Below are 70,441 nucleotides of genomic sequence, written 5' to 3'. Positions count from 1 at the left end.
GTCTTCTGCAGGGACAGAGGGCTGACGTATTGAGGTGCTTTCTCTCCCTGAGGGTCCTCCTGACCCTGCATCACGCTCTAACAGCCAGCAGCCGGGGAGAGCCGGAAAGCCCCACTGTATTGAATGCATAGGGAACTAAGGGCCCAAGCTCTGCCCTCAGCTCCGGTGGCCAGTCAGTGTGACATTTTGGAAAATCGTGGCAGCCGATTCCTTGTTCAAAAGGAGACCTGTTCGTAAAGATGCCTTGAATCGGGAGCATTAGGACAGAACCACGATCCCTCGGTGACTTGGTGAAGGTGGGAGATTTCTTCTGAGGAAACAAATGGAAGATTCACACTGAAGATCTGGGGGCGTGAACCATCGTGGGTTCTCACCAGGCAAATGGAGATGCTCCCGAGAACACGGGGGGCCCCCAGCCAGCTCCCCTCGGTGTTGGTGGTGAGGAAAGACTCCCGATACCGTGTGATTCAGCGAAACCCACCACGACCGACGGCCGGCTGTCCACGCACAGCACGTACGCGGATGAGTACTGGTGAACCCCTGGAGATGGGTGCGAGCAGCTGCCTGTGTATGAGTGTGCCTGCGTGTCCCACCCTCCGGGGCCACAGGTTCCACATCCCTGGATTCAGCCAACTTGGATAGAAAAACATCCAACTGCATCTGTGCTGAACGTGTCTAGTGGCCTCCCACCCCAGGGCATTATTTCCTAAAAAATACAGTGTAACAACCATGTGTGGTGTTTACACTGTATTCAGTATTAAAAGTACCCAGGGATGTGCCCAGGTCAGGGGCAGGAGCCATGCGGTTAAGGGACTTAAACACCAGGGACTTTGGCATCTGCAGGGGTCTTGGATCCCATCGACCCCCAAATGGAGGAAGGACTTAATTTTTAAGGGTACTGTGATCGTGCAGAGAAAATACGAAGGAGCCTCGTTGGGTTTCTAGTGGTCATGAGTGGAGGATAGAGAAAGATAGGAAACTCCAACTAACAAGACAAATGAAAAAGGGCACAGTCACTCACAATCGTGCGCGTGACCACCTTGTGCGATCCTACAGAGGTGCAGGTGTCTGTGACGGTTTGGATAGGAGATGTCCCCCACAGCTCAGGGCAGACAGTGCAGGGATGTCCAGAGAGAAATGATCGGGAGGGTTGTCCCCTAACCAGTGGATCAGCCCACTCGATAGGTTAATAACTTGAATGAACTGCTAGGGACTGGCAGGTTGTCCCCTAACCAGTGGATCGACCCACTCGGTAGGTTAATAACTGAATGAACTGCTAGGTACTGGCAGGTGGGGCGTGGCTGGGGCAGTAGATCCCTGGGGAGTGTGTCCTGGGGATCACACCTGTCCCTGGCTCCTGGGGAGTGTGTCCTGGGGGATCACACCTGTCCCTGGTCCCTGGGGAGTGTGTCCTGGGGATCACACCTGTCCCTGGTCCCTGGGGAGTGTGTCCTGGGGGATCACACCTGTCCCTGGTCCCTGGGGAGTGTGTCCTGGGGATCACACCTGTCCCTGGCTCCTGGGGAGTGTGTCCTGGGGGATCACACCTGTCCCTGGCTCCTGGGGAGTGTGTCCTGGGGGATCACACCTGTCCCTGGCTCCTGGGGAGTGTGTCCTGGGGGATCACACCTGTCCCTGGTTCCTGGGGAGTGTGTCCTAGGGGATCACACCTGTCCCTGGCTCCTGGGGAGTGTGTCCTGGGGGATCACACCTGTCCCTGGCTCCTGGGGAGTGTGTTCTTGGGGATCACACCTGTCCCTGGCTCCTGGGGAGTGTGTCCTGGGGATCACACCTGTCCCTGGCTCCTGGGGAGTGTGTCCTGGGGATCACACCTGTCCCTGGCTCCTGGGGAGTGTGTCCTGGGGGATCACACCTGTCCCTGGCTCCTGGGGAGTGTGTTCTTGGGGATCACACCTGTCCCTGGTTCCTGGGGAGTGTGTCCTGGGGGATCACACCTGTCCCTGGCTCCTGGGGAGTGTGTCCTGGGGATCACACCTGTCCCTGGCTCCTGGGGAGTGTGTCCTGGGGATCACACCTGTCCCTGGCTCCTGGGGAGTGTGTTCTTGGGGATCACACCTGTCCCTGGTTCCTGGGGAGTGTGTCCTGGGGATCACACCTGTCCCTGGCTCCTGGGGAGTGTGTTCTTGGGGATCACACCTGTCCCTGGCTCCTGGGGAGTGTGTCCTGGGGGATCACACCTGTCCCTGGTCCCTGGGGAGTGTGTCCTGGGGATCACACCTGTCCCTGGCTCCTGGGGAGTGTGTCCTGGGGATCACACCTGTCCCTGGCTCCTCCTGTCTCTGCCTGCTCCCGAGCTCAGCCACCTCCTTCCGCCGGGAGGGTCAGACGTTCAACCTCATCAGAGGCTGGAGTCAGCTAACCCTGGACTGAAACTCTGAAACCATGAGCCCCGGGTACACGTTCCTCCTCTCAGTTGTCTTTTCAGGGGTTTTGTTGACAGTGACAGAAAACTCGCTAACACAGTATTTGTATAAACAAATTCAAGGAAAGTGTAAAAGCCCTTTTCCTGGAGAAAGAACAAACCTGGCACATTTAGGTACTGTGCAGAGGCTGGGGGCAGCCACCAGAGAGCCCCTGGGCAGCTCCCAGCACCCTGTAAGGGGAAGAGCGGGTTTTATCCCCGACTTTACTCATTCACCCTTCCACTTTGTGGGCTAGAGCCCGGGGCCTTGCACATCCCAGCGAGGACTCTCTCACTGAGCCGCTTATCCTTGGGCTTTACGTGGCCTGAGGAGGACTGGGAACTGGGATTAGGGAGTCTGCTGGGCTCCTGGCTCAGGAGGAAACGGAACATTCCGGGGGAAAATCGATCCTTTCCTACCTCTGCTAACATTAGGGAACCACCACACCTGTCGTTTCAACAGCCTCCCCTCAGAGTGCAGGAGAGCGCTTTGCTCATCGGGGCGCAGACCAGGACTGTCCTGGCAAGCCCAGAGCCAGGCCCTGCTCCCTGGGCTCCCAAGTGGGGCCTACACCCTCACTTGCACTATCTTTGTGCAAATGTGAGCATTGGCCTATCAGAACTTCCAGTGCTGTACCTGGGCCCACCAGGACTGAAATCATGCTGAGTCTTCATCCACCACAGCAGGGAGACCATTTTCCTTCATGATGGTAGCCAGGAGGACTGGCTAGCTCCCAGGGGCTTGCTCGGTGCCCTACTGAGCAGGGCTGGGGCTTCTGCCCTGCCTCTGGTTGCCCGGTCCTCAACAGACCGAGCTATTGGCCAGACTCTGCTGCTAGGGCACTTTGTAGCGGATGTGTCCAGCATCTCCAGGTTGGATTAGAACACGGGTACTACACAGAACCTGGACCAACCCGCCCTGGCAAGCTCAGGATGCTCTATGCCCTCTCGGTATCGCTCTTCCCAAGCATCCCAGGAGCCTTCTCTAATTCAAAGGCTATCCATGAGACTGGTGATGGGACCAGGGCATGGATCCGGAGAGGGGAGGGGAGAGACTGTTTTTTCCCAAGCTACGTACTGTCTGACATGCCATGATTTAGGGCTACAGGTCGTATTTTCCTGTGATACAGGGAGGAATAGAGAATAAGACTGACACAAAGGAAGCAGAGTGCAGAGGTACAGATTAGAGAAAGACCCAGGTAAGACTTCTAGCCCCTAGATCCAGCCAGGCCTGAAGTCCAACCCCCATGTGATAGGAAGAAGAGAGGCCCCCGAAGAACATGTGACTATGTTCCCTTGCGTGGGGAAAGAGACATTTCAGACGCAATTGAGTTAAAGATCTGGAAGGGGAGAGATGATCTTGGGCTGTTCTCGTGGGTGCAGTGTGATCACAAAGGGAGGCGGAGAAGCAGATGTGATCGCAGAAGCAGAGTTTGTGAGGAAGTTATGAGGTGCTGGAGGGGAACCAGAGGCCCTAGAAGGCCTGAGGCTGCGTTATTCCCCCATCTCCAGGGGCAGGCAGGCTGGCCCATGTCTTGATTTGGGCTGTTTGAACTCCTGACCTCCAGGACTGTGGGGTGGCTAATGCGTGTTGTTTTAAGCCACTAAGTCTGGCTCGCACACAGCAGCCACAGAAAAGGAATACCCCCCCTCCCTGTTGCCTGAATCAACCCACTTGGGCTACACTTGATTTTCTGCCGTTGGCAACCCGGACTCCGGCAGGAAGACGCCCCTTTTCAGGCCCTGCTCTCCAGAACCCTCTTTAAAATTCAGCCAGAAAGGCCCCCGGAAAGATAGACAGGCCGAGGCGAGAGCAGGAGCCGGCTGCCGGGGTCCACGCAGATTTGCTTAAAGTCCCAGGTCAGCGGCTGCGGGGAAGGAGGCGCTGTATCCTCTTTAAGAATCAAGTGCCAGCGCCTCGTTCTGACTGCAGGGGAGCCCGTCGGGAAAGCTTTACACGCTCTGCCCAGGGAGGCCCTGTGACCCTCTGCTCTTCTTCACCTCTGTGCCTGGATGAAGGAGCCCGGCCTGGCAGGGGGCGAGCCAAGTCTCTGTAGCAAAAGAGCCTCCTGGTGCAGTGACCTCCCAGGTGGGAGCTGCCCTGACTGCAGAGACCCAGCGTCTCCACGCGGCCTCAGGGCCTCTTGCTCTTGACTCCCAGCTTCCGTTCTGGCACCTTCTATCACCCTCTTTAGTCAGAGCTTTCAATTTGCAAGGAGCAGAAGCCAACACAGGACTCTCCCCGACAGTGGAGGTGTGGAGAAGATACAGGGCCCTGCTCCGTCCAGGTTTCTTCACCGCGAGTGTCTATCTGCATTCGCGAGTGTCTATCTGCGTCTTCCTGCGCCGTCTCCCCCGGGGCCTCAGCTCTACTATTCCCATGCAGCGTTGGAGCAGTCCACTACATAGACTTCTGTCCCAGGGAAGTATTCACTGACCAAAGTAGCTAACATTCCTCTTCCACTGGCCACGGACACAAAGAAGAGAGTGACGCATCCAATAGGGGTGGCCCTAAGCTTGACACCCTCAGTGGCTCACTTGCCTCACCCTAGACCAGATCCAGTCAACCCAAGGTCACCCAAGGTCACAGCTACACAGGGGTTGAGCCAGGACTGCAACCCAGGGAGTCTGGCTCCTGTCTACTCCATTGTATCGCCTCTGTCATTGTCAAAAATAATGACATGCTTGTCACATAGGCCAGGTATGGTGCTACTCTAGTTGACATTCAACCTCTCTGGTAACCCTCATGACCTGATTATTACAATGTGCATTTTAAATACAAGGACAGTGGGGCACAGAATGGCTGAGTTACCCGAGTGATAGAGCCAGGGAGTGGAAGACGAGGCAGCTGAGCCCAGGCCCACTCCCCTCCACATCTAGATTTGTAGCCATTGAAGTGTCCGACTTCCAGACGGCTGGGTCAAGCCATGCCTGATCTCCCAGCTTCAAGTTTGCAGAGCCCTGCTCTGCTCCGTGCACTGTCCTAGGCACTGGGGACTCCTGGTCTGTGTCCACGGGGCGTTCAGGCACATAAGGCAGATAGTTCAGAAACTCTGAGACGCGCTGGAGGGAAAGCCAGCCTTCTGGGGACTTGGGGCAGGTGGGTTGTGGAGCTGGATTCTCAGTTTGCAGGCGCCTCACCTGTGAACAGCAAGTGGGACTCCGTGGCACGTGGCACCACGGCGGCTGTGGGTGAACAGTGGCTGCTCGGACCCTCCGAGGCGTCAGGACCTGGGAGGTGGGGCAGCCACACGCCCAGCGCCAGCAGCAAAGGAGCGCGTTCCCAGCAGCCAGCCAGCTGTGCGCACCCTGCGGTCCCACCTGGTGGCTGCTCCAGGCTTGTTTACTGTCGCCTTTATTGAATGTGACTAGTCTTGAAATAATTGCACTAATATTATTGACATTAATAGACACCAGGATGTATTTATAGCTCGCTTCTCCCGCCACCAAACTCCAATCTCATCACCTCATCACTCTCACACAAGTGGTAGGTGGCGCCCGGCTGCTGCCGGAGCTCCCCGAGGTGGGGAGGGGCAGAAGCCTGGCTGGGGCTGCACCTGTTTGCGAAGCTGCAGCTTGGGGCTGAGAACCAGAGACCCAAGAGGTAGGTGGATGGGGTGCACCTTTGAAGGTGGGCGAGGGCAGGTTGGGGGCTTTCCAGAAAGGGAAAGTGGGCTTCCCTGGAGAGGTCCCCAGACCCTGCCCCCTGCTCCTTCTGTCCTCAGTGGCTGCTCCAGGCAGCCACCCACCCCTCCCCCAGATTGCCCTTGACCTCTGAGCCCCAGGTCAGCACCCTGGGGCTGCAGTTCCTCTGCAGTCTGCTCCTCCCAGCTTCCTGCCGGTGGACAGGAGTCTTGGGTTAAGAGGAAACGTGTCCCGGGGCCCCCCTTTGGTGCCCAAGATCACCTGACTTCCGGATCGCGGCTCTTGTGTGTTTTCTATCTCAGAAGTGCAAGTAAACCTTGGTTCTCAAAATTTAGACTTCTTATAATTCATGAGGTTTATTTTACTAGTCACTTGGGACTTCAGTACAAAAAGGGTTCCTGCTAGCTTTTTATTCTAAAGAGTGCACAAAATGTATACACACAGTTTAGAGAATAATAATAAACTGAAACACCCATATATCCACATGGAGCTCGGGAATGGGAACATTACCGGTCCCCGGGAAGTCCCCCGTGTGTTTGTTCCGCACCACATCCTTCTCTGGGTACCGGAGCTCCCCGCTACCCTGAGTTTCACACCCATCAATTCACCGGGCTCTAGGCATTCCTAAACATTGCGTGGCTCAGCTCTGCCTCGGCTTTGCACTTGATCGCATAATGCAGTCATGCCGTATGTCTTCCCCTCGCTGCTTCTGTTCAACAATATGTTTGTGGGATTCATCCATTTTTAATGTGAGTACCTATGCTTCATCCCTTTTCACGTCTCCATAATATTCCCGCATCTGAATACACTGCCATTTATTTGCCCAGTCTACGGCTGGTGGGAAGTTTGGGGTTTGGTTATTAGGAACGTTGCTGTAAATACTGATTGACGCCACTCCTGTTTGCTACCCCAGGTGTGGTCCTCAGATGCGAGCTTTGCCATCAAATGCAGAATCTCAGGGTCCTAGTCCAGGACTACTGAATTAGCACCGTGTGTCAACAAAAGATGGTGCACAGGGAAGTCTGAGAAGCGTTGTCCTGAGTACCTGGGTTTGCAGCTACGAGCAGAATTGTGGAGCCCCGGGGTGAGCACATATCCAGCTTTACAAACCTGTTAACTCCTCTCCAGAAGATTCTACCACTGCCCTCTCTCCCCAGATGGAAGATGGGGAGTGTTTTTGTTTTGGTGTGTGTGTGTGTGTGTGTGTGTGTTTAGGTATACACAACAGTCAAGTGTATTTTGACACATTATACATACATGGAGAATAACTGGTTCCAGTGAGGATCCTGTTCTTGTGGTTGTGTGTGAGGTTGTGTGTGAGGTTGTATGTTGAGCCCTATGTGTGGTTGTATGTGTGGTTGTATGTGTGGTTGTATGTGTGGTTGTATGTGAGGTTGTATGTGTGGTTGTATGTGTGGTTGTATGTGTGGTTGTATGTGAGGTTGTATGTGTGGTTATATGTGTGGTTGTATGTGTGGTTGTGTGTGAGGTTGTATGTGTGGTTGTATGTGTGGTTGTATGTGTGGTTGTATGTGAGGTTGTATGTGTGGTTATATGTGTGGTTGTATGTGTGGTTGTGTGTGAGGTTGTATGTGTGGTTGTATGTGTGGTTGTATGTGTGGTTGTATGTGTGGTTGTGTGTGAGGTTGTATGTGTGGTTGTGTGTGAGGTTGTATGTGAGGTTGTGATGGAGTTTCTCTGGTCGTGTGGTCATATGTGAGCCTAGAACGTGGCGTCCCACTCATTCTCCTGTCTTTGCCATTCCCATCCTCACTCCCTTCCCTTCATTCCCTTTTGTCTATTCCAAGGAACTTCTATTCTTCCCCGCCCCTCCCTCCTTTGTTGTGACTTAGCATCCACATATCAGAGAGAACGTTCAGCCTTTGGGTTTGGGGGGATGGGCTTATGTCACTTAGCATGATATTCCCCGTTCCATCTATTTACCTGCAAATGCCACAGAATTCCATTCTTCTTCATGGCTGGGTAATATTCCATTGTGGATATATGCCACATTTTCTTCATCATCTGCTGAGGGGCACCTGGGTGGGCTGCAGAGCTTAGCTGTTGGGAATGGAGCTGCTGTGAACATGGACGTGGCTGTGGAGGACGGGGAGTTCCCGGTGGTGCTCACCCTCATCATCCTTGGCTCTGACAACTTTTCTGCCTAGTTGGTGTGTCTCTCAGTGGGTTCCTTCCTCTCCCCCTGCTTTCACTTTTCTGATCACCAGCAGGTCCCAGCTGAGTCCAACCCAGTTGCTCTGGGGACCCCACTTACAGCGATGGCAGGAACCTGGACCGTCCCTCTCCCGTGGGCCGTGACGCCGCCCCTCCTAGCTCAGGCCTATTGGTGCTGTTGCTCATCTTCCCTTGGCTGCTCTTTTCCTCGTGGATTCAGAGGTGATGTTGTCCTGAGGGACGTTGGCATCTCTGTTCATGTGGTGAAGACCCGGGATGTGCCTAGCCCACCCCTCCCTTCTCTCGGGCACGAGGTGGAGGGGAGGCCGCAGCCTCCTCTGCCGTCAGACTGGGACCGTGTGCCTGAGTCCGCCTGGAGGAGTCTCGGGGGTCTCGGTGCTGGGACCACCCAGTGCTAGGACCCCCGCAGGGCTCCACCGACGGCGGCTCCCAGTCCTGGAGGTGGCAAGCCCAGGACCACGCTGCCCGCAGGTTGGGTGTCTTCCTGTGTCCTGAGGCCTGCAGACGCCACCTCCCTGCTTCGTCCCCACGTGCCCTTTCCTTTGTGCCCACACGGGTCGGGGTCCTCAGCCCCCTTTCTGTTAAGGCCACTAATCCTCCTGAGGAGGGCCCACCCAGATGACATTGGTGACCTGGATCATGTCTTCAGGGTCCTGTGTCCAGTGCAGCTGCGTCCGAGGGACGGGTCAGGACTTCAGTGTGGGGACTGGGGGGACAGCAGTGGGACTCACCCCTCTCCCTGGGAGTTGAAATCATCCCACACAAGGTTTCCCGGCTTTTCTTGTGCTTCGTGGCCTCTCTGTAAGCCAGATGCCGTGGGGGGTCTGGCCCAGGAAAGGGACGCAGCCTGGACCCCCGTGTCACTGCCTGGAGCCGAGCTGCCCATCCCGTGACACAGTGACGTGGGAAAGAACCGACCCTGGCCACGGGAGGCCACTGAGGTTCTGGGAATCGGCTGCTACAGAATGGCCCTCCATCCTGATTGATGCAGATTCTGCGTGAGAACAGGGCGACTTTCCCGCCTGCTCTGGAACTCAAACCGTGCCAGCCTTGAAGATGCTCTGGGGCAGGTTTCTTCTTTTTTATGATCTGGAAGAGTGGTTCCTAAAACATTTGGCAGAAATTGCTGATAAATCATTTGGACCTAGTTTTTTTCTTCCTAGAAGATTTTCCACCAATAATTCAATTTCTTTAAAGGTCATTGGACTCTCCAGGTTTTCCGCTGCTTCTTTGAAAGTGGTATTTTTCTAGAATTTGTCCATTTTTGTCTAAGTTCTGTGATTTATCACCATGTTTTTCCTAACCTCTTTTCATCTGTTTAATCGTTGAGACTTTTGCGGTTAGGATCATTTCTTAATTCTTAATATTGTATGTTTTTTCTTTCTCTCCTCCACTCTCCTCTGCTTCTTTATTGTCCTTTGATGAGTCTTGTAGGGGAATCTCTCTCTCCCCTTTCTCTCTTCCTTCCTTAGGAATTGATCCTAGGGCCTCGTGCGTGCTGGGCATGTGCTCTCCCACTCAGCCTCATCTCCAGCACTTCTTATTTTATTTTGAGACAGGGCCTGGCTAACTTGTCCGGGCTGGCCTTGAACTTGCAATCCTCCTGCCTCAGCCTCCCGAGCTGCTGGGATTACAGGCGTGCCCACCACACCTGGCACGAGGTCTAGATATATGGATTTTTAATGGGTATTTTTTTCTTATCAAGTCTCTTACCACCAGAACTTGTTGAGGCCAGCCGTATGGCCTAGTGCATCATGAATTCTTGAATTTCATGTGTGCTTTGGATTGAAGTTGTGTCTTCCTGTTGTTGGTAGCGATTTTCTACAAATGATCATGAGAAGCTTCTCATTGTGCAGTTCAGGTTTTCCATAGTCTTGGCAGTTTGTTTTCTGCTTGATCAATAAGTGAGATAGGCATATTAAAAAATCCTCACCATGATCGGGAAGTTTTCTGCTTCTCATGGCTTTGATAATTTTAATTTTACATGCATTGAGCTTCATTTTTGGTGCATGACAGTTGAGAATCGCTAGATTTTCTTTTTTTAATATTTATTTTTTAGTTGTAGTTGGACATGACACCTTTATTTCCCTTGTTTATTTTTTTATGTGGTGCTGAGGATCGAACCCAGGGTCTCGCACGTGCGAGGTGAGCGTCCTACCGCTGAGCCACAACCCCAGCCCTAGAATCGCTAGATTTTCTTGACAAAGTTTGTCCTGTATCATGAGGTAGCAAGAGCCTTCATTTTTGGTAATGCTTGCCTTAAAGCCATATCATCTGAGGTCAGTGCAGCACACCAGCACGCTGCTGTTTGATATTTTCCTCCTTTTTCTTTTTTATTCTAACTTTTGTGTTTGACCTTCAAATCTCATGTTTTTTTTTTTTCTGACTTCTCTAAATCATTTTAGCTAGATTTTAAAAAAAAATCCATCTAAGCCAGGTGTGGTAGTTTACTTTTGTACTCTCAGCGACTCTGGAGGCTGAGGCAGGAGGATTGCAAATTCCAGGTCAGCCTGGACAACTTGGAAAGACCCTGTCTCAAAATTTAAAAAAAGTCGAGGAGGTGGGGCTGTGACTCAGTGGTAGAGCGGTTGCCTAGCATGCACGAGGTCTTGGGCTCAATCTTCAGCACTAAAGCCAACAAAAAGAGAAACAGACGAATACTCCAGGTTTTTTAATTCAAAACATTTAATTCATTTTTCATTTATCATGATGATTGGCGTAACTGGGAAATTTCACACTTTTTTTTTTATCTGGATTCATTCTTTTTAGGTTTTCTTTTAAGCTTGCTTTCTTTCTTTTTTTAATCATTCTGCTTCTCTATCTCCTTGGGACTGATGGGCAGCACTCCAGCTATTTTAAAGGCGTGCTGGGCTCGGGGAGGTGCGTGACTGCCTCCCGTTCCGTTTGGCCAGCACCAGCAGCCCCAACCCGACTTCCCCTTAGGTCATTTGCCATCATTTTTCTGGAAACTCCGCTGTGGCTGCAGCCTCTGGAGTTTTCAGCATCGCAGGCACTTGGGTTGCGTGAGACTGGAAAAGCACCCGGCGCTGGCCAGGAGCTGGCCCAGGGCAGTGGTGTGGCCCTGGGGTGGGCATCCTCGGTGACAAAGACAGCTTCCGGGGCATCCCCAGACCCCTGTGCTCCGCCGCCAACCTGGAGGCCTCGTCGGCAGCTTCTTACAGTTTGAATGTGGGTCTTGTCACACACCTGCTCTCCGTGCCAGTGGGTCTCCGCAGTTGGAAAGTGTTTCTCTCCCTTCTATTTTCTTTTCTTTCTTCCTTCCTTCCTTCCTTCCTTCCTTCCTTCCTTCCTTCCTTCCTTCCTTCCTTCCTTCCTTCCTTCCTTCCTTTCTTTCTTTCTTTCTTTCCTCCCCACACACTGTTTTCTCTGTGGGAAGGTTTAAATTATGCTCTTAATCTAGTAGACACAGGTCCACTCTGCTCATCTGTTGCTTTCTGAAGAGGCTTTGATAATAACAAGTGTGTCCACTTAACCTGAGACACGGAGGTGTCGGCAGGACCTTGTCCCTGTTTCCTTACCACTCCTTCCTGTCTGTGGGTCTGGAGTGACGTCTCTCCTTTCACTCCTGCGGTTGATGATTTCTATTCCCCCTCTCTTCTTTTTTAATCAGTCTGACTAGAGGTTTTGTGTTTTTTTTTTAGTGAGCAACATGTCATTATATTCATTTTAACCTATATTTTTAATTTTATTGATCTTTGTTATTATCTTTATTATTGCTTTCCTTCTCTTTTCTCTGTGTTTAAATTGCTCTTTTCATGATGATTTCTTACAGTTGAGACTTGGTTGATGCCAGGCCCAGGGGTGCCCACCTGGAATCCCAGTGGCTTAGGAGACTGAAGCAGGAGGATTGCAGCCTCAGCAACCGCAAGGCCCTAAGCAAACAGCAAGAACCTGTCCCCAGATAAAAATAGAAAGGGCTGGGGATGTGGCTCTGGTTGATAAGTGCCCTGGATTCAACCCCCAGGACCAAAAACTAAAAAACAAATAGAACTTAATTGAGGCCTCTTTTCTTTTTTAATACAGGTGCATCCGTTATCAATTTCCCTTGAAACATTGGGTTAGCTCATCCCACAAATTTTAATACTCGTGTTGTTATTTTTATTCAGTTCAAAGTATCTTTAATGTCCTTGTGACTTTCTCTTTGACTCATTGGAAGTGTGTTAATTTCAAAAATTGATGATCCAGATCGCTTTCGGTTACTGATTTCTACTTTAAATCAGCTCTGAGTATAGGATATATTGTGTATTTCAGTCTTTTTGAAGGTGTTTTGTGGCCCAAAATATAGTCTAACTTGTTGAATGTTCCGTATGTACTTGGAAACAATATGTCTCGGGCTGTTGTTGACAGCATGTTCTATAAATGTCAATAAGCAAGTTGTTTGATACTGTTCATGTCTGCTATGTTGCTGATCTTATTTACTAACTCCACCAATTTCTGAGATAGGAATGTTGGAGTGCAGCTATCTGTTTGGGTTGATTTATTTCTTTTCAGCTCTAATGGTGATTACTGTATATATTTTGAACTTCTGCTGTTAGGAACATGCACTTTTAAGATTATTATCTCTTCTTCATGAATTGACCTTTAATTAGCATGAAATGTCCTCCTTTATCTCAGGTAATATTCTGTTCTGACTCTGATTTTACTGCATTTAATAGAACCATTCTAGTTTTCTTTGACATTTGCCTGGTTTGCATGAATGCATCTTTCCCCAACGTTTTGCTTGTAGCCTATTTATGTCTTTTTGCTCAGAGAATGTTTCTTGCAGACAGCGCATAGTTGGGTCTGGCTTTCTTATTCAATCTGATAATCTGCCTTTTGATTGGGGTGTTTCAATTATTTAAATTTAATGCTATGATTGGCCTGCTTTGATTTGTATCTCTCATATTCCTACACATTTTGTTCCATTTTGTCTCTTTTTCTGCCTAAATAATAAATTTTATTTACTATTTATCTGTCCCATTTTTTTTCTCCATGTTACAAAATGTTTGAGTGGTTGCCTGAAGTTTTTCACATGCACCTTCAATATCTGACTGTCTTCAATAATATTGTCCTAACAGTGTGTAAGCATTTTACAGTTTATTTTCAGTGTCTGCTTCCTAAGCTTCGCCCTATTGAGGGCATACATGCTACTTTTACATGTGGTACAAACACCAAAGTCCTAAACTTTTTCCCAAGCAAACGATTACTTTTGAGGTGACTAAAGTGAAAATGATTTTATCTTTCATATTCGTCTTCATTTTTGCCACTTTTGGAGTTTTTATTTATTGTGTGAATTCAAGCTTCCACCTCATGTTCCCTCTCTCTGAAGAACTTCTTTTAAAAAACCTGCAGTGCAGGACTGTTGGTAACGAAATTTTCAAATTCTTGTTTGTCTGAAGAAGTCTCTTTATTCCTCCTTGATTTCTGGGAACCATTTTCACTGGGATTCCAATTATGCATATGTGAGACCATTTGATATGACCCTTTAGGTCTTGTTCACTACAAACCGTCCCTCTCCCTCTCCCTCTCCCTCTCCCTCTCCCCCTCCCTCCCCCGCCCTTTTCCATTTTGTGTTTCTGACTGGGCAATTTCTATTGATTTGTATCTTGCTGGGTTGAGTCTACTAATGATCTTCTCAAAGAAAATCTTTATCCCCGATGCCGTCTTTTTTTGTTTCTAGCACTCCCAGTTGGCGCGCAGTTTATCTCAGCTGAAATTCCCCATCCTCTCAGGCATGTCCTCCACCTTCTCACTACATCTTTTAGCATTTTAATTGTAGTTATTCTTAGTCAAGGGATACAAGATTGCGGTTAGACAGGAGGAATAAGTTCAAGAAATCTGTTGTACAACATGGTGATGATAGTTAAAAACAACATATTGTGTTCTTGAAAATCGCTGAGAGTAGATTCTAAGCGCTATCACTACCGCCAGGCATGGGGGGCCTGTAACCCCAGCAACTCAGGAGGCTGAGGCGGAAGGATCCCAAGTTCAAAGCCAGCCTCGGCAACTTAGAAGGTTCTGTATTAAAATAAAAACTAAAAAGGGTCGGGTGTAGAGCTCAACGGTGGAGTGCCCCTGGGTTCAATCAGTTCCAAGAAAGAAAACAAAACATGAAGTTAAAAAGTTTGTGTTCTCAATAACAAAAATCAATAAACAGATAACTGAGGTTACACATGGATTCGTTTGAGCTAGCCATTCCTCAATGTAGACACATTTCAAAACGTCATGTCACTCATGACAAACGCAATTTTATATGTCAATTAAAATAAACTTTAAAAGCATAGTTGTTTTAAACTCTTGTCGGATGGTTCTAACTCTAGGTCATAGGCGAGTCTTCATTTCTTGGTCGTTTTATCTCTTTTAATAATTTGTGTATTCTTGCCACTTTTGTGGGCCTGATCATTTTTGATTGGGTGTCGGGGCTCGTGTTAAGAGGAGCCTAGCCTCATAAATAACACCTGGGCCTGGTCGCGGCCAGCTTCCTGCTGGGGGCATTAGCATGGCCGTCTAGCTACAGGTGAGCTGTGTTACCTGCTCTGCAAAGTGGCTTCAGGCTTTGGGGACACTCCTGTAGCCTGTGCAAAGGGTGGGCCGGTGCTGGGGGTGGCTCTGGGAGCTGGCGCTCCACCCTGCCTGAGGGGCATCCCGCCAGGCTGTCCTTCTGTGTCATACCTTCCCCGGGAGCAGCCGCTGTCTCCTGGATCCCCCTGCAGGCTCCTGGATGGGAGGAAGGGTCTCCACTGCCCTGACCAGCTTCAGCCTTGGGGGCAGCCTGTGTACCTCAACATTGGGGGCCACGCCTGTTCAGCACAGTGGCCCCTTCTGTCCTTCCTGCCCCCCCTCCAGAGGTGGGAGACCTCTGAGCCCAGGACAGTCACCAGGTCCTCCGGGGCTGCCAGCTTTTCTATGTCTTCGCCCACAGGCCAGAGGCCCCTCCTTCCCTCCCCAGGGATGCAGAGCTGATGCTTTGTGAGAGGAAGAGTTCAGCTAAAGTGGACAGGGCCGTGGCTGCCCCTCCGCCCCCGCAGAGACTGCTCACTTCATTTGACCTGGTGACAGAGGTTCACAGTCCCCCTCCAGTGGCTTAAGGGTCTTCCTTCATAAGACAGACAGATCCAGGGAAATGTCTGAGCCTTATGTCTCCCTGGAGTGGCAGCTGGTCACCTGCTGCAGGTGTGCCTGGCCAGTGGGTCTCACTCAGGTGTCCTGCTGTGTCCTGTCTTTCTCTGTAGCACCTGGTGGTGGCACATATGGGACAGTGGATGAGTGGACGGGAAGACCTGTCAATCAGATGCTCTCAGCCATTTCGGACGGACACACCACCCCATGTTGGCCTCAGGGACCTTTTACCATTCTTGCCCATCCTCCTTCCTCCTCTGTTCTGCACCTCTTCCACCCAGGCTCTGCTGCAAGGGAGGTCATTCCTGTGTCTCTCCTCTCTGAGGGGCTTGTTCCTGTTTGGATTTCTGATTGATTAACTGCCTTGTGACCTCAGTTCTCTGAAGAGTTCAGCAAAAGTTGTCATTCTGTCATTTATCCAACTTTCCCTCCTGGTTGGGGTGAGAGCAAATCCCCACCCCCACAACCCCAACGTGTACAAACGTGGAAGCACCAAATATGTTTTCAGGGCTCCAACCCTCCCACCCAAGAATGGCATCCAATTCTAAGCAAAGTTACTGGGTATGAAAACGTGTGCCTTACACAACATTGTTGAAGTGTCTCAGCTATCAGCTTTTCGAATATTATCTTTTCTCCATTTATCCTATCATCTCTTTCTGGAATTTTGATTAGACGTGGGCTTGACCTTCTCATTCTTTTCCATTAATTTTATTTTTATTTTTTTGTCTTTCTGGAGTCCCCCAAAAAGTGACTTCTGGGCATCTTGGTGGGGAGTGGGCAGGTCTGTATTCCTTAGAACTTCGTAAGAATTCTACGAAGCCCGTGGAAGGAGAGTTTCCCAGAGAAGGTTCTGTTGGTTTCCCACGGCATGCTGGCAAGCTGGGACAACTGTAGAGTTTTCCTCTTGAGGACTGGGGGGTCACAGGCAGCGGGAATTATGACCGTAAACCCACATGACAATTAGCTTATGGTTACAAAGTCTTGGGTGAGGCCGATTGTCCCCCGTGTGGCGGGCACTTGTGTGCCCGGGGTCCTGGTGGGCTCAGTGGGGTTCTGTTAGACTGAGGGTTTTCCTCCCGTGTCCCCTGCCGCAGACCACTGTCCCAGCAGATGCCTGCAGGGTGCAGATTTTCTGACCTCTCTGCTTTCTCTTTGGGGGTTCGTGGATTATTCCCTCCTCTCGCACTATCATCGACACCTTCCAAACACAGTCTTCCTTTCTTTGATTTTGTCTCCAGTAATTTTAGTGGTTTCCAGAGGAAGGTCACTCCGAGCATGGCGCTCAGGGGACAGCTGTAAGGGAAGCGTGTGCAGCACTGTTCCCTGGCTCCCGGAGGCTGCACTCACCACCAGGCTTTCCTCCTCTCCATCAGCCCTGCCCTGAGCGTGGGAAGTCTCAGGACAGCAGCTGGAGGAGAGTCTGCTGTCCTCTGTTACATCAGAGAAGGGTGGGCCATGCGTGTGGACGGCCAGAGACTCTTGCAATCAGTCATGCCCATTTCGTGTTTGCATGCTGTATGCACCTGGTGTGGTGTGGTGGACGGGGGAAGGTGTCACATGTCACAGGTTATTGAAGACGTCTGAGTCCAGTGGCAATGACGTCAAGAAGAGGACTCGCGGCCAAATGACCATCACTTTGTTGAGCATCTAGTATGTGCCAGAGTCTCTTCTGGTCCCTGAGGATGCAGTGGGGGTTGGAGACAAACAGGATCCACCCTGAGGCTAGTGGAAGCTTCCGTTCCTGTGGCTCCTGAACTGGGTCCTCCCCTTTGTCGGTAGAATACCACCCTGGGCTTGAAGGTGCTCTCCCAGCCTTCAGGACACTCCTGTCTGATAGACGGGGATTCTGAAGCTTGGTGGCCATAAGTGACTCGCCCCAGGGTCACACTGGAGCTGGAGGTGTCAAGGAGCCCAGGAAGTGTGCTTTCACTCGCCATGGGTCAGGTAGGGTGGGGGGCCCGGGTGGGGCCGCCTAGCGAGTCGTCGTCACAGACGACAGCGTTTCCTGGGGGCCAGGTGGGTAAAGGTGCTGTGCTGCTGTGCAGCATCGGACACCCTGGCCATGCCAACGCAAGTCCAGTGACGCACAGAGAACCCACAGCAGAACAGCCACCGTGGTTTGAGAGAGGACAGAGGGCGGAGTTGATCGTGGCCGAGACTGAACTCTTGTCCATAGACAGCTTCCTGCAGAAGAGCTCTGGGTTTACAAGCTCGTGCGCTGGGGTAGGGTCCACAGATTCCTCACACGTTTCCGTGACTGTTGCCCTCTTAATCAGCGAGGTTCCTCTGTCACAATGAGTGACCCGAGAAGAACACGCTTTTATTAACCAAGGTCCGCCCTTGATGGGTTTCTGCCGTCCTCCCTAACGCTCTTCTCTGGACACCCGCCCAGGACACTCCTACACGGGGGGAGTCACGTCTCCGTAGGCCTGCTGGTGACAGCACAGACGTTTCCGATGACCTTGACAGTTCTGAGGACACTGGCCCCGTGTTTCTGGGAATGTCCCTCCACTGGGTTGGTTGTTTTATTTTCTTTTCCTCGCGAGTGGACTGGGGACAAAGACACAGGTAAGGGCCTTGTCACAGTGCCACCTGGTACTTATGGGGGCTGCGGTGGGTTCCTCCATTGGAACATGCAGCTTTTCTGTCTCCTTTCCGTGCCACGATCTGGAGGACAGCGGCGGGTGCAGCCCGTGTGCAGTGGGCAGCCTTGCCCTACCCTAAGGAGCAGCAGGGCGTCTGCTTGGGGAAGTCTCCAGCATCGTGGGGATGGACGTGCCTCCTCTGCCCACCCATCTACACCCTTCAGCTGGACGGAAGCGGAGCCGTCCCCTGCCTGTGTCCTCCCCCACCTCCGGGATGCTCCCAGCACCACCTCCTGGCTCTCTGGAGACGCACAGACCCAGGTCCAGCCTGGTCAACACCCTGTTGTCTCTGTCATCCTGCAAAGGTTCTCTGTGGTGACGCTGGTGACAGACCCTCAGGATGTTCAAGAGGCCAGATTCCTGGTCATGGGTCCGTGGGGTTTGGGTGGGCTGAGTGGGCAGGTTGGGGATCCAGCCGACTCTCCAGGGTGACCCACCGTGTTGGAGGGGCAGGTAAGGTTGGCCTGGGGTCCCACTCCCTTCCCTGGAAGGGGACCCCGGTTCCCAGGAGGCCTTCCGATGGCCGGACACCCTGGAGAGCTGGGGGGTAAAGTGGGTGTCGGAGACAGAGCCGAGTGGGATTGCTCCCCACCCAGAGGTGCGGGGACGGCAGAGCAGACACGGGGGCAGGTGCTGGGGGCAGAGGAGGCCTGGGGTGAGGCTGCAGGCAGAAATGGCCACTGCGGCTGGAGGTCCTCGTGGACCCTCTGAGGCAACCTCCCCATCTCTCCTCTCCAGGAAGTCTGAGGATCACTGACCTTGTGCGACTCGCCATGCTACATCTGGGTGGAGGCTGAGACGAGGACACACCCGGACGCTGGCGGCAGAGCAGAGGCCACAGCCGATGTTTGTGGAGTGGGGACCGTGATGATGTTGACAGCCTCGGCGTCTGAACACTCTCCCCTGCTGTGACCATGATCTTCCTGTGATTCTCAGTCAGTCCTGAGGTGAGGAAAAAGAAGACACAGATCAGGAGCCGGGTCCCAGGGAAGCTGTTGCCTGCCCAAGGTCACTGGTCACTGCTGTGTGGACACCCGGGCAGCGTCCTCCCTTCCTCCCCGCCCATCTATCCGCTTCTTGTCAGCCTCCTGGAGAGAGCCCCTGATTGTTTATTGCCCGAGGAGAAGCAGCAACATTAAAGTCGGAAAATTCCCTTCAAGTCCAGGGCTTTAAAGAACATGCCCAACCACCCATCCACTTAAAATGCAAATTCCACTGGCACTAATAAGCAATATATATACACGCATTTACACATGCAGATGAGCGGGGGGGGGGGGTGCAGACTGCTCCGCACACCCCGCTCGCTCGCGACAGCTTCCCTCCAGACCCTCCATCAGACGGAGCTGGGAGGTGGCTCCTACCTGTCCCCACCCGCCCAGCCCTTCCGAGGCACTGGGGGGGGGGTGCTCTGGCAGCCCGCCTGGCCCTGCAGAACCCAAGTTCAAAGCCACAGCGCAGATCACCCCACCTCCCTGCTTACCCTGCCGCTCTGCCCCTACCTGCCGGGCTCGAGACCGCCCCCCACCTTTCAGGCCCAGCTGAGGCTTCAAGAAAATCCTTTGCTCTCACTGTGGTCCACACGGGGACTCAGAGTGTGTGGTCTCCTTGTCCCTTTGAACTCGTCCTTCTGCGTGGAACTTGCGGTGGCCCAAACAGACCCTGCCTTGCCCAGAGAGGGTCTCTAGGTCCCTGCACCATCTCGGAGCACGTGGGATCCCCAGCGGGGGACAGGAGTTGAGCATCGTGCCAGTGGTGTCTGCAGCCAGGGACAGAGATGACAAAGACAGCTTCTCACGGGAAGGTGGGCGATCTCGACCCTCCAGGAAGCCCGGGTGCACTGAGCACTGAGGAGAGGGCCTGTCCCCCCGCTCGCAGGCCCCATACCCAGCGTCCCACCCACTCACTATCAAGACTGTCTGTTTGAATGGAGATCTTCCTGGATCATCTGCCTCAGTGGCGCTCAGCTCTCAAGTTCTCAGGATGAACATCGTTGTCAGAGGTCTGTGTGACCCTGGGTCCTTTGGGCCCAGCAGGGCGCCAGCTCTCCCAGCCTCTCCTGGGACCTTGCCCACTTGATCTGTTGTACCCTGAACTTCCCTAGACCTGCAGGGACAGGGGACGAGGAAGGCCATGAAGGAGTACACTGTGACCTCATTTGTGGCCGGAGTCCCCCACGCCCACATGTTGGGGGCTCCTTCTGGCTGACGGCGTGGGGCTCTTTGGGGCACCCACAGATCTCTACAGCGGGCGCCGAGACACTGGCGTGACGTTCACTGCACGGGGGAGTCTGAGCGCCTGTCCATGAGGTTGCTTTTCAGTTGTTTCTCTGCTATAAAGAAGACCCCGAGAAGCCTCCTCGACACACATCTCTGAACGCACTTATTGGCCTGCGAAGTCTTCTATGAGCGGAGCTGCCCCATCCAAGGGCACGCTCACGGATGCTTCTGTTCCCGAGTTCCAATTTGTGCCAATTTTCGCCTCCACTGGTGGCGTAGCTCCAGCTTCCAAAAGCCATGGCACCGTGGCCCCTTTAGAGCCAGGTGGGAGTGGCGGTGGCCCCCGGCCCCCGGGGCACATTTCTCTGCCCTCCTTTCAGCACCTGCAGCTCTGGGGGTGCAGCCTGACTCCCTGTAAGCACTGGTGGCTTATTGAATGGGACACTCCGGGCCCCAGCCCACCTCCTGCCACTCCCGGTGGGTGGCTGTCCTCTCTCCCGGCAGAGGAGATAATAGTTGGCTGGGAGCCCCCCGGCCTCCGCTCTTGCTGTGTGATGAGGGGCAGGACTCATGTGGAGCCAGGGACCGTGCTTCCTAAGAGCAGAATCGGAATTGGCAGACTCTGTCCCCGCCCCCACGGTCCCCACCAGGCCAGGGTCTGCGGTGTGCTGAGGGACCCGGGGAGCTTGGGCCAGGGCCAGGGCAGGGGGAAGGCAGCCCCAGGACGGGATGCCAGGCCCACTCAGGCCCCAGAGTCTGAGCAGGAAGTGGACTCGCGGCCGCCTGGGGCAGCGTGGAAAAGGGAAGTGTCTGCGGGATTCGCTCCTGGCTCAGTGCACCCACCAGGCCGGGCTGGGGCGGGCGGGGTGCTCAGATGGGAAGTGGGGATGCAGGGGAGGCCCGCAGCTGCTGCCTGATGGGGGCCAGAGGATTCCCACTCAACCCGTGGGGGTTGGCCGGTGTGTTTTTAGCTCCGCCTCCTCCCTACCCTCTTCCCCATCCTGCCGGCCCCAGCTCCCTGGGCTTCAGGTGAGGATGGAAGGCTGGCCGGTGGCTGGCCCCCGGCTGGACCCAGCGGGAGAGGCCTCCTTTTCTGTGGTCCTCATTCCTGGAGCAGAAAGACTGGACTTCAGCATCTCCAGGCTCAGTCTGTGGGGAAGACCCTGCAGTGACCAGAACGGGCTCTCCCTGGCCAGGCCTCCCGGGCCCCGGGAGGGAGCGCCTCCAGCCACCCCTGGCTGCTGAAGGCCCTGGGGGTTGCCTTAATGGCCTGTGAATGACCTCCCCGTGTCCAGGCCCTTTGGTGATGACCCCTTACATACCCCACGAGTCTCGACTTAGCCATGTGACTTGCTGGGGTCAAGGGGACAGTGGCAACCTTGACTCAAGCAGAGCTTGCAAAAGCTCCTTTGCACACATGCCTTGCCCGTGCACACGAGCTTCCACATGTGAACACGCTCAGGGGAGTCTGCGGGAGCCATCTGAGAGGCTCCCGAAGGAGAAAACAATTGTCATAGCTTGGGTCATTGTGGAGCAGTCATGGGCCAGCTGGTCCCAGGTGCATCAGTCAGCAGAGCTCAGACCACCCAAGATGGGTTGGGCCCTGCCCAGGTGACCTGGAGATTCGCCAGAAATAGTAATCGGTTATTATGTGAAGCCACTAAGATTTGGGACGCATGGTACGCAGCCGTCGCTGACTGATACATCTCCCTTCTCTGCATGTCAGAGCCACTCCAGCAGCCTGAAGCGAGCCAGGCTGGGCCCTAGACGATGTAGAACCCGGGAGGTCACATTTAGTCTCTGATGCTCCACTGTGAAATGGGCCCACAGCTGTTCTATGACGATCCAGTCAATCAGGCAGGCACCGAGAGTGGCTGGGATCCTCTGAAATCCTACTTATCCTTAATATTTTAGATTTTGTTGGTTGTCATCAAATTGTGTCCATGATTTGTCAGGGACCTGACTCCACAGAAAAGGTCACTGTGAAAAGCAGGAACTTGAACCAGCATCTCGGCCCTGTCCCCGGGTGAGACAGGAGCTGGGGTAGAGGATCCTGCAGGGGAGAGGGTCTGCATGTTAGCAGTCTCGGCCACACTCTCGCCTGCTGACCCTTCTCTCAGCGCCGGTCCCGGGAGGTGGCTCCAGAGAAGCCCTTTCTCACGGGAAGGGGGGCCACACCCCCGTCTTCTTTTTTCATTTTTGACTGATATTGACCCACGATTCTCCAAAAGAGAGGACGGCACGAGGATGGCCATCCTCCACATCAGCACTGACCCTGGCTGGTACCCATCCATATGCTTTGTGCTAATTTGTTGGGGAAACAAGTAATACCTTGCTCTAAATTATTTTTATGATGAGAGAGATTGAAATAGTTATAGATATTTATCAGCAATCTGCATGTCTTTTTTTTTTGGTGAATTGCCTGTTTATATAATTGACTATTTTCCTCTATCAGCTTGCGATTGCTTTCTTACTTAATCTGGCAGGTGTTTATATATTATGGCTATAAACTCTTTGTCACACGCATCCCAAATTTTCCTAAATTCATCATGTCTCTGCTTCTTAGAAAGACAACCTCATTAAAAACCCAAAGTTATGGGTCTTAACTCATTCTCTAGGCATTTACTGTGTCTCTTTGTTTAAATACTGTAGTTGGAAGGTGGGAACCTTAGGAATATGCAGAGAAGCAGCAAATGAGAACATTCTGTCTAGCCTGTTTTACATCCTGTGTTAGTCATTTTTCTGTTACTATAATGAAATATCTGAGGCCATGTACTTTATAAAGAAAAAAAGTTTATTGAGCTCACAGTTCTGAGTTTTAAGGGCATGGGGCCATCATCTGCTCGGCTCTGGTGGAGGCCTCACGGCAGATGATATCACAGCTGGCAGGAATGCACACAAGAGGGCGAGAGCCTATGATGAGACAGGTGGTTCAGGGGCCAGACTCTTTCTTTTATAACAACCACATTAAGGAAACTGTACCAATTCCTTCCCAGGGCAGGGCCTCAATGACCCAATTACTTCTCATTAAGCCCCACCTCTTAGATGTTCCCCGACCTCTCAACATGGTCCCACTGGGGACCAAGTCCCAACACAGGCACCCAGGAACTCAATGCCTCAGCAGCCAAGGTGGGACCTGGGTCAGACTGTCCCCCTTATCCCTTGGGGGACAGTCCCAAAGCACATTCTCCACCATCTCAATCGGTTTCCCACAGCAGCACTCTTCCTTCATCTCTCTCTACTCTGGTGTGTCTTCTCCACCCAGTGAATAAGGCTTCTTGGTATCACTGTCCAAAGAAACAAGCACCCAGGTACTAAGTAAGGAAACAAGCACTCAAGTACTGTGCAAAGAAACAAGCACCCAGGTACTAAGTAAGGAAACAAGTACTCAGGTACTGTGCAAAGAAACAAGCACCCAGGTACTAAGTAAGGAAAGAAGCACTCAAGTACTGTGCAAAGAAACAAGCACCCAGGTGTTTGTCTCAGGGGGTCCTTTCAAGAGAACCTGCACTCAGAGGAGAGGAGAGCAAAGCCTCCCTGAATCCCACGAAGCCTCGGTGCCTTTGTCTTCCGCTGATGCAACAGTGATTTTTCTCGAGTCCAGGGTTGGGGCTGGAGCAGGCTTCGTCCACAGGTGTGAGTCCACCCAGAGAGTTTGGGGTGGGGGTCCCCTGCCTTCTTACGCTTTGCTGAAATGAGCCAACCAAAGACAGATTCAGGGAAAAGGGATACACACGTCTTAATGTGCACATGTGCACGGACGCCTAGATAATTTGAAATCCAAGAGAGGCCAGATGGTCGAGGCTAAGTGTCCTCTTTATAGGAGAAAGGGAAGTGGGGGGCTGCAGGCAACGTTAGAGGGGCACAAACGGTTATCAGGGGAATGAACGGCCCAAGGACGGGCACGGGTCTGGCCAACGTCGCTGTGGCTGTGGCTGGAGTCTGATCTTCAGCCTCTTCTCCAGTGGCCGGTCACTCCAGGTTGATGGGATTTCATAACACTGGACTCCAAGGAGGGGATTTCCGCTGGGACCAGGGGACTTCAGAGAAAAGCCTCCTTGTGCTCCCAGGGAGGAAGAGGACCCCAGCTGACGGATGGGGGTCGGAGAGGCCAGAGAGACCCCCGTTCCCACGGGACTCAGCTCCGTGCTCCAGCTCCTCCCCCCACCGTCAAAGCCCTGCCCTGGGGTGGGTACGGGTTTCTGAGCCTCGGGGAGCCACAGCGAGCACCCTCTCTGTCACCCTGTCCTCTGCAAGCCCTGGAAGGAGGGAGAGAGGGTTCCTCTCCAGACAGCCAAGGGCTGCCATTTCCCTAACTGTGGACAGGCCTCTGGCACAGGGCAGGGGTGGGCATCGGGTGGGGGTAACGGACAGCAGTTGGGGGCCGTCTATATTGAAGGCAACGTCCTCGTGCCGAGCGTTTTGAAGTCTGACAGAGCTGCCACCCCTGGCCGCCGGGCCCCAGGAAGCGGGCTGCGCATGTCCCCTCCCCGGGCTGCGGCACGCCTGCTCCGTCTGCATACACTCCGGCTGGCCTCTGGTCTCACTGTGGGACTCTTCTCTTTTAAAAGACGTCCCGACCCTCAGAGCCTCCAAAGACGGAACTTTTGAAACGAAAAGTTTCTTCTGTCTTCCTTCAAAGCTGCTTTGAATAAAACATATTTTTCCACTAATTCGATGAGAGCATTTCTGGAGCAGCGAGGGGTGGGTCCCAGCCTCTTCCCCCAGGATCGGGAGAAGCGCAGCTCTGTGCTGACAGCAGGGGCCCGGGAAGCGGGGTCCTCTCTTGGCTGGCCAGAGGCCAACCGGCCCCAACAGGTGTCTCAGAGAGAGAGGGACAGAGAGTGGAGAGAGGAGGAGACGGCGCCTTCCAGAGAGGGCTCCTGGGGCCAGCAGCGCCCATTCTCAGGTCCAGGGTTCCACAGGCACAAGCCACCCCAGGGCTCTAAACGAGGTGGCTCAACACCTGTGGCGCGGTTACAGCGCAGACAGAGCTGCGGCCCTCGGACCCGAAGGCTGCATGTGACTACACAGCTCAGGCCGCAGGCTGCCAAGGCCTCAGGCTGGACCACTTTAGGGATGATCCGGGGAGGAAGAAAGCCTGTCTTTGTTACCAAGGGGCATTTGCTCAGGAAGCCCCAGGAAGGAACTGTGCTCCGATTAGGTAGGACGTCCGTCCCTGGCGGCATTTCCAGGGGCTCTTTGGAGGCGGCAGTGGTATCTGTGGTCTGGGGCATTTCTTCTGGGCCCTTTGCCCAGTGTCCACCCCCAGGGCTGTCACCAGGCTGTTTCCTTTCCCTGCCACCCTCCTGCCAGTCTCCCTTTCCAGTCCCCCCCCCACTCCTGGCTGCCAGGAGAACCCAAGTCAATGTTCCTGTGTCTCCCTCTTCTCCCACCCAGAAGTGCCCAGGGCCAGCAGGTCCATTTAGGTGTTTGCTTGAACCGAAGAATGAGAAAATCTTCCCTGGCCCCAAGGCTCAGCGTTGCAGCCGGCCTTCGGAAGGACTGTGGCTGATCTCTGCCCCTGCAGAGCCCTCACCGCCACCTGGTGCCCTAGGAAGCCCCGCCAGAGCAGGGAGCCATCAGTAGAATAAGTGGGTGACAGTCACTTTGGGAGGGGGAGATGGTGGTACAGGTGGTGGCAGGAGGTGAGCCCCCAGCCTCCAGTCATGGGAACCCCAGCAGTAATCCCCGGGAGCCCCAGGGACTGGGGTGGGGGTAGTGGAAGGGACTTGGAGTTTAGGACCCCCTTCCTTTATCTTGGGGAAATTAGTCGGGGCTGACTTCTCTGAAGCAGAGCTGCTCACTAGGCCAAAGCCGGCAGCCCTCACTGGAATGAGTAGGGAGAGGTTCAGGTGACCCTGGGTGAGCCATCTCCCTTCTCCCTTCTCCCAGCTCACCTGCAGCCTCGGGCTCACTGCAGCCCCCAGCTCACTGCAGCTCCAGGCTCCCCTGCAGCTCCCTGCTCACCTGCCCCTCCCAGCTCCCCTGCAGCTCCCTGCTCCCCTCCAGCTCCCTGCTCCCCTGCAGCTCCCTGCTCACCTGTCCCTCCCAGCTCACCTGCCCCTCCCAGCTCCCCTACAGCTCCAGGCTCACCTGCAGCTCCCAGCTCACCTGCAGCCTCCGGCTCACTGCAGCCCCCAGCTCACTGCAGTTCCAGGCTCCCCTGCCCCTCCCTGCTCACCTCCAGCTCCCTGCTCACCTGCAGCTCCCTGCTCACTGCAGCTCCCTGCTCACCTGCAGCTCCCTGCTCACTGCAGCTCCCTGCTCACTGCAGCTCCTGGCTCCCCTGCAGCTCCCAGCTCACCTGCCCCTCCCTGCTCACCTGCCCCTCCCTGCTCACCTGCCCCTCCCTGCTCCCCTGCCCCTCCCTGCTCACCTGCAGCTCCCTGCTCACTGCAGCTCCGGGCTCCCCTCCAGCTCCTGGCTCCCCTGCAGCTCCCTGCTCACCTGCCGCTCCCAGCTCACCTGCCCCTCCCTGCTCACCTGCCCCTCCCTGCTCACCTGCCCCTCCCTGCTCACCTGCCCCTCCCTGCTCACCTGCCCCTCCCTGCTCACCTGCAGCTCCCTGCTCACTGCAGCTCCCTGCTCACTGCAGCTCCGGGCTCCCCTCCAGCTCCTGGCTCCCCTGCAGCTCCCTGCTCCCTTCCAGCTCCTGGCTCCCCTGCAGCTCCCTGCTCACCTGCAGCTCCCAGCTCACCTGCCCCTCCCTGCTCACCTGCCCCTCCCTGCTCCCCTGCCCCTCCCTGCTCACCTGCAGGTCCCAGCTCCCCTGCAGCTCCTGACAGTAGAACTGAGTGCCAGAGAAGGTGGGAAAGGCAGCAGGGCTGGGACCCACCTGATCGAGAAGCTGACAGCCCCTCCTTGTCCCATGCAGGGCCCAGGCCACCCTCAGGGCCCCAGGCATCGGCCACCTAAGTGCAGACCACAGGGCAGGCAGGGAGGTGGCCGAGGTTGTCCCTTGCAGGGGCCCTGGAGGGAATGTCTGCTTCCTTAATGAGGAGTCATTCCGTTAGCTTGGATTTCCCGTTAGCAGCTTTGATCAAAGGCAGGTGCAGCCACGCTATCAGGGACAGGAGGAGCAGCTCGGGATCACATTTGGGGATGGCGGGAGGCAAGTTGTTAAGCAGATGGGGGTGGGGGGGAATGAGGGAGAGAAGGAAAACAGAAAGGGGCAGCAGCTGCTGAGGAGGAGACCACCACCAAGCACAAGTGAGGCAGGCGCTGCTCCGGCGCTCAGCACCATGATGTCTGCCTCCTTTGAAGGCGTCAGGCCGCTGCCCAATGGAGGAGCACAACAGCAGTGGAGGCCACCAGACCCCAAAGTCCCAGCCACAGAACCCAGGCCATGTGCCTGCCACAGCACCCAGGAGCCGCCGCTGGGGCTGCCAGGAGCCCGGGGTCTTCTCTGATTGCTGTAAGTAAAACAAACCCTCGCAGTTATCGTGCATTTTTTTGGAACCAGGGATTGAACCCAGGGGTGCCTAAGCACTGAGCCACACTTCAGCCCTTTTTATTTTGACACAGGGTCTTGCTGAATTGCATAAGGCCTTGCTAAGTTGCTGAGACTGAACTTGAACTTGAACTCCGGCCTCAGCCTCCTGAGCCACTGGGATGGCAGGCGTGTGCCACCACGCCCGGCAACTCTCAGAGATCCTGCTAAGGTGTCACCATCGCTGTTTTACAGATGAGGAAACCAGGTCTCAGGTTGAATCAGGTCAGCAAATACGGCCTGCCCCTGGGTGTGAGGGTGAAGCCTTACTGTCACCCAGCCACTCCGGCCAGTTTCCGATATGTCTGGGCTGCCTTCTTGCTATAGGGCACAGCTGAGCAGCTGTGACAGGCTTCATGGTCCCCAATGACTGAGATATTTGGTCTCCAACCCTTGGTGGGAAGTGTTTGCTGGCCCCTGGGAGAAACAACCTCTTCAAAGTTACAAAACCAGGAAGAGGCAGAGCTGGGGTCCAGGACAGCTTGATTTTGGAGTTTCTGCCTCAAAGGAGAGCTCAGAAGGCACCTAGCGGGTAGGGCAGAAGGTAAAGCAGACCCTTGGTCCAGCTCAGCACCAGGGGACCAGCAGGGCCAGCAGACATGCTCATGGAGGGCTGAGAGCCAGCCTTGGCCCACCCACCCTGGAGGCCGGGGGGCTCCTGCAAGCCGAGGACAGCCTGGCCAAGGCGGCTCAGATAGCCGCAGGGGGAGCTGACGGGGGGAGCTGGCCGGTTCCTCTATTCTAGACATTCCTCCCTGGACCAGTGGGCTCCCGGGGCTGGGATTTGCTTCTGGATCCCCCCAGCTCAGCCAAGCCTGAGGGGCAGTGTGTGGCCAGCGGCTTCCTGGGCCCCGAAGGCAGGTGTGGGCAGGGCTTTTGTCCATGTCCCTGCTCCTGGTGATAAGCACCTCGGAGGGCCTCGAAACAGGAGGTGCAAACAGTGGGCTGCGCCCCCCCAGGGGGAGGGCACCTGTCTCCCCGTCTCAGGGTGGTTGAGGGGCCCTGGGAGCTCACACGAGTCTCTCGCACACTTGGGCGTGCTCGTCGGCCCACTCTACACGCAACTGCTAATGGAACTGGTGTGCACTGTGAGGGGCCGTGGCCGCAGGCTCCCTTTCGCTCATCGAGGAGGTATCCGCTGGGCCCCTGCCTCATGTCAGGCGCTGTTCTGGGCACGGTCGTGGGCCAACAGCTCCTTGGCTCTGAAACAACTTCTGAGAGGGAGCCAAACCTCTCACTGGGTCCAGTTGATGCACCATCTAAGCTCAGGGTGCAGAAGTATCACCAAGAAGTCAGCGAAGAAGGGGCTAGAGGACACGTGGGTGGAGCAAGGAAGGAGGAGTCTAAAGATGTCGGGAAAAGTGGGAACAGCCTATGCAAAGGCCGAGAGGTAGGCAGGGTCTGGTGAGTCTTAATCAGTGTACTAGAGCAGAGGGAGTCATGAAGGGCCACGGGAGAGGGACTGCACCCGTCAGCAAGGGACATGGAGGCCTGGGAGGACTGTGGCTTCTGCTGAGTGAAGAGGAAGCCCCTGGAGGAGGGAAACGGCCCGGCCCGGCAGGTTGTGTTCTCCTGCAGAGAGGAGCAGAGAGGCGTGGTACTAGCAGGAGGGGGCAGGGGCCCGGGAGTCTGCTGGCTTGTCTCTTAAAGGTGGAGCTCTCTGGGCGTTTGTGAGAGGAGGCTGGGGACACTGGGGACAGGACAGATGGGCAGCCAGCTCTGCCCAGACAGGCGGGGCTTGTTCCTGGAGCTCACTGCGTTTCTTGTCTGCAGGATCACGACATCGCCCCTCAGAAGTGGCCACACCTGGGGCTGGCCTGGGGCGACCTCCGATTGTGGCCATGTTGATGTTCCCATTCCGCGAGACGAGGACCTGGAAGTGGAGGCAGGTGAGGTGAGAGGCTCCTCTGGGATCTTGCAGGGGGCAAGCGTCTGTCCGTCTGTCTGTCTTGGGCAAGAACAACAGAGTAAGTCATTCGGTTCTGGAAAGGTTGTCATGGGTTCGGGGCTTGTTTGGAGCCCAATTCCCAGCTTGGGCCTCTCTTGCCTGGTTCCTGCAGCCAGCCTCACCCAGCCTCACCCAGACTCACCCAACCTCACCCAGACTCTCCCAGCCTCACCCAGTCTCACCCAGACTCACCCAACCTCACCCAGACTCACCCAACCTCACCCAGCCTCACCCAGACTCACCCAACCTCACCCAGACTCACCCAACCTGACCAAGCCTGACCCAGCCTTACCCAGCCTCACCCAGACTCACCCAGCCTCACCCAGCCTCACCCAGCCTCACCCAGACTCACCCAGCCTCACCCAGCCTCACCCAACCTCACCCAGCCTTACCCAGCCTCACCCAGACTCACCCAGACTCACCCAGCCTCACCCAGCCTCACCCAACCTCACCCAGCCTCACCCAGACTCACCCAGACTCACCCAGACTCACCCAACCTCACCCAGCCTCACCCAGCCGGACCAAGCCTGACCCAGCCTTACCCAGCCTGACCAAGCCTGACCCAGCCTTACCCAGCCTTACCCAGCCTCACCCAGACTCACCCAGCCTCACCCAACCTCACCCAGACTCACCCAGACTCACCCAACCTCACCCAGCCTTACCCAGCCTGACCCAGCCTCATCCAGCCTGACCCAGCCTGACCCAGCCTCATCCAGGCTCACCCAGCCTCACCCAGCCTCACCTAGCCTGACCCAGCGTCACCCAGCCTCACCTAGCCTGATCAAGCCTGACCCAGCCTCACCCAGCCTCACCCAGACTCACCCAGCCTGATCAAGCCTGACCCAGCCTCACCCAGCCTCACCCAGACTCACCCAGCCTCACCCAGCCTCACCGGTCACTGCTGGCTTGTGGTCAGACATGTTTCAGAGTTCTAGGTGAACCAGGAGAGGTCCAGGGCCAGGGAAACTGACCCTAGGCCCGTGAGAGCGCCGTGACCTCCTCCTGCAGCCCGCGTGCAGGAAACCAGCTCCGAGGCCTTCTTTCCCGCGCAGCGGGGGAGGTGCAGAGAACCCTGCACCCCATGCCTCACCCCGTGCCTCTCCCCTCCTCCATCAAAGCTGATCCTAAAGGAGCCTCCTGGCCCTGTCGGGCTGTGCCTCCCCTGGGTGGGGAGGTGGGTCCTTCTCCAGGCCCGCTCCTCATCCGTGCCTCCCGGGGCCCGGGGTTCTTCAGTGAGGGTGAGAACGTGGCGGGCTCCGGCCACCTGGCCTCCTCTCCCCTCAGGAAGGTGTGCGCGTGGCTGGGAGAGTCAGCAGCCTGGCCACCTCCGTTCAGACCCCGACTGTCCTCTTCCTGGACTCTCTGAGTGGACTGCCCCTCTTCCTCTGCTCCCTTCTCCCCTAACTCTCCCCAGAGTGGCCCATCACAGATGAAGGCCTGGGGACGTGATCTGACGGCGTCCAGCACACTGGTGACGCAGACTCTGGGATGAAATCAACCAGCCGGTGACCACAGTTGAATTCACTCGTAAAAATCTGCCGCAGGCTTCCCGGCCCCAGGCCGAGCGGGCTGGCTGAGCTCCGCTCCTGCCGCTGCGCTGCTGTCGCCGAGCACTGCCTGCCGCACCCCTGCTGAGCGCTTCCCTGCTGGGCCGTCAGTGCACGCCGGCTTGCAATCTTGCAACCCAGTTGGGCACAAAAACACAAGCCAGTCAAACTGAGACAAAGTTTTATTTTGTGAGAGGCCGTGTGCGTCCCCTAACAAGTGGGTCCACCACGTGAGTTCTACCTGAGCCGGGGGCACTCCACTTCCCCCGGAACACCCTCCTACCATCCTTTCCCAACCAATGGGAACTCTCCCATTACAAGAGTGACATGAGTAACCTGAGTCCCGAAACGGGCCCAGGTAAACAGCAGGAGACAATTACCATAATGTAACTTAACATAATCATAATTTGAATGGCTGGCTGGCAGTCACTAAACCCAAAGGTGCCTGTATCAATATTTTTGCTGTGGCTCCTAGCAAAAATCAATGGGAAAGAGTGAGGGGGAGAATCACCAGGAACCCTTTCTAACTGCAAACGGTTTTTACTGCGGTTTCAAAAGCCCCCGTTGCTGTGGGTGGACGGCCCAGCACGGGGCGCGTGGGCAGCGTGGCGGGCTCTTCAGTTTCTCCACAGCCCAGGCTTCCTGCCACCCTCCAGAGATCTGTGCCAGTCCTGGCCCTCAGCTCCTGGAACGCAGGGGCTTGTCCAAAGCCCATCTAGGAAGGCGAGAGCCCCACATTACAATTTCCCAAGAGGACCAGGAGCCGGCAGATCAGGTGAGGGCTGCTGTGGTTTGCACTGGTTTGCACGGGTGCCCTAGAGGCTCATCTGGGAGGTGTGGCCCACCCAGGAGATGGGGTCCAGGGGAATGAAGTCAGGCCACTGGGGACGTGTCCTTGGGGAGGACACTGGGATCCTGGGCCCTTTCTTCTGTCTCTCTTGACTGCCTGGCTGCCATGAGGTGAACCGGCCCCCTCTGCCACTTGCTCCTGTCATTTGGACTGAAATCTCCCAAATCATGAGCCAAAGCCAACCTTTCTTCCTTTTAAGTTGTCTGTCTTAAGGTTTCTTGTCACAGCCACAGACAGCTGACTGATGCAGTGGAGTAGAGAGGGGAAGGCCACATTTTACTTCAGGAAGAGAGAATGGTGGAGTTTCCTCCAGGGCACCAGGAGAGAGGGCTGAGGACCAGGAGGAGACCTGAAGCTCCAGATGTGAGAGCCGCCCTGGGGCTGTTAGGGGACAGGGTGGGCTTGGTGCATTTGGGACTCTGGGAAGGTCTGAAGTGGGACTGGGAGCCAGTCCTCAAGCCCACTGCCCAGGTGTTGGATGGCCGTCATCCAAGGAACAGCGTTTCATTAAGTGTGTTTCTAGATCCTTCCCAGACCCTGATGGGTAGGAGGAAGAGCCCAAGTTCCTGTTTCACCACCCACCGAGGAGTGGGATCAGGAAAGGTGACCTGATCAAGGTCACGCAGCCGGAAGGTTCTGGCATCCGACCCCCGTGGGCCCGACTCCAGCACCTGTTGGCCACCTGCACACAGAGGCTGCCCTGGGCTGTTGGGGAAGTTCCCCTTCCCAGGGCCGAGGGGCGAGCCAGCTGGGCTCCCACTCCGAGCTCCACCTGGCCCCTAAAGGCAGGGAGCTGAGCGGCCTGGTGGGGGGTTATTTTTGGTATAAAATGACTCACACATGCAGAAAGAATGGGCAGCGTGCCTGCGAGATACCAAGTTAATAAAAGGGCTCCCACCAGCCCAGCATCTGAAAGAGAATATCACAGCAGCTTGGAGCCCCTGGTATGCGGCCCGTGGGCCTCTCCACCAAGAGACGGCTGGGCGCCTCTTCCCTCCCCTTCCATCCACGTTTTCATTCCTAACAACGTGCTGTTGAGCTCCGCGGGGCGGAGTCGCAGCTGACACTTACCCAGGCTGCCGAGCAGGCTCAGCCCTCCAGGACCTAGTGGGGAGGTGCCGTGATTATCCCCAACTTGTAGATGTGGATGTCGGGGCACAGGAACTGTCAACGGACCTCCCCAAGGTCCCATAGCTGGTGGGACAGGGTCCAGGGTCCAACTCACCCGTGAGGCTCTGGGTGTGCACTGGTGCTGTGCCGCAGCGCAGGGTCCCCCTGGAGGGCTCTGTGTCTTGCAGCCGCCCCTCACGCTCTCACGCTGTACAGGGGCAAGCCTGAGAGGCTGGAGGGTGCGCGGTGCACCCCAGGGGTCCTGCTAGACACCCGCAGCTTGCTGTCACTCCCCTCCCACCCCCAGCCACCTCCCATGCCCTCTTGCCAGCTGAGCCCGGTCTTGATCACGTGAGGCAGGGCTGGATGACGGGCCACCCGCCCAGGCCCCGGGTGTGAATCACTGGGTCACAGCCTGGTTGATCCCTTTGACAGGTGCTCAGTTAAGGCCTGGGTATGGACACACAGGGGTGGGAACCAGAGGTTTGGGGGACGTTTTCCTCACTCAGGAGGAGATGCAGAGCAAGGAGGGCACCCTCACAGCAGAGAAACCTGGGAGACCTTCCCATGTGACCACAGCAGACGTCATTAGCGGTAAGAATTTTTTTTTTGAGGGGGATGGTACCAGGGATTGGATCCAGGGATTGGGTTTGACCACTGAGCCACATCCCAGCCCTACTTTGCATTTTATTTAGAGACAGGGTCTCGTGGAGTTGCTGAGCACCTCACTTTTGCTGAGGCTGGCTTCGAACTCGGATCCTCCTGCCTCTGCCTCCTGAGCCACTGGGATTATGGATGTGCACCACCGTGCCCGTCCAGTGGTACCCCTTGTGGCTGTCACATCCCCCAGTATGATGTGATGAGAAGGGTGCTTCCCCTCTGCAATGTCCCCAAAACCACGACCCCAGCCTGACCATGGGAAATCGTCAGACAAGCCCCAATGACAGTACCTTCTGCAAAGTACCTGGCGGTACTTGTCCAAACTAGCAGGGTCACCAACCAAGAAGGAAAGACCAAGAGAAGTCACAGACCAGAGGAGGCAGGGCCCAGGTGGTGAAGTCATGCTGTGTCCTGGGCGAGGACACGGTGGGCAGTGGGCAAGACCTCAGTGAGACCTCCGTGGAGCTCACAGCCCTGGCCGAGGGTGTGCCTGGGCTGTCGGCCTTGGCCACTGTCCAGTGAGTCTCAGCTGATTCCAAACGAATGGAGTGGGGTGTGGGGGGTGGACACCAGGAAACATCCTCCTCTTTGCACGACACCTTCCCGTGTGTGTGTGTGATGGGAGAGCAGCGGCCACCTTGGCTCCAAGAAGGGTGACATCACACATCTGCTAAGAAAGACAGAGGACAGAGGAGCCCACCTAGGTGGCGGACGAAGCATCGGGCCCCTGAGTACCCACTTTCCACCCGCACCTGCCCCTGGATTTTCCTGTCAAGTGGAGCTCCCCTGCCCCCCCCACCCCCCATCCCCACCCCCCCGTCTTTCTTTGTTACTTGCAGCCCAAGGCCATCAGAACTGGTCCATTTCCAGTCCTAGACTAGTCCTTTTTGGCCTGTGTGGGTCTGGGCCACCTCATTAGCTGCCTCTGCCGCGCTCCCTGCGTCCTGAGCGGTGCTGCCCAGGGCCACCGTGCCTCGTGCCGTCAGTGTGTGGGGCTCCGGCTTAATTAATCCAGTGTCGAGCGAGCGAGCGCGAGTGCGAGGCCCTCCCTGCGGAGCCGGAGAGGACAGTGCTGGAGAGAAAGGAAGAGGAGCTGCGGGTCCGTGACAGCTGCTATTAAAATGACGAGGACTCACTCCACACCCAGAGTCGATGCCCGAGATTCCTGATACATAACGGGTCGCCCAGGTGAGGAGTCTGTTGCTGCATTCCAATTGTTGATATTTAATTAGCTCCAAAATTAAAGTGTTCTCTTATCGCCACGCCGCCAGGACTGCTCGATGCCTAATTGATTGAGATTAAAGTGTCTCCCAAGGATCCTCGGGTCCCTTTGTCAGTCCAAGTGTGAGACGGTTTAATGAAAACGTTTGACATTTCAAAGTGTGACGTAAATATCTTGAGATGAAACAGGACACGGGGTTCTGTGGTACTCTGCCAGCGGGTGCGGCCGGGCGGGGAGGCACTTCTTCATGACAGGGCTGAGGGCTGCGGGGGATTTGGGACCCAGCGTGGGCTGGGACCCAGCTCTGCCACTTAGGAGCCAAATGACCTTGAGCAGGTTTACTTAGTCTGTCTGAGTTTTAACTTCCCCCTTCTCACGTAGGATCACGGCACCTGCTCTCGGAGTCGCCCTGAGAGCACCTGGAAACTCTGTTGGCCCAGAGCTGAGGCTGGGCGCCAGCAGCGGTCCAGTAGGCGTGGGCCATGGTTGGTTCCTTTTGCAAATGTCGGGGTGTGGACTCACCGTCCACCTGAGGGTAGGCAGGGTGAGGACCGTGGTTGGCCTGGGCTCCTACTGCTCACTCCGTCTTTCCACTTCTCTGTCTTGGTGACACGTGGGGCAGTATAAGGGACCCCCAGCTGGGCTCAGCCCTTTGCTTCAACTCCCTGTCTTAGTCTCTTCAGGCCTGGCATAACAAATCCCAGGGGAGTCGATAAACAATAAAATCCATCGCTCCTGGTGCTGGGGGCTGGGAAGTCCAAGACGGAGGCCCCAGTAGGCTCCGCGTCTAGGGAGGGCCCTGCTTCTGCCTTCGGGATGGTGGCCTGCTGCTGGGTCTGCCCGAGGAGATGAACACTGCCAGATACACCACAGAAGGGACGGGAGGGGGCCTTTAGAAGGTCACCAATGCCACCACGAGGACCTCGCCCTCATGGCCTCCTCGCCTCCTAAAGGCTCCTTTTAGCATGGATTTTTGCAGGGGGCACAAACACTCAAATCAGAGCACAGGAATTATTGAAAGCCAAGTGGGCGAGGGAGGCTGAGTGCTTCCATCTGGAAGGAATCTGGAAGGTTCAGCTCCACTCCCACCTCTACCCAGGAAGGCTCCGCCTCCCCGTACTCCTCTCCACTCAAGGAAGCCTCTGGAAGTTGGAGGGCTTCTTCCTTAACAGAATCGAACCTGTCTCCCTGGTGCTCTCAGCCGTGTCTTAGGGTGACTTCGACTACCCTGGGGCTGGTGACGGTGCCATGTTGCTCCGTCTTCTGCTTCTTCCCGACTCCACGCAGAGGGCAGAATCGCCCTGGACGAAGGGATTGGATGAAGCTCAGTGACCACTTTCAACCCACGGATTTTGTCACCCCTAGGCTGGACATTTAGTGGCCAAGATGAGACCCACCACGGCTCTCTTTTGCCTCTGTGTGGCCATCGGCAAGATTCCTGATGGTGACTGCTGTCGCCTTATGTTGGAAAGTTAAGAAGGATGGTGCTGCGGGGACAGAGCCTCATGGACGCCAGGCAGGAGTTAGGGACCTCATGATGGTGCAGCCGAGGCGTCCAGACTTCAGAGTTGACTGCTTGGGAGCCTCACCTGCACCGCCGCTCCTGAGCACCACCTGCTGGTCAGTGCTTCCAGCCATGGAGGGAAGGGTGAGATGGGGGAGTCGGAGGCTCCTTACAGGGCTGATGTTGGTTCCATCGGCGGCCGCCTGGCTGCCCAATCGCAGTGTGAAGGCTGTGTGAAGCCAGAGGTAATGGGCCCCACTCCCGCGTGATCCCATTTCCCACTGAACATGGCATAAACCTGCTGAGATCCTCACCACCAAGAACAAGACCTCCTGGAGAAGGTGCACTCAACCACGGGTCTGATCCGTGTGAGATCTCCCCGCTGCTGCCCGCGGGCTCTCCTGGATGCCCTGGATTTTAGGAAGAGAAGTTCTCTACCTGTGCACATCACGATGTTCCCGGCTCCCACCTGGACTAGCACGTTCATTAAGGGGAACATCAAGCTCCCCGAAACCCGGGCAAGTGGGCTGACTGGTGAGCCTGCCCATCCTGCTTCTGTTTGGCTTTCCTTTATAGAAGTTCCTTGTTGGATCGAGGGGGCCAGACTCAAAACAAAGTGTATTATTTCCCGAGTTTTTGACTTTCTGCTGAAAAAAAATATATATAAAATAAAATTGCTGGGTTTGTGAAGTTCAAACACATTTATGAAAAATAGCAGATGCCTATTAAATTGGACAATTAGCTTTGGGAGTAGAAAGCTAATCAGAAGCACAGCTTTGACAGCAATTATTTGATCCTGTCTTCCCGAGGATATCCGCGGATGCTCATTAGCCATAACGCGCACATCCTCTCGCACGCAATCCCAGCACCAAGCCTCGTGGAGGCAGCCGGCACTCCTGCTCTGCTCATTTCCCAGCATCACCTTGAGGGATGGAGAACAAAGACACAGAGGCTGTGTCCCAGGGGAGGCCCAGGAGGGAACACTGGTGATACCAATCCTCAGAGGCCTCCCCTGCCCACAGGCAATTTAAAAAAGAGAATGAGGGTCAAACTCTATCAGCAGAAGCCAGTGACAGGCTCTCCATGGCCCGGGACATAAATTGTGCTCAGACCCTGGCTGCTGGAAAGCCTTCTCCCACTGATGTGGCCACACGCCAATCACACCTTCCCTCCCGCCCCGGGCTTGGCCTGCAGGCAGTTGCACGCGTTGCTGGTGGAGCTGACTCTAGGCTGGAACACACTTCCTGGTGCAAACTGGGGAAATCCCCAAGGTAGAGAAACCAAAGCAGAGGTCCTCAGGCCCTTGCAGAGAAGGGACGCAAACCTGTCTGGTCCCCCTACTCCCAGCAACCTTCTAGCTGCAAGTCATCAGCACCCACAGAGGCCTGTGCCCTAAGAACACTTTTGAGATCCACCCAAGTGTGCTTAGGACTCTGGTAGGACTAGGAGGAGCTATTCCAACTCCACAGCGGACATTTGCAACGGGCCATCTCCTAGACAGCCCAGGGACCACCCTGAAAAGGTCCTCTTCTTGGACTCTGGGGACTCTGTGACCAGGCCAAGTCTGGAGCTCTCCAGGTTGAAGGCAGAGCTCAGCTCTGAGCAAAGGCCTCAGCTGCACTGGCCAAGGACTGATTTATGTTCTGACCGTCCATCATGGGATTTAATTGTAACGATTCAGTATTGAATTCCCCTTAACAATCAGGGGGGATGGATCCTGGCTGTTCGCGTACGTGTTTACCAGGAGCAGAAGGAGTTGATGTGTGTGTGTGTGCCTCTCCTGTCTTGTGCTGAGAGTGGCGGTGGTCAGGATGCTGGACGGAGAGGTGGCCTTTGGAGATGTGGGACCAGACTTGATCTCCCAGGCTGATGATGTGCTCATGTAGGTGGAAACTTAAGCCTCGATGGTTTCGTTGAGTAAATATCGTCAATCATTCTATGACGTAATGGTTAGTGATAAATATCATAAATATTATCATTGCTCTAAGCATGTGTGGTCTGATCCAATCGTCAGAGTGATCCTGCTGAGAGTCGGTGCTAAGTCACTTGCCCAAGGTCTCACAGGCACCTGCTGGGAGCCCTGGGGTTGGAATCCAGGCTGGGCTTCTCCTGGATCTAGGACTTACCTCGTCTTCAGGGTGAAGCAGTATCTGGGATTGGGACAGTGGTGTTAGCGACCTGTGGCTGTTGGACAAAACTGCCTGACATTTCACAGCTTGAGACGCACATTTATCACCTCCCAGAGCACGTGGACCAGGCATCTAGGGGCGCTCAGCGGGATCCCCTGCTTCGGGATCTTTCGCAGGCTGCACCAGGGTGTTCTCTGGGGCCCGGGTCTGATCTGGAGTGTTGGTGGTGAAGGATTCGCTCCAAGTTCATTTCTGTGGCTCGTGACCTCAGGTGTGGGTCCTTGTCAGGTGTTAGCTGAGACTTCCCTCAGCTCCTTGTCACTCACAGGAAGCCGGCAGAGGAGAAAGGCTAAAAGTCATCTCAGAAGTGACATCACATCACGTTTGCCATGTTCCTTTGGTGAGAACGAGTCACCAGGCCAGCCCGCAGGCCAGAAGCGGAGCTTGAGCAAGGGGCGTGCAGACCTGGGAGGTGGGGTGTCTCAGACGTCAGGGAAGGCGGCCAGCTCCCGCTCTCCACGCTTGCAGGTTAGAAGAGCATCTCCAGGCACGGAGGATGGGCTCCCATCCACACACGGGGAGTTCACTTCCAAAACAACTCCGGGAGAGGACGGCCTCTGGATAGCTTTGCCCCGTGTCCTTTCTGCAGGTGACAAAGAATCTTGCTTCTGAAGACGATGCGGAACTCTGCTCGGCAGCCACCAATTTAAAGCAATTCCCACGAACTTGCCCCTCACCTTCCTTCCACCTGCGCTTATGGAGAGGTCGGTCCACCTGCTGGCACCTCTACTTGGCGAGCATCCACTCTGCAATTGTCACCGCGCTCGCCGGTAAAGCGACAGAGATCAAGCACGCAGCTCCTGGCTTCAGAAGAGCCCCAGCGCTATTATCTGGACAGAAGAGCTGTTAAAATGCAGCCGAGCTCTAGGAAGAGGGACTAAATAGAAGCCTTTTCAATCCCAACCCAGATGACATCAGTCCCCGTTGGGTTAGCGCAGGCTGCCCTGCGAATCCAGATGAGGCGGGTCACGCGGGCCTGGAGAGGTGGGGCACGCAGAGCTGAGCTGGGAGGGATGGTGAGGAATCAGGGGGTGGTGGAGGACAAGGAGGAGTCCCCAACACTGTGGGCTGCCAGAGGCCTGGAGCTGGAGGGGGCACAGCTCTCTCCGGGGGCTGGAGGTCATGTAGGGGGTAGACTCGGTGTGGCATGAGGCTGCCAGGAGCCGGGACGTGTCCTGTCCCAGGGATGCCTCACAATTACTTGCTACTTACCCCGCATGGCCCTAAGCTCCTGGATGATGTTTGGGACTAACACGGAAATGACCAAGGGCTCCCAAGACCACTCCCTTCTCCCCTCAGCTGGGAAGCTTAGGAACTTCCCAAGACCACCAGAGGACCTCGGCAAAGCTAGTGTACTTGCAGTGAGAGATCACCGGCAAAAATAAGCCCAGAGAAGAGGCCCACGGGGCAGGGTCCAGGAGAGGCCAGCATCTCCCCCACCAAGAACGGTGGACAGGGTCTGCTGTCCCAGGTGGTGACATTTCCAGCTAGCCAGGCCCTTCACTCCAGCCGTAGTGTGGGGCTCAGTGATACTGAGTGCCCGTCTGGTTGGCTTTAGTTTCCAGCCCCTCCCGAGGTCAAGTTGACACCCGGAGGCCCAGGGCCCTGCACTCCCCACCATAAGTCACATTTCAGTACAGAACATTTGACGAGGCTGGAGACCCCAGATAAGTTTTATCAAGCTGGATATTCCAAGGTCTCAGAGGTTCCCTCCCAGGACCCGGGGGTGAATGTGGAACTGCTTTGTGGGGAAGGTGGACCTTTGTGGCACAAATACAGACTAATTCCTGACCTCAAGGGGGGGGACACAGGTCACCACACACACGCCACTAGTGCCACCTCCAGTCCAGTCAACTGACGGTGTAACGACAAATGGCTGCGTGCTGTGGCGGAGAGGGATCCCGCGGGGAGCCCAGCGGGAGGAGCAGACTTGGTTAACAGCGGGGTGAAGGAAGACACCTCTGCAGAGGTGACTTTGGAGTTCAGATCTGAAGAATGAGAATGAGCTGTGTGCGTGCCCAGCGAGAGCCAGGGCAAAGTGAGTCCAGGGAAGTGGGGAGGACACGTGGAGGAGCGGAGGCGGCTTGTTCAGGCACAGGAAGGACCCGGCAGTGGCTGGAGGGAGAGGGCAGCTGGTGGAGCAGGACGGGCAGGTGGGCCCAGCTTTGTGGGTCACTGTAGGGAGCTGGAATTGCAAACCAGGGCCGTGCCGCGGCCCAGCGCTACACTGTCTCACCCTAAGGAAAGAGTGGTGCGCGGGGAAGCTGGCAGGTCTAGAACCCAACCTGCCCAGGACCCGTCGTCACACAGGGATGCACCCGGGGAAGGGGTCTCCTGGAGCAAGGGTGTCCCAGGACCCTCTGGGGAGGAAGAAAAGGGACAGTAAGCAAAGGATCCAGGGCTGCCTTCCATTTGTGACAATGGGGAGAGAACCCTCTGGCTGTCACGTGGGCTCAAGAGCAGAAAGTGGGCAGGTCCTGTTGGTGGCTGCGGTTTGGTGGGAGGTGACAGGTAGAAGGACAAAGTATCAGTGAAGACCTGGGACATCCCGTGACCTCTGGGTCAAGAGCCATCCTGCTCTGCAAGAGTTTAGAAGCCCGAGGTGGAAATGTGTACGTGTGTGTATGTGTGTGTGTGCACACGTGTGCACTCGAGCGTGAGTGTGCACGTACCTAAGGCTGTGAACCTTTGAGAGAAGTTTTGTGGTCTCACTGACTCAGGTGGAGGTGGGGTGGCAGCTCTGTGAGGGCCACTTCTTGCCCCTCTCTGGCTGGTGTCCTCTCCCTGAGACCTTCATTCCTACAGGGCTTTCCTGGGCCCTGCAGCTCGGGTTGTCGACTTAGAGGGTATTCCGTGTTTTCTGGACTTTTCTGTGGTCTGTCTCTCCTTCCACGTGAAGATGGGTGTGGGCAAGGGCTCTGCTGTGCTCACGGCCGTGGCCCTGGTGCTGGGCAGGGTGCGCGTTCCATGGACATTGCTGAACGGATCCCCACGGAGCGCGTGCGCCTGTCGGCACCTGCCCTTCCTGCCTTTAAGGGCTTCTGCCGAGAGCTAGGGTGAGACTCTCAGGAACACAGGCTGTGGGGGTCCCGGAAGATGCTGGAAGCCAGGAGGGGAGGAGGGCATGAGTCATTTTGTCATCTGAGCCACACTCACACCAGGAAATAAAATGCTTTCACCTTTATTAGCACTGATAAGAATAATAGTCCATTCTCCTGGCTTTTAAATCTTATTCGATCATCATTTCCAAACGGAGCTGCTGAGCAGAGCAGGAACGACAGGTTTGATGTGTCTAAATCACTCTCCGCGGCTGGAGCCAGCCCCGAGGGAAGGCCCAAGTCCACCTTGGAGACAGACCCCCCTGGAGCCAGGGGAGGGTTCTTGAGGACAAGAGCTGGCCCAGAGCTCTCGGGACGTTTCATCCTGCCCCAACACAAAAACAGTAATGGGGGTGGGGTGCAGCCCCCAGGGGTGAGACTCGATCGCCGGGGTTCAAATCCCAGCCGAGCACTTACTCGCTGGGTAAACCTGGGTCCATTATTGACCCCTCTGGACTTCTGTTTCCTCATTTCTCAAATGGGGGGGGGTGGATTATAATGGAGAGTAATCTCAGGACTGCTGCAAGGATGGGATAAGTTAATATAGACAAAGTGCTCAGACCAGCTTCGGGCAGACGGTAAGTACTCGTGTGTTTGCGAGCTGTTATTCTTATTAATTGGGTGCTCACTCTGGGCTGAGCAGTAGCCCGTACAGAGCGCATCATCCCTGATGAGCGGATGAAGACATTGACGCTTGGTGGGCTAATCACCCACATCCAAGGTCACATGCCCTGCTGAGGACAGAGACGTGATTTAAGACAGGCCGTTGGACCTCAGGGCCGTTGCCCAGCGACTGGGACCTCTGGCTGACGGTTCTGTTGGCTGCTCATGCCACCTTCCATGGCGGGTCACAGGCTGTGGATTTGGCTGAGGATCCATCTGTCGGCAGAGCTCCAAGCTGAAGCCTGAGGAGGTGGTTAAACAGAGTCTGGGATCCACAGTCTGGGACCCTGGGCCCAGGAATCACGCAGCCCAACGTCCCTCACCCTGAGCGGACCCACGCCCACTTCTCTAGGTCCTGCGTCTGGCCCCTTCTGGGATGGCAGAACAGGGTGAGCCAGGGAATGGAGAGCCGTCACAAGGCAGGCTTGGGGCGGGGAGCCCAGCACTGCGCACGCGCCCCTCGGCAGACAGCGCTATTCGTATTGATCTACCTAATTTTCAGAAGCAAATTGATCTCGGCTTTTAACAACTGATCTAGGACAGAGAAATCTCTGAGAAGCCTTCTCACGTGGTAGACAGCCCTGGGCACCCGTGTCTGTGAGAGCAGAAGCCCACGGGCTCCCAAGAGCCAAGGCCTGGGGCAAAGCCTGCAGGCTGGGAGGAGGCCTGTGTTCCCCATGACCACCTGAGGGGGCAGCAGGACCACAGGGCCTGCTCTGAAGGGGACCGGGCAGGTGGGGAAAGGGCCAGTAGAGGGGACAGTGAGGTGGCGTGGACTGAGCACTCAGCCCTGGCTGGGGGGGGGGGCGGGATGGAAATCATGCAGGCAGCTGGATTTGGCGATTTGAAGGAGGGCTTGGAAAACAGTCTGCTCCCAGAGGGGCCGTGCGGGAGGGAGGTAGCCAGATGATTCCTCTCACATCCTGGGCTCCGCTCCCCCGAAGGCCGGCCTTGGAGAACCGTCTGCCCCTTTGAGATCAGCCTGTTACCCCAAAGTGTCGGGAACATTTACAAACTGAGCAGGTGACAGCTGCACCTCTTTCCAGTAATTAAACAGGACTGATGGAAAGTGGCCGTCCCCGTGTCCCCGAGGAACCACCCTGTCACCTGTTACTGCATGGGCACTATCAACCGGGGATCAGCAGGGAGTCCCCCCTTGGCCTGCTGGTGGCTGCCACGGCAGAAAGTGTGGTGGCTTGAGGCCAGAAGAGGCGGGCGTGGTGACTTGGGGGTGTGACGTGTGCATTCCTGTGCCCTCCGTGCAGAGAGAGACGAGAACTTGTCTCTTAATAAAGGGAGGGAGGTGAGAGTTATTACCTATCACACGAGCCCAAGATGAAATCCGGCAGCCTGGGGTGGGCAGTCACCACTGATAAAAATCTGTCTCCCTGCCAGCCTCAAGTGCTGCTTAAAAAGCTGATGTATAATTCAAACAGTGCAATTTGGGAATGGGCTTCTACAAGGCGACACTCCACCCTGGGTAAAGAGGAGCAGGAGGAGTAGCTGGAGCAGCATCACCCTAGAATTGACTGGAGGACTAGGGCCCGGGTGCGAGGGGTGGGGGCAGGTGAGGCAGGTGCTGGCTGTTTAAGAGCAGGTGGCTACTGTGTGGAGGGTGCCACAGCTGCCTCTCAAGGGGCCAGAGGGTATTCAGGACAGGATTGTGCCTTCCGGGGCTCAGGGAGCCGTTAGTAAGGTGACGTCCCTGTCCCTGAGCTGTTCTCGTTGTGGGATAGAACAAGAAGAGTGGCCCATGGAGGGAGCGCCCACTGCAGGGGATCAGAAGTTCCCCCAGGGCGGGCCCCGTTGGATCACTTTGGAGGAGTATTTCTCTGCTCCTGCAGTAGGGTGGCGGGTGTCCCCCAAAGGCATGACCCTGGAACCTCAGAACATGACCTTGTTTGGAAACTTGTAGTTAAGACAAGGCTGTGGGCTGGGGCTATAGCTCAGTGGTAGAGCGCCTGCCTTGCACATGTGAGGTACTGGGTTCGATCCTCAGCACCACATAAAAATAAATAAATAAAGATATTGTGTCCATCAACAAATAAATAAATATTAAAAAAAAGACAAGGCTGTGCAGCTAGGGCAGCTGGTGTCCTTAGGAGGAAATGAGGGGAAACAGAGGGACACACAGGGAGAAGCCATGTGACGAGGCAGAGATGGAGTGAAATGACCACAGTCAAGGAGCAGTGAGGATTCGAGGTGGTGCAGAAAGGGGAGAGGCCTGGCACGGGGCCCCAGCCCCAGCCTCCAGCAGGAGCCTGCTCTGTGGACCTGGTTTTCAGACGCTGGCCTCCAGAACGGGGAGGGGACAAACGTGCATTGTTCTAAGCCACCTGGCTGTGGTCATTTGTTGAAGGGTCCCTAGGAGCTCAGTGCAGCCTCCATGTGCCGCTCGGGTCCTGGAGCGCCGAGCAGCTGAGGTCCGGGTTCATTTGCCCAGACGGCCGGCCCTGGAGCTGTTTGGACTCCTGGCCCGGGGCTTCCCCATCCTCCATGGAGCAGGGAGGGCCGGTTTCACAAATCCCATTTTGCAGACGGAAAAACAAAGGTGTGTGGGGCTGGGACCCGGGCCTCTCTTTTTATGATGTGCTGAACAAGAAGGAGGTGAGACAAGGCAGGAAGTTCTCAGGATCCACTCAGCATCGCCCCGTTGACTGGGTTTGGCTCCGTCACTGCCAGGGCAGGAGGGACACTCGCCTCTTGGTGCCCTCTCTACTGTCCTCACTGGCCCCGTCTCTCCCTGCACCACAGGGTTGAGCTCCTTCCTTCCTCCTTGGCTACCATCCTCAGCTCCTTGGAGGCGGTGAGCCTTCTTGCCTGCATCCCTGCCAGACACCGCCCACCGACGGCACCCCAGCCTGGGGCTCATGTGACTTCCGCAGCCTGTGGGCAGGCTCCCCCGTGGTGATCAGGGACCCTCAGCTGGTCTCTGATGGTGCAGACAGCAAGGGAGGCCCATGAGCATACCGATAATCATAAAAGGAGGTAAAGTTTATTGTCTGGGCCATTTCAGGTAGTGAAGTTAAAAAAAAAAAAAAAAACAATGTATGAATCGCGACGATGAAAGATATACTGCATCTGTCAGCGCAGATAGAGGGGTTGGCTGGAATTATTGCAGCCGGGAAGAATTGTGTTTTAGGATCTGCCCCGGGTATTAATTTGTGGTGGGCTTATCCTGTCAGGAACATACAATGCTCACGGTGTCGAGAAGTAATACTTTAAAGGGCCTTTCCACCAATTGGATGGGAGCCGGGCGTCGGAGCCCGGGAGGCAGCTGATCCCCTGAGCAAGGTTTTCCAATAAGTTCCAGATGAAAAGCGTGCGTCTGCTGAGTAATATCATCTTCCGAGACTCTCAAACCAGATCTGTCCCCATCCATTGTGCTGGCTCGTGGATCACCCTCCCCCCCGGAGCCCCGAGCCCAGGGTCCCTCCACTCACAGGGTCTAGCAGTCTGCAGGGCACCAGCGGTCCCAGCAGGTGGCCCTGGGCTCTGATCCTGGGTGCAGGTCAGGCAGGGTGGCTCTCATGAATGCCTTGGGACTCGAGTCCTGACACCCTCCTCTGTGAGTCCAGAAGGAGTCGGTGGGAGGCCCTGTGGGCTCTGCAGGACAAGGCCTTCCTTGACCTCTGCCATCCCCAGGTCCTGCTGGGGGCAAGGATGGCCCAGCACGGGGTCTTGCCGAGGTCTAGTTACCCCAACATTTCCCTCCCTCTCTGACTTGGGGATGTCTGGTCCAACCTGATTTTTCCCAAATGCCACATCCCCAAACAGGAACTCAGTCAGAGAGCATGCCTCTTGCATTCCACCTCTGAACCTTCCCAAGCCCCAATGCTGCCACGATTCCACAGGTTTCTGCACACCTGGGGGTGCACGGACGGGCTCCCTCCTCCAGCACCCTCTTCCTTCAGCCCAATTCTTCTGGGACTTGAAGTACATGGCAGAGGTTGGAACCAGCTGGGAAGAGAGACAGATGAGAAGACTGAATTCTGTGGGTGCCACCAGACCCTCCCGACCTGTCCCCCAGGCCACAGAGCCAGCAGAACTAGCTGGGGTGGGGAGAACACGGCTGCAGGAGGGACCTCGCCAGAAAGGAGTTAATGTCCCTCGCTGCTTGGGGGGCCCTTCTGAGTCTCATAGGAGGGAGGCAGGACGGACTCAGGCTGGCGAGGCGGAATGGGCTGGTATCCTGCACCCCTGGAAGACCCGACAGCAGCCGGCCTCCGGCACCCTGGCTGGGGAGGAAGGGACCTGTGGAGGGGCTTCGGGTGTCACAGCATGGGGGTGGGAGCAAGTCCCAGCCCCAAGGATGGCTGCAATTGACCATGTGGTCTCAGGAGCACCTCCGGGAGCCAGGGTCTCCCTTTGCTTTGCCTCCAGGAAGCTGCTCCTCTGAGGAGGAGCTGAGCATTGGGAGGAGGAGGGCCAAGGGTCTGTCCTTCAGCAGGGAGCCCGGAGAGGCTCCCCTGGGGGCAGATTGGCTCCTGGCCAGTGCCCAAGGGGTTGAAAGGAGCCTGAGCTGAGGGGACAAAGCTCTTGACCCTGAGGGAACCAACACCCTGAAGGCTTCCTCCCCCCTGGGGCGGGTGTCCACTAGGGCCACGGGTGGCCAGGCCAGAGCAAGGGCAAGGAGGAGGATCGTGGGTGGAGAGCAGTCAGGCCCTGCTTGTGCTGCGAGGTGGGCACTCTTGTCATTGGGAGTGGCCAGCAGAGCCAGGCCAGGTGGGCTTCAGGAGCAGGAGGCACCCGCCGGGGCCCTCCTGTGCACAAGAGGTCACTTGCCTTCATGGAGACAGCCGAAGCAGAGGACAGGGACGTCTCCCCCATCCCAGGCGAGCTTGCCAGGGCTGGGCAGCCACGCAGGGCCAGCTGCCCGCCACCTCTCTCTCTCTGAAGCAGCGTGGCCTCCTGCTCCAACAGCGGTCCCTGGTGATGCCACCTGGGTGGCCTCCTGAACCCCACAGTCCCTGCAGCTGCCCAGGAAGAAGCAGAAAGGGCTTTGAGAGAGAGGAGGGCAGACTGGCTCCTCCTCTGACCTTGACCAAGGTCAGAGGGGGCAGTTCTGGCCTGGGCATGGGAGAAGCTGGTGATAAACCCATCTTCCTTCGGTTTAGAGCCCAAATCAGAACAGCTGCGTAAGAGGCGCGGGGTGCAGGTGTCCTCGCGGCCGAGAGCGGTTCGAACATGAAAGGACAATTTTCTCACCCTGATGAGCTGGAGCCAGGGCGGGTTTCGGCCCCTCCCCCACCATCCGAGGTGGAAGGAAAGGAATCCCTTTCCGGTTCCCTGCACCGTGGCTTCAGGGCTGCTCCCTGGTGCCCGCGGTCGCTCCAGAAATGTGAGCTGCAGTGCAGGAGGGAGATGGCGGGGCAGGGGCAGTTGCCGTGAGGACACGTGAGGCGCTTCCAGTGGTCAGAGCTCATGTGGGGGCTGGGCAGGGAGAGCCCATCTGCTTAGCAGTTGTGTTGGTGGGTTTGCAGGCTCGGGGCCCAGAACCACCTACCTTCTCAGTGGGACCTGTTAGACTTCAAACAGTGACAGTGAGTCACAGCCTCGTATGTTTTCTGAGTTTGCAACCAGTGGAGAGATGGACGCAGGTGTCAGAGAATTGAAAATTCCCAGCTTATTCCCCGTGACAGCTGGGCTGGTGTGGCCAGGGGGTGACACAGTGGGTGGCAGCGCACCCCTGCTGAATTGAAAGCCCCCTCCAAAGGGCAGCTTCACCCCTGCCTTGCAGGTGAAACGGCGCCCCGCCCCAGGGGATGGATCAGGATGTTTTCACAGAGCAGGAGGGAGAGAAGTCCAAGGTGCTGAGGGGACCCGTGAGCTAGGTCATCGTTCCCAGGGGCCCCGCGGGCCTGGAGAAGAAGAGGTGAACAGAAGGCTCCCCAGCAGGTGCCTTGGACCCTGAAGTTGGGGTCTTCACCATGTGGGTCCATGAGGACATTGCTCAGTGTTGGGCGAACTTAGTTCCCACGCTTCAAATGCCAGCAGCAGCCCTGTGTCATTGTGACCACCCCCTCCCCGCCCCATTTCCGAATGTCCAAGGACAGGAGTCACACCCCACTTGAGAGCCACAGGGTCATGGAGATGCAGGACCCAGGGAATGGGGACCACCCACTCCCCCCTTTGGCTCTGGGTAGCCCCTTGGGCTCTTTGGGAAGCCCTGGGGGGACCCTCTGGACAGGGTACAGAGGGAGGCAGGCCTGGCCAAGGGACCGTCGGGAGAGGCTCAGACGCAGAGGAGAACCTAATAGGATGGAGGAGGAGATGAGCAGAGGACCTGGGATCCCACGGGAGGGGCCTGGAGGTCACCAAGTCAGGGTGTGGCTGCAGGGGGCAGGAAAGTTCTATCCCCCACGGAACCTACGTGTCCTCCTCAGCTCCCAAGCACCGCGTGAGACCCTCCCTCTGTGGCCTTCTCAGGTTCCCTGTCTGGCTCACTCCCCTCTGCTGGGAGTGACCTTGACCTCTGCAAACACCCCCTCAATTCGCCCTGGGTGCAGGGCAGGAGTTAGGAAGCCCACAGCAGAAGCCCAGAGAGTGATGGTCGATTGATGAACGGATCAATAAGTGAATGAACCACCCCAACTTCCTGCCTGGGGATATCCCCAAGATTTTGGATGAGCAGGTCCCTTTCTGTTTGGACCCAGCTCTGTTCCCTTCAGTGTCTGCTTGGAGCTGCGCCCCACCCGCAGTCATCCCCCACCCAGTGCCCTGGAGCCCTGCCAGCCCCCATGCATCCCTGGGAACACTAATGGCCTTTAGTTTGCTCGCCTGCCCTTTCTGCCAGCCTCTCCCCTGTCAGATCTGCTCTGCAGCAGATTACCTCCTGAAGTCTCCATTTCCTGAACAGCTCCTCCTGGGTCTTGACCCCCTCCCTTGCCAGAGCCTGGAGCCGGCTGGACTCCGCCCTCCTCTGCGGGACCCTGCCCTCTCCAGGTTTCATCAACACGATCCTCATCTCTTTTTGGCAGTTGCCACCATCACCCACCACAATTAGCTTCCTGAAAGGCTCCCCGTTTCTACGTGAGCACGGGGGCCCGCCCTTCCCAGGGGATCCCCTTCATCCACGGTGGTACCAGGGAGGCCCTGTGTAGAGACAGGCAGGTGTTTCTGGGATGACATTGCAGAGTGTCCTAAGTGGTCCAGCTGCCTGTAGCTGACAGGGGAGGGAAGGAGCTGCCTGTGCCTGGAGGCATCCAAATATCAGGTGTCCTCGCAGAGCCCCCCAGGAGTCAACAGGGGCATGTTGGAAATGAATACGGCAAAGGGCAGAGTGGGAGCCTGGGGAGGGCAGGGAGGAGCCAGCCCGAGTGCTCCTGTGAGATTCAGCTGGCTGCAGCGGGGGACAGGGAGGGTTGGGGCTGGAAGACCTGGACACAGCTTCTGTGTGCCAGAGGCAGAAGCAGAATGTGGGAAGGGGCAAAGGTAGTCGCGTTTGGGTTGCATCAGCAGGAGACGCACAGCGAGCCCTTGATCCTGCTCCATGGGGGGCGGTGGACCCCAATCTCTCTCCCCCTGGACTCAGGGCCACATGCCCCAGGTGACAGAGCTCAGGCTCAGCCAGGCTCCATGTTGTCATGGCGATGCCAGGAGGCCCCGCCGAGCCTTTCTGGGGCCAGGTGAAGCCACACAGATGTGCCCACGTGGAGGGCAAGGCCGGTAGCCAGGACACCCCAGCTGGGAGCCAGCTTGCTTCTGCCTGCTTCTCCCCAGGTGGGGGGGGCTCTGCAGCTGCTGTGCACTTTCCTTCAAGCTCTCCCAGGATGGGACACAGCAGAGACCTGGTGCAGGGCCTGGCACATCACAGGCACTCAGTGACACACGCACACACACGCGTGCGCACACATACACACATGCATGCGCGCACACACACATGCACACACACATGCACGCACACATGCACACACACACATGCATGCGCACACACACGCTAAACGGGATGAATTAGAATAGATTGCTTAGACACTGCTTAGGCACAGGCTGCATGTTCCAAAGATGACCCAGTGACACGTCCCACTCCTTGGGCTCTCTTTCATCAACCTGTTTTTGATACTACCTGTATCTCCCACTCCCTTGATCCTGGGAGGACCTGTGTGACCAACAGAATCCATTGAAGTGACCTTACGTGACTTCCAAGGCTAGATGATGGACACGCCCCGCGCTCCACCGAACTCCCTGGAGATGCTTGCTCCTGGACCCAGCCACCGTGCTCTCTGGAATCCAAACCAACCCACGCGGTCCCCATGTAGATACTCTGGCTGACAGCCACTGAGGTCCCAACCGACAAAGAACATCCAGCAGCAGGCTTGTTAGTGACGATGCCACCAGATGGGTCCAGCCTCAAACTGCCCAGTGGTCCCCAGCCTCCTGGTCCTCCCAGCTAAAGCTCAGGAATCAGAACCGAGACAGTTTCCACTATAGCCCATCCAAATCCCTGACCCACAGGGACCGCGTGAGAAAATACAGGGATTGTAGCCTAATCAGCTAAGTTTGAGGCTCGCTCGTTACCCAGTAATAAGTAGCCAACACCATCCACGTCCATGTGGAGCCCTCGCTGGCCCCCCTGGTCTGGCTTGCCCACAGCTGCCTTTGGCTTGAGTGCAGCACCCCCTTCCCTGGACCCATCACTGGTTGCCAGGGTAACTGCATCCCCTGGTACCAGGGGTGGGGACAGACTTTTAAAGCAAGTACGGAGCTGTTTTCCTCAGAAGAGAGCATTGCATCTTCAAGGCGGGACCACGACCCTCTCCTCTCCTTCTTACTCTGCCGCCAGTTCTCGTGTGTTAGACGCAGCCTCACCTGTCCACGGTCACCACTCTCCCCATCTGCATAAAGAGCAGGTTGGACGAAGTGAACTCCAAGTTCCCTCCTGGGTCTAGGTTTTACGAGTTGATTTGTCACCCCGCCGTCTGCAGAGACTGTGCCTGATCACGAGGGGGTCAGCGCATGGTGCAGAGTGGGGCACAACCCAGGGGAGAAGGGCCTCCCCCTCCTCCTGCCGTTTGCTGAATGCTAACTCTGCGCTGGGTCCTGGATCTCAGGATCACGATGCCCCAAACACATCGGCTTTCTTTGTTATTTCCTCCTCTCCTCTGGGGGTCATTTGTAGATGATTAATCTAAATCATTATTCAGATTCTGTCTAATCATTTTTTCAGAGCGGCATTGATAAGCACAGATGTCTCTAATCTGCCTGAGAGGTGATCACTTCCCATGGAAAGGGCTGGCTCCTGTATGCCGATCCTCCCCAGGAGGCAGGAGTCCAGAGTTAGGGTCTGGGTTGGTGGTCGCCCCCGTTTCCCTACCTGTGAAACTCCCCCGGACTCCAAAGGCAGGTTGGTTAAAGGAACTGGTCTTACGTGTGCTTCTTAGTCATGGGATTGGGAGTGCCTGGTGCCCTCTGAACTTCCTGCCTATCCAAAAATACTCTGCCTGTGTCCCTTTTTCTCAGCCCTTGGATGACCAGCTCCTTGTCCTCTCTCAGGCCTCAGCTTCCACAGCACTTCCTCCAGGAAGGCCTCCCGAACTCTCCTGGGCTGCTGCTTCCAGGACAAGCAAAGCAGCCACCCACAGACTCATGAAGAGCTGCCCAGCCTACTGCAGGTTGTGGCAGCAGTAGGTGCATCTCGGACCCCGCCACAAGGCAGGTGCTCCCAGGCCTCAGTCGGCTGTGTTCCCTGACCTGCTCCCAAGCCCACTCCTCATCCTAGCTCATAGCATGTGCTCAATAAATAGTCGCTAAACAAATGAACAGCAATAAAGGCAATGCCCCCGTCAGCTCCCTCTGTGCTGAGACCAGGATGTGCGGTGAGCTCTCCTGCAGGACAGGATGCCAAGGGAAGAGCTATTAGTGTCATTAATGATGACAAGCAGCCAGGGGCCCCTCGCTCCTTAGTGAAAAATCCACCTGCATATAAAGGCAATTCGGACCTTCTCCAAATGTGCAAAGCAGGAGCCACTGGGATGAAGGGCTCTGGAGATGGGAGGGACCAGGCTCCTGAATGCTGTGGGAGGCCTTCCTGCCTAGACAGGAGGGAGGATTCCCACCAGCCACCCCACCTGGCTTTGGTAGCTCCTCCGCCTGTCCCTCCCCTGCCCAGCTCTTCCTTCCCCTCTCTCAAGAAGAGGATGCAGAATCTTGAAGAGGCACAGGGCCCTGGGGCCAGTGCTGGGGATGGAAGGGAGGTTGTGTGTCCCCACCCGGGGTTGCCAGCCAAAGGATGGCTGCAGGTGACTTTTCAGGAGTCTACAGAAGATAATGTGACCCCATAGTGGGGTTTCCAAAGAGGCGCGATCCCTAAGGAGTGTGCACCAGGTGGGCTGGCCGCCCTCAGCTCCAGCTTCCCAGCCAGCTGGGCAGAGCCCTGGATCTCATCTTGGGGAGAGCCCGCAGCCGCTTCCTCCAAAAAGTAAGCTGCCCCTCCCCCCCTACCCCCAGATTAGGCTCCAACTCTACAAACTCTCCAAATAAAACCCCAGGGCATAATTGGGTGCGGAAGAGAGACTCGAGTGTGGGTATTACACTGTGAAAACCCCTAACTGCCTGGCCTGGCAAATGAATTAACTTGTTAAACAAAATGCATACATCTGCATACATTTGAATACATGAATAGGATCCACTCAGACCTTGCCCAGGTCCAACTTCTCCAGGGAGGAGGAAGAGGGGAGGAAGATTCCAGGAAAAAGAGGTGTGGACGGCTCTCTGGCTGTACCTTACAGAGCCTGAGCCTCTGCATGCTATATTTATAGATTAAACACAAAAAGCGTCTCCCTGCTGCATTAAAAACTACCCATCAAGGCTGAGGACTCCAAGGAGCAGTAAAATCAATCTCATTGCATAAAGACAACAGCAAGCAATTGGCATGACATTTTAAGTAAATGCTACAGCCATTTGTAAATGTTCATTTTCTGGGAGACCCCATCTATTATATGACAGCTATTTTCTTAGCATCCCAGTGTGAATTCAGTCGGTTTACAGATAAGCCCGTGGAGGAGAATGGATATCAAGATGTAAAGTGCTATAATACGGACAATTTGTTACCGCCGCACCACGTCGCTCTGTCATTATGGATCTGCCTGTTGCAGGGGTTGGAAACCGCCTGGTTATTTTCGGAGGTTGGTGATAGTATGCAGGGTGTCTAAGCGGGTGCAGAAGGAGTCAGGGTGGGAGGGGACAAAGGAGGCAGAGGTGTCTCTAGGTGGGTTCAGGCAGCAGACTCAGGGCAAAGGGACTGGCCCTGACACAGGCTTCCCGTGTAAAGACTTGCTCTATCCTGGGGTCCCCCTGTAGAAAGGCCCAGGGGGCAACAGCTCCTACCAGGAGCGGCAGAGAAGGTGGGCCTGGCCAGCAGCGAGGCGTGGACTCTGGTTCTGAGTAGAGGGTGTGACTGAGGCTTCGAGCGTCCCATAGGAGAAGGACTGCGGGGCTCCTCAGCTGCCTAAGCAAAGACCACCGGGGGTCGGGGGGACGTGGCTCAGGCGAGGGCCTCCTTTCCTCCGTCTCATCCCCAGCACCCAGTTCCTCCAGGCAGAGCAGCAGGGCAGCTGGGACTGGCAACGGCCTAGCCACTTCCTGGAAACCTGCTCGGGAGCTGTCCAAGGTGAAACATAGCCCGGGAGGAACTGAGGGTCCCCCAGCCTCATAACTCACCGTTAACTCCGACAACCCAGACGTTTCCAAGGAGGAAACAAATGAACCCCTCAGTGAACCTGGAGTTGCGCCGAAGAGGTGCCACGCAAGGTGGGTGACGGATGGCACCAGGCTCCCCCTGGATGGGGAGGGTGGATGGGAAGGGACATGGCCCTCAGGTGGTAAGAAAACCAAACGCCCAGAAGTTAAAGTGCAGTTTCAAAAAGCGCAGGCAGCCAGAGAGATGGACCGCACGCTGCTCACGGAGCGCAGAGACCACGGGCAGCAGGGTCCCGGGGGAGCAGGCCCCTGCCAGACTGGCCCCTGCACTTCAATCAGCAAACACGAGGGGACCTGGCAGGCCTTGCCTGGGCCATCCTGACCTTCCTTGGGCACAGAGTCGGTCTTTTAGGGACAGTTATCTCCCCGTGTGTGGGCAGCACAGCACACAGCGGTGGCTAAAGGCACCAAGGAAGGAATAAGTGCAGGCCCCTGCTCCCCAGAGGACAGTTGGCTGGACGCCTGGGACGGAGGGACCCCTGACTCTCTGGGGCTGTTGTGGGCACAATTCTAACAGGCAAGTCCCACGGCCTGAGTTTTAATCAGGGTCCGGTGAGCATGTCACTTCCCTGGTTGGTGAAATGGGGCCACATGGCCCCTGAGAGATCTTGACGCCAGCAGAGAGAAGGAGCAGCCCTCAGAAGCAGGAGGATCAGAGGGATGCAGTTCAGGAACTTGGCAGCGTCACCCCAGGGGGTCCTTGGACAGCAGCTGCCATCTCCATCCCTCGGCATCATGGGAGGGCGTGGCCGCCACTCCCTGCACAACTGTGGGTCTTTCCAGGAACCGTCGGTCCAGACGCAAGCCTTCCCGGCTACCCATTCCCGGCCCTATTTCATTCTGCCTCCCACGAGAATAAGACAAACTGACTCATTCCAGGAAGCTGCTTGAGGGGTCCCCTGTCCCCAAGGTGAGGCAGCCAGTTCTCTGAGCGGCTCCAGGGATCTCGCCGGTTCCAGGCTGACCCGCTCCGAGGAGGGCCACAGGGAACGTGTCACAGGTGGTGGCCCAGGGACTCCCCCTGGCTGCTGGCAGAGGTGGGTGGCGCGCGGGTGGAAGTCGGGCGGTTGTCCTGAGGTTGGGACGTGTGTGTCCACAGGTGGGAGGTGTCCAGGCTGGACTGAGCGGGAGGCGTCTGGAGTTTATTAAAGTAGGGACAAAAATCGGTTCTTCCAGGATAAGCAAATGAGCAACCGCCAGCTGAGGTGCCACCAAGAGCGCTTACTCCATCTCGCGGCGTCATCCTGAGGTGATTTAGAGGCACCATTTGTCACGCTCCCTCCTCTGTGTGTCCCCGCTGCTAACCGTCCTCCAGCCAAGGCAGGGAGTCGCAAAGCTACCTCGAGTCACGTCTGCCCCTTACCTGCAGCAGCCCTGCACCTCTGGGTAGAGGAAAGGGTGACGCCAAGAGAGTGGACAAGCGGTGCCCACCCTGTCCAGGAGGTGACCGGGCAGGAAGGCCACCCTGGGTGGCATCAGCAGAACACCAGCCTGGCAGGGTGGGGCTGGGAGCAGCCTTCCTTCCGGTGGCCGGGAGACCAGGGGAGCTTTGCATTCTCGTTTTTGCAACAAACCTGGTGACTAAAACCCAAATGGATGTTGTCCCCCTGTTTCCCCCAGGGGAAGCTGCGGCAGGATGGAATGATGACGTCGGTGTATAGTTCCCGACCTTCGCGGGTTTTGAGGCTGCTCAGGCCACTCATGAAAGCAGACAGAGCGCGTTGGAGGCCAGGGCCTGGGGAGGAGCGGGCGGTGGGCAGATGGTGGCTGAGGTGGCCAGTTTCAGTTAGGCAGGACAAGTGAGTCCTGGGGACCCGTGTGCAGAAGGGGCCACCTTTATGCCTGCGCCGTGTCCTGGAAAGTCCCCAAGAGCAGAGCTTCGGCTCTTACGTAAATAGCAAGTGCGTGGGGTGACAGAGGGGTTGGGTGGCTTGACTGAGTCATGTCACAATGTCCACGTACATCAGAGCACCCTGCTCTGCTCCATACGTAGATGAGATTTTTTATTTGTCAATCAGACCTTGATAAAGAGGGAGGGAGGGAATAAAGCTCAGGCCTGGATTCCAGCCTGGGCCGACGCTTTGGTTCCTGGGTGGCCACAGATGAACTCGCCATCTCCCTGGCCCTCTCCTGCACTAGTATCAGCTACTTCCCTGGCCAGGCCGTGACACCGCTGGGCCTGGGACAGGACAGATGTGAAAAAATAGAAGCCAGCCATGAAGGAAAGTGGGACGACGTGGCTCAAGTCACGTGATGGGTCAGGGTGCGGTGGGGGGAGGCGCCGTCCAAAATCCCAGTCTCTCAACTCTCAGTCTCTCCACGGTTTCCATAGCAACGGATCCCCACCTGTCAATGAGTGTGCTAGATTTTGTGACATCCCATAGTATATGAAATTATCTGAAGGCCATCACAAAATAATCAAATCATCGGCTCTGCTGTGCTTTCTCTGGGTGGGTCTGTCATAAAGACTTGACAAAAGTGACAAGATGTCAGCTCGGTTCCTAAGGAGTCAGCTGTCCCAAGTTCAGCGTGCCGAGCTGGTTTTCGCCTTTGACTGTGACATGGGAGAAAGTTCCAGTCGGATTCCATTGTTTGTGCCTTTCTAATTAACCTGCAGCTAATCGGCTCCGAGTGTCTGGATCCCTTTATCCCTCAAGGTCCCTTTACTTTTCCGTCGCTCATATCTCCAGTCCGTAGCTCCTACCCTCCAAAGCTCTCCCTCTCTCTGCCCACCAGACCTGCAGAGAGGGGCAAAAATACCAAAGCAGGGTTCCTTAGACTGTAATGGGCAGAAGAACCCCCGGGGAAACTTGTGGAAGCTCTGGTTCCCGGCTAGCAGCTCTTGGAGAAGTCTAAGATTCGGAGTTTCTAACGGGTCCCTGGCGAGGCGACGGGCTTGCCCTTGGGGTTGCGATGAACTTGAGTGGTGCCTCTCCACCCTGTGGTGCCACAGAATGGCCTCCTGGGCTCTGCCCCCAGAGTTGAGTAGGTCTGGGTGGTGCCTGGGAGTTTGCATCCTAGCAGGTTCTTAGGTGAGGCTGATATTGTTGGTCCAGGGAAGAGTCTGGAAGCATTGCCCGGAAGGATGGGGCAGTGCCAGGTGAGAGGAGCCTCCCGGCCAGCTCCCTAGCCTGTTCCACCTGTGCGCCAACCAGGTGTGCCTCTTCTCCCACCTCCCCCTGGGTGAGGCATGCTTTGCCAGGTCCCCCTGCTGCAGGGCAGAGCCATCTCTGGGCCTCTGCCACGGGTGTGTATACACACAGCGAGATGGAGAGAGACTAATTTTGCAAAATCTGCACAAAAATCGGCCGAATTTATGTTTCCCTTGCAAGAGAAATGCTGCCGAGGAAATAAAATGCAGGGTTCCCGGGCACTTCTATTACCTCTTCATGTCACCGGCAGTGACTGATGGCGAAAAGTAAGACTGCAAATGGAATCGCTTTCGCTTTGCCCAGAACAAACTCCGCCCGGCGTCGGAGCCTCCTGCAAATCTGTGGTTCTCCCGAGTGTCACCGACAGCCGCTGAGAGGAGCCGGGAGAGTTGCCAAGGCGCAGGAAACCTTAACCCAGCGGGGGCCCCCGGGGCCCGTCCTTCACCTCAAAGCAGAGGCCCCTGCGGATGAGAGGAAATCTAGTCTGATTTAATACGGTTCATTTTTCTTCCTTGTTTTAATCACGGAGTAATAATAATAATAAACTCGGCTTTATATAGTGTTTTTCATGGCTAGTGTATCATGGAACACTTTACAGATTTAATAATAGAGTTTTAGAAATAAATAATGGGGAATAATAAGAGGAAGGATAAATAACCTACTTATGGAATTGTGCTGTGGTTTACGGTGGTAAACAACGGCTCAGACCGTCAGCAGCAGGAAATGAAGATGTTTGGAGGGGAGAAGGGAAGAGCAAAGGGAGGTGCTCAGGTGAGGGCTGAGCTGAGCTGGGGTCAGGAGGTGAGCAGGCTGCACAGAGCCCAGGACGTGGGCTTCCCTGCTGGGGCCACAGGATGGGCTGGGAGGCATGATGTGGGGCCTCTGCATGGAGGATGGGGCTGCCCTGGGTTGGGGTCTCCAGATGCGAACCCAGAGAGACAGGTACACGGTGCTCATGAGTGTTCAGCCCCGGGTAGGAAGGCGGAGGAGAGAGGATTAGACAGAAGTAGAGTTGGGCCTAAATGTCCAGGGTTTTGGACTTCAGATGGCTCAGCCACTGGATCCAGAGGCTCAGTGGCCGAGGCCACCTGCTGCTTGCACTTCTAAGGGATATCAGCTCCCCTCGGAGGGCCTGGTGGGACGTCTTCATGTCCACCCCAGAAACCAACAGGGGCCATTGCTTGGATATAGCCCAGTGTGGGACCAGGCCCTTTTACAAAAGGCAAGTTGTGCAGAAGTTGCTCTGCACAGTTGGATGTTCCCCTCTGAGCCTGTGCCTAGAGGGATCCGAAGTCGGAAGGGAAAGTGTGGTCAGGGTGACCCTGTAATCCCAGAGACTCAGGAGGCTGAGCTGGAGGACTGAAAGCGGGAGGCCAGCTTCAGCAATTCAGCAAGACCCAGTCTTGAAATGAAAAATAAAAAGGGCTGGAGATGTCCCCCAGAGGTGGAGAGCTCTGGGTGCAATCCCGGCACGCCAAAACAGAGTCAAGGAAGAGGGACTGGTCCTGCACCTGCTGAGCAGACACTGGCAGGGCTTCCTCCTGCTGGGCCACACCACCCCTCCCCTGTCAATGGGACTCAGATCAGACCATGAGTCCACGATGGTATCAGCAGTCTGTGTCCTCGCCCGACTGTGGTTCACCTGGAAGGTGTTCTAAGGACGTCACAGATACGGTCTCTTCGTAGAGGAGGAAAACGACTTGGAGGGTGAACAGTTTTCCCAGTGAAAGTGGGGGAAGGTGTGACAGAGTCAGGATGTGAGCCCAGCCCACGGAAGTCCAGCTGCCTGTGGAGAGTGCAGGCCTCACAGAGCCAAAAGGAAGCCGGCCTCAAGTGTGGACGGTCTCTGAGTATAATGTGGCCTCCCAGGCCCTGGTTCTGGGGACCTTGGGGCTCTGTGAGATGACAGCCCCCATCTGTCCATGGAGTGTGAGGCAGAAGCCACTGGGCAGACTTGCTGCCAAGGACTGGCCGGCTACTGGCCAGCCCTGAAGCCTGGGCTCTGGCCAAATGGCCCTACACAGGGAGACCTACTGCAGCCACTCGCCCCACTTGGGGTCCTGCCCATGTCTGGCAGGTGGCTCCTGGAGTTGGCCTGGACCAACTGAAACTCCCGCTGGGGGCTCTCCTGGGCCCACACAGGCGTGTGAACAGGTGTCCCTCACCTCGCCAGCACAGGTCCCTCTCCCAGGAGCGTCTCTGGTGTCCAGCTGCTGAGATGGAACTTAGAACCTGGCTGGGGTCACAGCAAGGAGAGCAGCCAGGGGCCGGGCCATTGAATTCGGGTGAATCTCCCCTCCTAGACCCCAGGCTTCCTGAGCACGTGGTATGGGCCAGACCATGTGCCACACCCTCCAGACAGAGCCCTGGCCACTGCAGGACTCCTGGAACCAACGACAGATTCCCAGCCCGGCTCGAAGGACCAGGCCCCAGTCTCCACCTCCACAGCTGCCACTTAAGAGTCTCCACTTCCACCTGGAAAACAGCAAGGAAGCCTGGTGGTCAGCCACTCAGAAGCCGTGGACAGCAGCCTGTGTGTGGCCCAGGCCCCCTCACCTCAGAACACTAGGCATGGTGACTGTCACCCAGGTGGCTTTTGTCTCTGCCTCCTCCCTGTCAGAGCCGGCAGGTTGCAGCGAGGGTCTCCTGCGGTCAGATGCTGACCACTAGAGGCAACAACCAATCTGCATTTGATTCTCTTTAATGAAAAGCCCCACCCCCAGGAGGTAGGTGCTCCCTGCTGGGGACAACAGGCAGGGACCAAGGCCACCCGGACTCTTGGGATGTGCACTCCTAGGGTTTCCTGAGCTCTGGGGGATGGCCCCTGTGGGTTCACCTTGCTGTACTGGTGGACAGAGCCCCATCTGCACCCCACGGGCTGGGGGTGGGCGCCAGTCAAGGAGTCCTTAACCTCCAGGCCGGGAGGAGCCAGCAGAGAGCGCCAGGAGGAGTCAGAAGCCTACCCAGCAGCACCCCAGCAAATCTGGGGCGGCAGAGGCCACGGCCGTTGATGGAGAGCCCAGCATCACCTAAGGGGATCCAGAGAAGGAAACAGGTCCCCACCCCCAGTCCGGGAGGTCCCACCCAACTGTTGCTGGGGGGAGCCGCAGACCCCGCCTGTCCCATGACCTGTCCGATGACCACTCCAGCTGGCAGCACTAACATGGGCCCTGGAGTCCCCTGCATGGGGCTCTAACGTAAATGTCACCATTGGTGTGAATTAAGAACAAGGCTCTAAGCCACAGGCTCATCTGTGAAATGAGGTCAAGAAGAGCCCCGACCTGGGGATTCTGGGGGGACGGGCCAGGTCGACGAGCAGCTGGCAGGCACCTCTGTCCTTCACTGTCCCTGCCCTCCGAGCCAGAGGAAGACCAGAGCCACCGGCTTACGAGTAGAGACCCCGACTCTAAAGCTACCCTCACCCTCTGGCCCTAGGCTCCAAGTCCGGCCCTGCTGGGGCCTGATTTCGGGAAGTTGACTGGAACCAGCCGCGCGCTCATTTACATATGGCTTTCTGGCTGCTTTTGTGCTACAAGGCAGTTGAGTAGCTGCCACAGAAACTGTTTGGGGAGCAGAGCCAAAAATATTTACTGCCCAGACCTCTGCGGAAACATGGGCTGGCAGACCCCTGTTTAAAAACCCAGGGCTCCCTGAAGAAGCTGTGCCGCAAAACTTTCTAGGCCAAGGTCAAGGCCACCTGTTCACTCCTCCCCCCAGTCCAGACCTTGGGCCATGCGGGGGAGACTTGGATCTGCCACAGGCTCTCTGTTCACTCCCTCCCTGTGGCTGCCCAAGGGTCACTGTGCACCTGGCAGACCGCGGAAGGGAGAGCTGACCCTGGGAGCAGAGAGGTAGAGAGAGGGGGCCCCTAGGCTGGCCCAGGGACAGCACGGCCTGACCTGGCTAGCACAGATGGCCGAGCCAGGGCCAGCCCTTCTCAAAGGCTCTCGGCAGGAAAGTGCCAGGAGGAAGGGAGCTTGGGGCCTGGTTGGGGTGTGGCCCAGTTGACTTCAGTCTCCTTCCAACCACAACCACCTGCTCCTACTTTGGGAGGGAGAGAAGACTCTCGCTCTCCAGGTCCAGGGACCCCAAGGGTCTCACTTAGGTGGCAGCGAGGGGCAGGAGGAAAAGGACCTGCAGCACTTGAAAGCTCGCGAGTACTCAGAGCCTGCTAGCGAGGACCGTTAACGACTATTCTACACCCTGATTCCTCTCCGTTGCTCCTACCTGCTGGTCCTAACACCAACCTCTAACTGTGCAGAACGACCCTGCTCTCTGTTTCCTTGTCAGAGTTGAGCTAATGTACTGTTTTGAAACATATGAATAAGTCTCCAGTGCAACAGTATTTGCTAGAAGGGCCTGTGCCTGTGCCTTTGTGGATAAGCATTCAAACCTTTCCACAAGGTTGGGGGCTTGATTCCTGGCTGGTCTTGGCCACTGGGTGTGGTGCTGGGAGGGAGCAATGGGTCAGAGTCGGCCTTAGAGGTTCCATCCACCAGTTGCCTCTTCTTTCTCTAATTATTCATCTGCTCGCAGGATTTTGGAGTCAGCAGCCTCCTCCAGCCTTCGCAGTCAAGTGGACGTAAAGTCACCTCCCTGCGGGATGGCCGCGCACCCTCTTCCCACCAGGCTGGGTGGAGACCAGGCAGCTGGAGGAGCTGCATCCCGGTTTGCAAACCCAGGTCTCTCTGCAGTGCAATCGCGTATTGCTTTTTGTGTATCTTTTGATAAATGGCTGCACTTTTATATTCTAATTGGTAAGAGAAACAACCCCTCAGAGGCCTGGGAGAAGCCCCAACCCAGCTCAAAAGGGAGATGAAAGGGTTTCCAATGAGGAAACGCAGTCACGGGAAAGTAGACCCAGAGGCAGTGGGGAGAATTCTCAGCAAGGAGAGAGTGGACGCTGGGTCCTGCAGCCAGGCTCGCCTGGGCCTTGGATCAGACACAAAGAGATGCATCTTGGGGGTTGGGGAGCTGGGGAATGGGGGTGCTCTCGAGTGGGAAGGAAGTCGGCAATCCTGAACATCCAGAGAGAGAAGCCTGGGACACAGATGTCCAGCCCCAGAAGAGCAGACACCTGCCCCATCTCCCTGGCTCTGCTCCCTCCTCTGACTCCAGCCCTGCCTGCCTTCCAGCGCCGACCCCTCGTCCCAGGGTCTTTAATATGAAAGTGCATTTAGGATGCAGCTGGGATTCAGTGCGTCTAGCAAGCCGTAGGTGGTGTTGATGCTGTGGGTGAGTGGCAACCATTTTGAGACGCAATCAAGGGGACAGTCAGGAACATGCCACTCAGAGGATGGTCTTTGGGTTCAGTTAAGGGTTTACGCCCTGGGTGTCCTGCTTACTTACTGGCTGTGTGACCTTGACCAAATTACTTACCCTCTCTGGAACTCTGTTTTTTTCATTTGTCGAATAAAACATCACCATAGCCTGGCAGAGGGTAAATGGTGATGTAAGTTAAACACATTGAGCTCAGTGTCTAAACCCACGGTCAATACTGGCTTAAGTTATTACTAAAAGTGCATCATAGTGACACAAAAGCCTTACTATGACGATCAGGTCAAGAGGGGGAAGCATGCTCTCCAGACAGCTGCCTGGAGGTCACCCAAGCTCTGGGGGGTGACCCCAAGGCCAGGAGCCCACTCTCCGTAGCTGAAGTATCAGGCTTTCTCTTGCAATGGGACAGAGCCCAGCAGTAGGTCTGAGGGAGGAGCCCAGGTGTGGCCTTGTCCCCTGAGGCCGGTCACAGAAGGAAGCCCGGACCAGAGACGTCAGCTGGTATAGGGGCAGTGAGGGAAGAGGGAGGGTCCTGCCAGAGGACCTGGACGCCCCCCCTCCCACCTACCTCTGCTTCTAGGTGGCTTTCCGAGAAGCAACAGTGACGTGGCCTGAGCGGGAGAGAGGGCGGGACCTGGTGCCCTGTGTATTCACCCCCCACGCTGTTCAAGTCACCGGGAGGGAGGTGCGGCCTGGGGGTGAGTGGCCTCATCGCTGTGAGCAGCGGGGGCCCAGAGGTGGCGCCCTGTCTCCCTCGCGACCCCGTCAGCGCCCGTCGTCTGGGGACCTTGCCTGTTTCAGGAGGACCTGGGTCCTGGGGTCCTGAGATGGCGAGGAGCCAGAGGAGCGCAGCTGGAGGGCAGCAGCCTGGGGGAGCAGAGCCCCCGCCAAGCTCCGGCTCCCGCGAGCAGGATTTCTCAGGCGGGGCTCTGCTGACATTTTGGGTGGGAGAACGCGTGCTGCGGGGGCTGTCCTGGCTGTGAAGGCTGCAGCAGCCTCCCTGGCCTCTACCTGCTGGATGCCAGGAGCCTCCTCCCACCCTCCTCGTGACAGCCGGAAAACGTCTCCAGACGTCGCCAACTGTCCCTGAGGGACGGGCCGCCCCCAGGGAGAACCACGCCACACGTCCTCTCCCTGGACCTAGCTGCCTCTGGGGGACACGGGGCCCCGGGTCTGTGAACTTGGCAGTGGACCAGGGGTTAAGCAGCCCATGAGCCCCGTCGGCTCTGTGCCGGCTGCCGCAGGCCTGTGATTGACAGGTTCTTGGAAACCTCTGGGGCTGGGCCTGTTGGCTCCCCGCTTCCCAGAGCCTCGGGCTTGGGTGGGGGGGTGTCGGGCCTCGTGGGCAGCACCCCACCCCACTCCCACTGTCTGCCTCTCCGGGGGCCCTGAGGTTCCTGTGAAAAGCATCTCTGGAAAGGGCAGGGCCGGCGTGGGCACCGGGAGTCCTTGTTGGAGAAGCCCAGGGACGCGGAGGCTGAGTGGGGGAAGAGAATGTTATCGCAAAAACCCGATTTTTCTACACACTCTATCAGCTCCCATCTGCTCCTTGATTAAATGTGCTGCGCGCTCCCTCCCCCCGCGGCCGCTGCCAGCCCGTCTCGGGAGTCCTGATTACATCTGTGGAGAGAGCCTCAGACCTCACAGAGGAGCGGCCCATCCATCAGCCTGGCAGCTGACGAGTGCTCCAAACCCTGCAGGAGGATGGGCCGGGGGCGCCCTGGCCGGGGTGGCCGGGGGCTCTTATCCCACAGAGAAGCCCCTGCACCCCGCTCCTCGCCCCGGGAGCCAGGTTGGCGCCTAGACCAGCATGGAGTGCGGATTCCCCGCTCTAGGACCCCGGCCAGGGGCCTCCCCTTCTCTGCCTCAGTTTCCCTCTCTAGAGGGAGGTGCCCGAGCAGGTGCTTTCCGAGTGGCCCCCAGAGCCCACAGTCTACAGCCTCGCGACGCCAAGCTTGGTCCCAGGCCCGCAGCCCGAGGATCCCCCCGGAGCTTGTTACAAATGCGGGCTCTCAGGCCCAGGGGGCGGCTGGGGCCGACGGAGTCAGAACAGCCTCTAACAAGCTCCCCAGGTGCGCGCAGAGAGCACCGTGCATTTGGCTACTTCAGAGATGAACATGTAAAAGAAATCCCTCAAAGGGAATGAATCGCCGTCTTCTTCTCTGGCCTCAAAAAAATCTTAGAGATTTTCTTTCCGCCCGAGATCCTTAACCCTAAAAAAGGATCCAGGCCTGAAATCCTGCTCCTGCCTGTGGTTTCAACTGTGAGATGACCATCGTCGCCCCTTCGACCCCCTAACAAGCCTGGGCATAGAAAGACCAGCAGGACCCTGCCGGTCCTCCGGGAACGGCCTCTCTCATGGGGACATCAAGCGTCTTGCTGAAACAGGACCAGGGTCCCAGGAGCAGCTCCAATCTTTTGGGACTCTGTCCGTTTCCTGAGGCTGCTATGACAAATCACCGGAGGGTTGGTGGCTGAAAGCCACAGAAACGAATTCTCTCGTGATCTGGACGGCAGAACTCTGAAATCGGGGTGTCCCAGGGCTGTTCCCACGGGAGGCTCCAGAGAAGAAGCCCTCCTTGCCTCTCCGGTGTACAACGGCTCCACGGTGGTCACGTGGAACACTCCTCCTCTCTGGTGTCAAAGCCACTGAGCCTTTTCCTTAGAAGGAGGCTCGTGTTGGCCTGTGGGGGGCAGGCGGAGGACCCAGGCCTCCTCAGTGTGCTGAGTCACGGCTGCGAGGCCCTTCCCCAGGTGAGGCTGCTACGGCACCTCACCCAGGTAAGGATGGCCTACTTTTGAGTCGGCCACACCCTTCCTTCCATCAAGATGTGGCCTCGTCCCCGGATCCTGGGTGAGTTACCAGCGCGGCTGAGCCTCCCCTGGAAGTTCTCCCCTGGAAGTTAGGTCAATGTGGTCCCACGGAGCGGAGCGGGGGAGTTGTGCTTGAGTGGCGGCCTCTCCTGGGCCGGGGGCTTGTTCAACGCAGTGGGGGTCCCACACCCAGGTCTCTAACCCTGTGAGTCTGAGGGGCACCTGGAGAACGTGCACTTCTAACGAGTTCCCGGGTGGTGTGGAGAACCCCCGGACTGAATAAGTGATGCACCCAAAGAACCTAACAAAGACCCCACCCCAAAAAGGACTCAGTAGATTGATTGATTGATGATAGATTGATTTTGCTACTGGGAAGTGAACCCAGTGGCATTTAACCTCGGAGCCACATCCCCAGCCCTTTTTAAAATTTTTATTTCGAGACAGGGTCTTGCTAAGTTGCTGAGGCTGGCTTTGAACTTGTGATCCTCCTGCCTCAGCCTCCCAAGCGGCTGGGATTACAGGCCTATGCCACTGTGCCCAGCTAGGACTCGGTAGATTTAAATGTTGGTGACCAACCAATAAAAGTGACGTGCATCATGGCTGCTTGGCTCATGGAAAGCAAGCAGAGCGGGGGGTCAGCCTCCCCCTCACAGGCAACCCCTTGAGCACAGCGCTGTGCCTTTTATCCCTGCTGCTGGGGGTTCAAGACTCCACTTACAGCTTTGCACTGGCCCTGTCTGGGGCTGCGCCTGGCCTCTGTGGACCTCGGTGGTCCAGGGGCTTCCCATAGAGCCCTTGCCTATAACTTAAAAGCCCTGATGGCCACAGGGCTCCTGAGGGCCGGGAACTCACCAGCAGCTCTAGAGTAAGTGGGTGACAGCATGTGTGGCTGCATGATGTACCTAAGAGCTGGGGGCCGTGGAGATGGGGAGACCTCAGCAGCCCCCCCGGAGGGGAGAAGCCTTCCTTGCCTTATTCAGGGCCTGCAGCCTGTGGTCACGTGGGTGACATTGTGGGGCTTTCTTTGGGACAGCAGCTTGTTTAACCTGGCTCTGGGGGAGATGGCCCTGGTGGACAAGCAGGAGGCGTTGGAGGAAGAAGAGACTGGACACAGGAAGATCATCAAGGTGGCCAGAATTGTCCTGACCACAGGGGACCTGGGTTGGGGCTGAAGCACTCTCGGGCGCCCCTCTGGCCTGACAGATGAAGACGAGAGCCGAGACCTAAGCAAAGGGTCTGTGGCAGCGATGCCCTGGTGTCCTGGGGCCACTCACACTCAGGTCCTCAGCCAAGACTTCTCTGGGGACGTGCCCTTACCTCCTTGCACCTCTCTTCCCCTGTCCTGGGGAAATGGCCAGGCCCTGTGATGAACTGGTGCAGGTTTTGCAAAGCCTCCTCCAATGTTAAACTGGCTGATTTCTTCGGGGACTTTCCTTTAAGCCGGCATGACACAGGCTCTAAATCAATTTGAAATCTGTTGTCTACAGATCCACATGGACAGGGTCCTTGGAGGACAGGTACCAATTATTCTCATCCGTCAGTGAGGACGGGACAGCCGTGAGGGGCTCAGGCTGCAGAGAGGACTCCGGTCGGATGGTGCAGGGGAGGGACGTCCAGGCCACCCAGGGGAAGGCAGTTCGCCAAGGGCACCAGGAGCTGGCTGGCCGCAGGTGAAGGTGGGCTCTCTGGTTAAAGAGGCAGGGCAATTTCTGGGGGTGCCAGGGTCTCCCCAAGTTCAAGGCCTTTGGCCTTTGCTCTCGGGTTCTCTTCGTCCATTAAATATGTGAAGTTGGTAAAACGGGAGGGAAGGGGCAGGGTCAGACGGGACGGTGGCTGTGCTGTGGGTACAGGGAAGGTCGAGGGGACTCATTAGCGGCCATTTGCAGCCTGCTTTGGAGCTCGAGATCGCTGGGAGTATTTATGAATAAGATCAATCTTGCCCCCGATGCAGGGAGACAAGCCAAATCCACGGGCTCCATCTTCCTGTCCAAATGGCTCTCTTCTCCTTCAGGATATTGCTTTGTAATAGAGCCCATCCTTGCTGTCCTTCCTCCCCAAGGGAAGCCTCCAATTTATCTGCCCTGGGTGGAGGACGTGGCCAAGCTGCTGATACAGCACTGCCCCTGCCGGACCAGCAGGTGAGCTGGGCGGGAGGGAGGGGACAGCTCCAGCAGAAATGCACCTGGTGGGCAGCCCCAGGAGGGCAGGGTCACAACCCACCCAACCCCAGGGTTCAGTCGAAGGGAGGGACCTTCCTCTCCTCATCCTGAGAACCAGGGCAGTCAGGTGACCCAGCTTGGCCAATCCCAGCCGCCAGAGTCATCAGGTGACCAGGTTCAGCCAATCATACTTCTGGCTTTGCCTTGAAAAGACACAGGGACAGCCAGAGCTTGTTTGTTTGCAGACGCCTTTAGGGGCAGTGGCTGTTGGGTGGCCATGGTGGCAGAAGTGTCAGGCCAGGTTCTGCTGCCTGGCCTCCAGAACCCACTTTCCTCCTACTTTCCAAACTTTTTCATCCTCCATCAATTCCGTGTGCCCCAATATTTCCAGAACATTCCCTCGGTGAAGCTCGTTGTGGTTTGCCACCAGATGGATCCAGGCAGAAGGTCTTCAAAGTCTAGGGACGACAGAAGAAGCACATTCACGTGGAAAGGGAAGTGACACATCCTTCGCCTGCCCGGAGGCCGGATTGGGAAACTGAGCCGCTCCCCCGCATTTACGCTCCCCTGACCCCCTCCTGGACGGTGGGTAGTGGAAAGCCAGTGTCCATCCCCGTCTTCTCCTAAAGAACCTGAAGCTCCTTTATGTCAGAACTGGCTTGGGGTCCCGATGCCACCAAGATACAGGGAGAGGATGCTGAGGCCACAACCTGTGCCCACAGCCAGTCAGAGGTGGCACACAGACTAACAGCAGAACGCCCTCTCGACCCACGGGCAGTGGCCTGGCCTCATGTGGCTGCCGCATCCCTAGGGCTCCCAACACGCAGCGCTGTCGGGCTGTGACTCCGGGCTGGGAACCCTCGTTCCAATCTCTCCCCAGCTCTGGGAGTAGGTGTTGTCCCCATTTTACAGCAGAGTGCCGAGGCGTAGAGAGGGCCTGTCCACAGCCTGCTCAAGGTGACCAAGAGAGCGCGTGATGCAGTTGGCACTGAGCCCGTCTGGTGTTAGAGCCCCGGGGTTTGCAGAAAAGCCTTGGTTTGGGGGAAGGGAGGGGGCCCCGGAGCAGCAGGTCCTGGATGGGCAGCAGGGCTCCTGGCCTGTCCATGGGTCCAGCTAGACTGGAGGGCATCACACCTGGCCCCGAGGGTGGCCTCCTTACTGACCAGAGCTCAGCTTTCCGTGAGTCACTGGACAGGTCTAATTAATGACTTATCAGTTTCTAATTTGGCGGTGGCTGTGTGGTCAGTGCTGTCACTGCAGGTCAGCAGGAGCTGGGAAGGCTTTGCCTGAGGCCTGTGCACGTAGCCCAGAGTGGGGGGCTAGAGGAGGCCCGGGAGTCATGAACCCCAGGCAGGGGGTCTCCGGAGGCGCTGGCCCTGGGGATGAGCCCCCAGCCTGCCCCTTCCTGGCCGGCTTCCAGTGCAGAGCAGGGCTCTCCAGAGGGCCTTCCAGCCGCTGCCCGGGACCTTACATGGGGTTTCAGGGTGGAAGGGGGAGAAGGAGAGTCCAGCAGGGCCCAGGTGGATGTGGATGTGATTTGTGTCCAGATTCTGCAGAAGCCATGGTCCTTCTTGATTCCTGCCGTGGGAAAGGAAGAGGCCCTCCTGCCTCTCCTCCGACTTGCCATGTCTTTGGGGTGTGGCAGGGAAACGGGAACTCGGCCAAGTCCAGGTCACCGGGTCCTTTCACACGGAGCATGGCTGTGCATTGGTCGCCCCGTGCCCAGCAGTGCCGTCTCCCCTCCCAGCCTGCCGGCTCTTCTTGGTCTCCACCCTCCTGTCTCCCACTTACCCCCTGCACTTCCAGAGCCCTGAGTTTCCTCTATGCACAAAGAAGTCCTGCCGTCCCAGGAGCTCGCCCTGAGCCTAGGCCCGCCTCCGTGTCTCCTGACCCACCGAGGGCAGAACCCAAAGGCCCCCCACGGGAGGAGTCCATTCTTGGGAAGTTAGTTGTGGCTGCACGTGGGGGAAGTCTCTCCCTTGAGCACAGACTTTCCTCTGGCCTCCTTACAACCTGGAAGACAGGCACGTTTGTGGTTGCGTACACAAAGGCGAGGCCTGGAGAGGCTGTGACCTGGGCTTACCCCTGCAAAGTACCAGACCAATCGCACACTCCAGCCAGGCTCCAGAGTGTGCCCTGCGTACTCAGTTGCCAGGAGGGAGGGAGGAGGCGAGGCATCCACAAGGCCAACCCTGACCATTGCTCCCTCCCAGCACCACATCCAGTGGCCAAGACCAGCCAGGAATCAAGCCCCCAACCTTGTGCAAAGGTTTGAATGCATATCCACAAAGGCACAGGCCCTTCTAGCAAATACTGTTGCCCTGGAGACTTATTCATATGTTTCAAAACAGTACATTAGCTCAACTCTGACAAGAGGAAACTTGTCGTTTCTTGGGAGGTGATTCTATTGTGATAGAAACTGCTAGAACTCAGCAGCGGGGCCGAGCTGCCGCTCAACCACTTGGTGACTTGAGGCAAAGATCTTCAACTATTTTTGTCAGTTGGCCTATTGAACAGAGAGCAGGGTCGTTCTGCATTGTTAGAGGTTGGTGTTAGGACCAGCAGGTAGGAGCAACGGAGAGGAATCGGGGTGTAGAATAGTCGTTAACGGTCCTCGCTAGCAGGCTCTGAGTACTCGCGAGCTTTCAAGAACTGCAGGTCCTTTTCCTCCTGCCCCTCGCTGCCACCTAAGTGAGACCCTTGGGGTCCCTGGACCTGGAGAGCGAGAGTCTTCTCTCCCTCCCAAAGTAGGAGCAGGTGGTTGTGGTTGGAAGGAGACTGAAGTCAACTGGGCCACACCCCAACCAGGCCCCAAG

This window comes from Urocitellus parryii, chromosome 7 (genome assembly GCF_045843805.1).
Source record: "Urocitellus parryii isolate mUroPar1 chromosome 7, mUroPar1.hap1, whole genome shotgun sequence".
In the NCBI taxonomy this organism is placed as follows: domain Eukaryota; kingdom Metazoa; phylum Chordata; class Mammalia; order Rodentia; family Sciuridae; genus Urocitellus; species Urocitellus parryii.
The sequence above is the reverse complement of the archived record's forward strand: the minus strand, read 5'-3'. Positions refer to the sequence as shown.